This window comes from Macadamia integrifolia, chromosome 10 (assembly GCF_013358625.1).
Source record: "Macadamia integrifolia cultivar HAES 741 chromosome 10, SCU_Mint_v3, whole genome shotgun sequence".
Classification (NCBI taxonomy): Eukaryota; Viridiplantae; Streptophyta; class Magnoliopsida; order Proteales; family Proteaceae; genus Macadamia; species Macadamia integrifolia.
Window position 1 is genome coordinate 17,471,193 of NC_056566.1, and position 72,089 is coordinate 17,543,281.

Sequence of the window (72,089 nt, forward strand, 5' to 3'; positions counted from 1 at the left end):
ATGGTCATGCGATTAGGTACCCCTCTACCATAAATAAATGATAATTCTCACTCCTAATGAAAAGTGGGTCTTCAAATTTCAAAGTAGTCCTTCATAATGAAATACATGCATACGATCATCTAGTCGTATTGGTAAGTATCCAATACCTATTCCATTTCCTACCATTACATGGGTGAAAAGTGATATATTTAGTAGCAAAAGGGATAGGTGTTGGATGTTCACCCATATGACCAGGCGATCGTACAAACATTGGATCCAATCTCTGAACCTAGATAGAACCAAGTGAGTTAGGACACGAACTGATAAGTCAGATATAGCTAAATTAAATGAGTTCTTTTTTGACAGACGCATTTTAATCAAGAAGTAAAACTTGAAACTACACAATTCTAATAATTAATGGTAAAGGAACTTGTCTTCATGAATCATGACAGATACGTCGAAGTTGGACGCCTCTCGTTATCTCGTATGATTATATCAAGGGGAATTTACCATCACTCTCCTACACTTGACCTTTATTTCCATAACTCTCTAGTCCTCACCCCCACCCCCACCCCCACCCCCACCAAGTCCTTACCATCAAAATGATCAAGCCCCCAGGATTTTGCCAGTGACAGCCCTCAAGCTCTCAAATATCATCTTCATTCTCAAGTTTAACGGCTGGTAGGAATTTAATATTGCAATTGGTTGGTACCATTAAAGTCTTCTACAATGCCTATTAGAAGGAGAGAGATTAAGGGAGAGCTAGGGTGCATGCTTAGATTTCTAGTGTGTATCCTCCAAGTAGATGGCCCAAAGAATATATATATATATATATATAAATATATATATATATATATATATTATTATTAAAATTAAGTTCCTCACTTGTAAGGTTTTAAAACTCAAGATCCATACCACGGTTTGAGGAGTTGGATTGGATTGATCAAAATTTATTAGATTGGACCAGTATTGACTTTAATCAAACTTAATTCTTTATTCTTGATAGATACTGTATCGTTGGATTAGTACAAAAAAGAGGTAAAATGGTCAAAAAATAACTTTAAACATAAAACCAGGGTTTTTCCATCCGATCTAGAATCAATATCAGATTGATATTGACCTTGACCCATCCTATTACTGAGAGTTCTCAAACCTTGATCGAAACCGATATAGCTTTGTATTTGGTACCAATTTAATTGTTTTGGATGAGTAAATTTTGCAATATTTCTTACTCTTTCAAAGTGATCTTTTGAGTGGAAATTTGGGCTCCCATTTTAGAACTAACTCACTTCATAATTTACTAGTAGAGATGATTTTGGTAACTCACTTCATAATTTACTACTAGATCTAGTGGATCCAAATCGATGGTTGAAAGGGGTTGATCTTGCAGTGTGGATTCCAATAATATGTTCGTTCCATGGTTAATTTGGGTTAGTTAAATGAGAGTTTATATATTGCTCTTACATTAATTAAAGAGTACATAAAAATGTGATCCATCAACATGATATAGGCAGCTACATTATAAATAAAGCTTCTACATCAAATTTTGGAAATATCTTGTTTATTACATCCCCAAGAAAGCTCTCAAGCAATACCATATAGATAAGGGTGTCAACCAGTATGATATTTTGATTTGATGTAAGAGAGAGAAAGGTGAAACCAAATGTGAGCCACCCAAATTATATACACACTGAGAATTTAAATGTTTTTTCAACTCTTTAGCCCTCTATTGCTAAAACGTGCCATATATATTGGATATCGATCACATATCTGAATACCAATTAATTGGACAAAAAACATTTTCAAAAGAAGGGCCCTGAAACAATCTAGACCATTCATTGGGTGTGGGGCCGCACAACTAGAGATGACGTCTACACTTCTTGAATGGTGTGAGATTGTTGTAAGAGGTCGTGATCCAAAAAAGGATCAGGCCTTTCCATTTTCCACCAAGCCACGTCAGATCATGCACTACATACATGTTTACGTCCAACTATCAGATGCCCGTTACCTAATTCCCTACATAAATCATCTGGGGGAGGAAACTGTAAAGAGGTTCTTCTTAAAGAAGCTGAATCAAATATAGAAAAATCTTCGAAGCTTCGAAGGCGAAGATTAATACTCAAAAAACATTTTGTTCCCACTGCCCGAGTTGAGAAGTCAGAAGGGGTGTTCTTCAGCCTTTTGTGTTTGTTGGTTTAGGAAGTAGAAAATACTGTTCCACATATTCTTCTCAGATGAATAGGACAGATAGGTTGAAGACCGGTGCAAGTGACAGAAGCTGAAACAGCTGCTTCCAAGGGGGAATAAAAAGCGGATTTCTATTTTAAAAAAATTTAGCCAATTTGGACTGATACCGACATACCCATGCGGTATGTATCGTATTGATATTGACCATGATCAATACCAGATTCGATACCATGAACTAAATCCTAGAATGCAATGACCGGAAGGGAGACATGGAGTTGATTAGAAGATTTCTCACTTCTCTCATTAAGAAATATGCATTGTCTTTGATCTCGCATGGGTACTCTAAACCATAGTTAGCAAAAATAGGAAAAAAAAAAAAAAAAGAATGGTACATGTTTCAAACGGTAAAAAATCCGAATGTTATAGTCAAAAACACTAAGAATGGCAAAAAACAAAAAAAGGACGGCATGAGTTTTAAATGTGTAGAATTACAAAACATGGGACCGAGAAAAAGTCACTATACTCATATAAATCAAGGAATTATTACATAAATACATGCATCGAATATTCAAAACAACTATAACATCCAACATTATGCATAAATATTCTACAATTCATCATAAGTCTAAGACATAGCATCAAATATCATCCAACATCAATTTCAAATTCATTTTCTTCTTGGTTGAAATCGATTCCATATTTGTACACCGTACAAAAAAACATATCCATAGTCTTGTTGAGCAATTGAACTTGTTAATGATATTATTCATTGTTATCAACGTTATCAACACAGTCAACACATTCCTGGAGTGATATTTTTATTTTCATCATAAAATATATATATATATATATATGTATATATAAAATAAAAATAAAAACATAATCAACACACTCATAGAATGATGCATGTTCAGTTTGAGCTAGAACTCATCAATTTAGTAACATCACTCCATGTTCAATTGAGGTTAGGGATCATCACTTTAGTAACACTCTTCAGCAAATACATCAACTTGTAACTCAATTTTGGAATCCGTGCATTGAATTTTAGTTGAATGTGATATATGAGAAACATATGCCTTCGAGTTAACATCATATTGGCAAAAGAATCAAACCAATCGAAGATTGAAAGTGAGATACGGTCGGTTAAGCAGCCATTATATTCAACTAGTGTCAAGTCGAAAAAAAATGGCAAAAAAACAGAAGAGCCTGTTTTAAATGCATTCTAAAACAAGAATGCTTGCAGTTCAGCATTTTTTTCCTTTTATCTTTGGAGTATCTATGGAAAGCATTCTTTGATAACTAGGCTCTGAACATCCATCCCCAACTGATAGGCCAGTTCAGGGGATTAGAATCTCTGTAACACAGTGTTTGCTCATTCATAAAAATTTGGAATGCATTCCAACACATGGGAGAGAACCAAAATTGTAAATCTTCGGACCCGGCTTCAGCCTTCATGAGGTTAAGTTAGAAAACTTAAAAGAAAACCCAACAAGTAGTAGCAAGAGCAGTTACCAATCACAATCCATCTTCGGCAACTGCTTCAATGCTGAAGAGTATAGGGAACATTGCACAAAGGTTTGTTGAGACAATAATACATTCTAGTTCACACGCTAATCAGTCATAGCAGCAGCTAGTGTACACAGAGTGAGCCGCCATTATAAGGGGGAAAAAATCTTTGTAATTCTTTTTAGATGAAGGCCTCTCCCTTTCTTTACACTTTTGAACCAAAATTCAAATGAAATTGAATTCCACTAGATGGCCAGCCGTGGCATTGCAAACACATGCAGGGCATCTCCTCCATCACAAAGGCAACTGTCACACTTTTGCACCAAGGAAAGACTGCACGGAGAAAAATGCAAATTTGTCAAAATTTCCAAGCAAATATTAGCTGTTCATAAACAAAGATCTGAACTTGTAGCTGTTTAAGGAATTTAAGGTTATTGGATGTCATCAAAACATATGCAGCATTCCATTTGAGAATATATGACAAATTAGGTTAAGTAATTCAAATTCACAAGAAACTGTATGATGTTCCTTTTAGTCGATCAAATACAATTTCAAATATAAATTCACAAAGGTATTAGCTTCTAGTAAGAGTCATCAGGCATGCAGAGTCTGAATGATGCATCTTTTGGTGGACTTTTTTTTTTTTCCAGATAGGTAGGAAGGGAGTAGGTAACAGCCAGGAGACTCGAACTTGAGACCTGGTGAGCATGGATTTTTGCACATCACAGCTCACTGTGTCACCTTTTGGTGTAGACATGATTCCATGAATCAAGACTGCTCAAAGCTCTTTTTTTTTTTTCCACATCGGTTAGTTGTTAATAGCGAACAATTCATACCAGCTATGTGTCCGAAGGTGATAGAAATACCAGATTCTATCGTACCATTACTAGGACCAATTATCACCGACGGAGAATTGATTCCATTATCTCCCGGGATCGAATTACTATCTCTAACCCATGCGATATTGCTGCTGCTTTTGTTTCCCACCTTGCTTCTATCTTTACCACATCCAACCCTATTAACCCCAGCCTGCTGGAATGTCTATTCCCTCCCATATTAAACCATTCCGAGTGCCCCCTTTTCCATGGTATCCCAACTCATGATGAAATACGGAAAGTTGTGTTCTCCATTGGCGCTTATAAGGCCCCTGGACCAAATGGGTTTCAAGCAATATTCTACCATCGGTTCTGGGACCTTGTTCAATGGGATATTCATAATTTGATAACTTCCTTCTTCATATACATTTCCTTACCATATGGTTTGAACCACACTCTCATTTGTTTGATTCCCAAAAGAGAGAATTTAGTCCATGTCGAGTACTTCAGACCTATAAGCTTATGCAATGTCTCTTACAAATTTATCTCCAAAATTCTCGCGTGGTGAGTCAGGTCTGTTTTCCATCACATCATTCTCCTTTTCAATCTGCTTTCATCGCTGGACGACAGATTTCGGATAATATCATCATAGCTCAAGAGATTTTCTCCTACTTGAAGAAAACAAAAGGTAAAACTGGTTGGGTGGCCATTAAATTAGACATGGTCAAAGCCTATGACAGACTCAAATGGGGATTTCTAAGGGGTATTTTCGACTTCCTTGGGTTTGGAGAACGATGGCGCGACCTGATTAGCTATATTATTAGTACCTCATCCTTCTCCATTAAACTTGGGGGATTGGCATTTAATTTTTTTTGAGCCATCGTGAGGGATTAGACAGGGTTGTCCCCTTAGCCCTTTCTTGTTTATCATAGCTATGGAAGGCGGCTTATCCAAATTCCTCGATGCTTATCGTGATCTGAACCTCTGTAAAGGTATCACGGTGGCGCGTTCGGCACCGAAAATCTCACATTTATTTTTTGCAGATGATACCTTTATTTTTTGTAGGGCCACCCAGTCTAACATCTCTACAATTAAAGGAATTCCGGATCTCTTCATTGACCTAACTGGTCTCACCATTAACCAGGATAAGAGTGGCCTTGGTTTCAGCTAAAATGTCGCCACTTCTTGCAAACTGTCTGTCTGTAATTTAATTGGTACTAAAGAAATGGCTGGTAACTCTACCTATCTTGGTACTAATCTCTTACATACCAGAGCTAGAAGTTTGAGCTTTCAACATATTGTGGACAGGGTTAAGAATAAATTATCGTCCTGAAAATCTAACTTGTTATCTTTTGCAGGACGTACCGTGCTTCTACAATCTGCTCTAGCCTCCATCCCACCTTATCTAATGTTGTCTTTCTTATTCCCCAAGAATATTTCTAATAAATTAGATTTTATTTACCTGAAATTTTGGAATGGTGACAGGCAGGATAAGAAAAAGTTGCACTTGATTGGATGGAACAAAATTAGTAGTCCTAAGTTTATGGGAGCACTGGGCATTAGAGCTTCGGAGACCCAAAATCGTACTCTACTTTTAAAGTTAGGATGGAAACTCTTGACTGAGCCTGATTCTCTTTGGGCTCGAGTGCTGTTGTCAAAGTATTTCCCTTCTAGATCCATTTTCCATCCCTCGACCTTAAAAAAAAAGGGTTCTCCTTCTTGGAACAGCATATTAAGTATCCTTCATAATCTCTGTTCTATGATTCGTCAGAAAATTGGTAACGACTGTAATACCGATATCAAGTGGGATCCTTGGATACCTACAAACCTGAATTTCTTATGTGATGCCAATATCCTCCTCCCGAGAATAAGAAGGTTTGTGATTTATTTGCTGGTAATATGTGGAATTCTAGCCTTCTTCTCTCGTTTCTTCCTTTGAACATTGTTAATTCAATTTTAAAAATCCCTAAGAGTCCACAACCAGACCTGTAGTGGTGCTCCCTTTCAAAATTAGGAATCCTAACAACTAAATTGGCTGCAAATATGTTGAGCTCTGGCACAACTAATCTTATTGTATCATACAACAGGTGTACAAGCTCATCTCCATGCTCACACTGGTGGCGCTTCTTATGGAAACTCCATATCCACCCAAAATTTAAGATTTTCTTTTGGAGAATCACCCATGGAGGAATCCCAACTATGGGTGTAATTGGAAAGTGGGTGCCTTTGAAGGATACTTGAGTCTTCTACAACTCCCAACAAGAAACTATTTGGCACACTCTCCTCTCATGCGACTTTACAAAGCGTATCTGGGCAGCCAGCCCTTTGGATCTACACACACCACCTCCCTTCATGCTTCTTCCTTTCAACACTTAATTATGTTTCTTTTTTTTTTTTTTTTTTTTTGATGAATAAATAATTCATTACCAAGAGGAGAAGAATATACAAGGGAAAAGGGGGGAAGTCTTAAGCCAACATAGGGCAAAATACAAGAACAAAAACTAAACATCACCAGAAATGGACAGCAAAAAAGGAAGGGGGGGGGGAAAGAGAGCCAAAATCCAAAATGCCATTAAGTGGGACGGATGAGGTCAACCTGGAGGTTCCAAGAAGCAATGACGTGGGAATTTCTGGAGGTGTTGTGGACAGGGCGGGTCTTGAGGGTTTTAACTTTGGAAGTGACATCAAAGTAGATAGCTTTCCAAATCTTATCTGGAGATCGGGATTTGGAAGTCCAAATCTTAAGGGATATTAATGCACCTTTCAATTTGATGATTTGACGAAGTAAGGGGACTAAGAAACTACTAAGCTCAGTCATTCATTTCCTAATTGTATTACACCTGCATCTTCCATATTTAATTACTGAGATTGTGAACATAGATCATTTACAAAAATGTAGTTCATCCAATGAAAATCAAATTAGAGCAGGGATGTAAATGGTATAACTTTGAAGCAGATTCTTCACCAAACTAGGCTTGTTTTATTGGGAATAAGTCTAGGGTTGGGTTCCATACATGTTGGGCCTTTGATCCCAAGTATTTTGAGTGTAATAGACCACTTTTATAGGTCTAAAAGAGGGGTTCTAAGGTTACATACGGGATTCATTGATTTGTTTCCTTTTTCTTTAGTTTCCTTTTTAGATGGAGATATTTAGTTTCTAATTTCAGTACTTAGTTAGTTTCTAATTTCAATATTTCTTAGTTTCTATTTCTAGTTTTAGTAACTAAAGGAATTTCTATTTTTAAGTTTCTATTTTCAGTTTTAATAACTAGGTGAGTTTCTAATTTTTAGTTTCCTATTTCAGTTTTTTGGAAACTAAAGTTAGTTTCTATTTTATGTAACCCCCATCATGATTATAAATAAAGGAAGGGCTCTCATTAGGAGTCAGACGAATTTTATGAACAAAAAAGATGCTGCTGCGTTCTCTCCTCTGGAGTGTTTCTTTGTGTTTGATCAAAGAAGAAGGGTTTGGTGTTTGACCCAGGCGACTCCTTGCGGCGTGAAGTCCAAGAGGGTTCCTACAAGTCTTCTTATTCTCTTCAAGTTTGTTATTCTATTTCATATTTTATTCACAGAGTACTGCTGTCCAGGTATTTCTCTTTTCTCACTTCAGATCTGTCAGGCGATAGCCTTTTCTAGGTGGAACTGTCGACCTCTGTCCAGCACTGATTGCTGGTCACTTTTGTTTGATATTTAAACCTAAGGTTTTGTTGGTAAGAAGGAGAACTCAATCCAGATTTGAGAGCAATCTGACCTCAGGTTGCTGCGTTATCATATTTCTCTCTGTTTTTGTCTTTTAGTGACCTGCAGATTTTGGTATTACAATCGGTAGACTTGTTACTTGCTGTTGGTAGTTTCTCGACTGCTATTACATTGTTCTGTTGATCTGAACCTGGTTGGACTCCTATCCTGTTCCTGGTTTAATTCTAAAGGACTACTGTTGACTGGAATTCTGTCAACCTTATTTTTTTGAAATCGATATTCTGCTGGGCTGGTAGATAACATTCTGATTTCTGTTCTATTGTTGGGATTGGACGGGTTGTTCTTTAGTTTAAGATTTCCTGCAGTTTGGGTCTAGTTTGACTTATCAAATCTAGTCCTACATAAAACTTAAGACATGCTCTTTGAATGTGTTACTGAGACCAATGTATGTTTAGTTTTCAACATTTAGGGTATTAATGAATATGTTTTCAGTTTAGGAGTATAAAAGTAAAGATGCATTCAATGTTGAGTATATAGTTAAAAATATAAAACATAGGGATAAATATATTAAGAAACTTATGAGGACATTAATATGAAATGTTAATAAGAGGCATAAACTTAGGGCTTCCTGTTGTTTGGACAAAATGCCAGGATCATGACTTGCAATGGCATCCAATAGGAGTTCAATTTATGGCAGTGGTGTTCAATTTCCATCAGTGAGGTTCAAATCCCTGAAGCAGGGTTTGATTTTCAGCGGTGTCACCACCACATATGTTCTCTTGTTCCCATTTTTTTTTCTTCAAGTTTTTTTCCTTTTGTATTGCTTTGATCATGGCTATGCCCAAGACCATGTCTGGATGTTTCGAACATACATGATCATAGACAATATCCAAAATTACTACTATGTAAGTTCATAACCTGTCTTACATTCATAGAATTCAATTTGAACTATTTTTAAAATAAGGCTTAAACCACCACTGGGATTGCCAACACAGAAAAAGGCTTGACCACCCACTAGATTAAAAGAGGGAGAGGGGGGGGGGGGAATTAAAAAAAGTGAAGCTGTAACAAAGAATGAACTGAAGAAGAGACAGAATATATAAAATAATTCACAAAATCTAGCCCTAAATCAGGATTACCATAAAAAATGAGGATGTGTTCCCAAATAAATTAGCATGAAAAAGAAAACAGGGGAAAAGATGTGGGATTAAACATGCCAATCCATACCCTAAAGAAAATTACTGAACAGAAGGGTGCACAGATGTAACAGATTTGAGAATGAAAAGAATGTCCTATACTCTCATCCACATACGATTCTCATAACCCACCAAACTTCTGTCTAATCTAAAACTTCTTCAAACTCAGGAAGTAAAGGACCAGTTTTGTGGACATTGCCTGTGCAGGGAATTGGTTGGTGGGCACCTAGTTCTACCACATGGTAGCTCAACTGGGACTGAAATTTTCTGGACAGGTAGACCCTAAGGTCCACTGCTCACATGTCAAGAATCAGCCCAGTTGGAGTTCTCCAGGTGGCAAAAAAAAAGCCCTTATGTCCAAGAATACTAACAGGGTGCATAGAACGTACACAGGAGCATATGCCTATATATGGGAGGTAGTTTCATCCACCAAGACAATATCATCAGAAAAAGGATACACCAAGGGACCTGATCTTGAATTTCTCTAGTCGCCTCATCTATGATTAGTGGAGAAACAAAAAAACAAAGGCTAAAAGCTGAACCTTGATGGAATCCAATTATTATTGGGAACTCCATATTACCCTCACCCCCTCCAAATAGTTCTTATATTCACTACATTATTGTACAGATCTTTAATTATGTCCACATATTTTTCTTGTCATAATAATATGCTCAATTTATTGACAAGAGCAAAAAATTTACAGTAATTTACTATGAAAAATTATCCATAAAATACGACTAACAACAGGAACAAGAAAAAGAAAAGGAGTGGGTTGGGGACAGGTGACTCTAAAACAGAGAAACCACCATGATTATACACCATGATTATAACATCTTACTACTATTTCATTCATTTCAGATTTTAGTGTTGAATATACCTTGACTCCTGCTGGAGGGGTCCCAGGCTTTGTTGTAGTTGTGTTCCCAAAATTGGACTTTGCTTTCTTTCCTGCAGGCTTTAGTATTTGGAAAGAGCACATCAGAGTCTCATCCACACTCATCATGGCACCTGAATTATCAAACTCCCCGCAGTAATTAGGTGCAGAAAATATTGTTACAAGTTGCCTATTTGCAAAAAACTCATATCCATCCTCCACAACCTGCATAATATGAGAACAACAGTCAGTTAAACTACCCTGGGAAGATTAGTCCAAATCCATGACATAAAACCAGACCATAATTTGAGACCTGGTGAGCACGACAAACAAGGTCAAGATCATGCTTCTGAAGAAATTCTGTCACTTTGTCAGCACCAAAGGTATAAGAGACTCCCCTATCATTCATTCCCCAACCTTGAACATCTTTACTTGGGTCTGCCCAAAGGAGATCACAGAGCAAACCAGTATCTGGGACATCTGTCGGGCGTTGTAGGTTTCGTATATGTTCCAAATTATGAAGGTCAGGAGAAAGGCCTCCATGCATGCATAGAATCTTTTCATCTATGAGTGCTGCCACTGGCAAGCAGTTAAAACAATCAGTGAAGACTTTCCACAGCCTAACGTTGAACCTCCGCTTGCATTCATCATAAAATCCATATATACGGTTTATTGAAGCACACTCATGATTGCCCCTTAAGAGGAAAAAATTTTCTGGATATTTTATTTTATATGCAAGAAGAAGGCAAATGGTCTCCAGGCTTTGCTTGCCGCGATCCACATAATCCCCCAAGAACAGATAATTTGCTTGTGGAGGTAATCCACCATATTCAAAAAGCCTCAACAGATCAGAATACTGACCATGAATGTCACCTGATCAAATTCAAAGTACAATATCAAAAAGGAATATTACAAGATCTCTCTTTCAGCATTGGACAATTAATGCTTCGAAGTAGCATTGGTAGAAAAGGGAACATGTATGGTTAGGTCTCTGTAAATAACAGTATGAATTGCATTTATGGACAAGAAAACGTACAAAGCTATGGAGGAGTGTCCTAACAAATACCATTTTTACTTGAGGTAATTACGAGTTCACCTATGAGTTCATGCAGAAATTACAGCTTATAGTTTTCAAGTTCCCTACGGGTACAGAAATCAACACATCAAACATTATTAACATGCTTTCAGAGTTTCCCCGAAGATGAAGCAAAATTATTTGACCAAGTTGCATGGGTGAAGCATATGTATTAAATTTGAATTCTGTGGCTTTAAACAGGTAAAGGCTATCAATGGGAATTTTATTGTCCACCGGTCATGGACAGTATCACACACTTTCCAATATTATCGCTCCATAGAAATGGAATATATCAAATCCAGAACCTTAGCCAAGAATGGACTAATATGTGCTATTTTTTAGTGTCCAATGGGTTGCATGGGTCACGTGCTTTATATTTTTTGGGTTTATTTTTATAATAAATCAATTCTATAAGCCAAAAATTGGGGATTTAAGTCCTATACGGGATTAAGTAGTTATTTTATGTTTTTTAGTCATTAAGAATATTAGGTTTCTATGTTTTGAGTAATCTAGAAGTCCCTAGTTATGAATTTATTCTTTTCTTAGAGAGCAAGTATTGGTATTAGGTAGTTTTTGAGTCCTATTTTCTTCTGTTTCCTATTTTAGTTGTTTCTATGTAATTGAGTCTTAGCCTCCACTATATATAGAGGCTCTTGTATTGCAGAGAAAATGAAGATGATTAATGATATTTTGTGAGCTTTTCTTGCTGGTTTGTTCCTAAGAAAAAATGTTTCAACAACTGAGATTGTTGTGGGTGAGAAACCTAGGACTGATAGAGTCAACCCCACCCACATCTATCCCTTTTATACTTCTTTTCTCTACTTTCTACTCTTATTCTACTTTTATTTATTCATCATTATTGTCAGAATAAAGTCTCAACCGTCGCTGAACTAAAGAGAACACAACCAAGCTACCGAATCCAGTTACAAGGTTTTCCCAAGAAGAAATTTCGAGTGCTCATCTTCTAGACCAGATCTCTAATTGCTGTAGGATTTTTAGGGTTTTGTTACCCTTCGAGAGAGACTCGATCCAAATATGAGGATCATCTGATGCTCCCAGCTCAAGTTCTTGAAGAATCACCGTTTACTTTTTTTCAACCAGCGTAAGTCTCAACCCAGCAGGCAGAATTGGTTCAGATTTTGATGGTTTTTTTTTTTAATACCCAGGGTGTCCGGATGTTTGACCCGACTAGTCCCTGGGGTCACTATGATACCGGTTACACAGGACCGGATCAGATTTTGATGGTCTGTTCCCTCATATAGGATTTCCATTCGATCCAAAATTCAGCTCCATATGAGCTCTGGTTTGTGAGTTATCGAATCCCCTATCTTCAACCCTATTTTCCAGATTTGAGTTTTCAGTTGAATCTGAAATTGATTTCTGTGTTGGAGTTTATGATGGATTTTACTGGGACTAATTACCCCTTGGTAATTTAGTCTGACATCACTGGTTAACCAAGATACCCCACATACTCCTAAGGTCTTCCAAACTTCTATCGGGACCTCATCGAGGCCTGGTGTCTTGCCTACTTTCATCTTTCTCAAGGCTTCTTTAACTTCCACCCCTCCAACCTTTCGTATATATCTATGATGTATGGCATCTTGATGCATAATAACTTCTTCTGGGTCATGCCTACTCAAACTACCTCCATTTAGTAGGTCACAAATATACTCATCCCATCTCTTCTTAATGTCCTCAACCCTTAACAACACCCTTCCTTCATCACTCTTGATACATCTCACTTGGTCAAAATCTCTACTCATCTTTTCTCTTATCTTAGCTATCTTATAGATAGCTTTTTCCCCTTCATTTGTGTTTAGATTTTTTTTGTTTTTCCTAATAGGTGGGGAGGGGAAGTAGATAGCAGTCAGGAGGCTCGAACTCGAGACCTCTTGGTGAGAATGGGATTTTTGCACACCATAGCTCACCAATTGCGCGAGGCAGTTGTTGCTTGTGTTTAGATTAATATATCGCCATATCGGTCTTCATATTTCTTCAACCTAACTATCCCCACAACCTTCTTACCCTCGTTTCTGGCAGCATTATACCTCTTTTTATCTTCCATCTCTTTAGTCCTTTGTCATGTCTTAAAACTAGCTTTCTTGGACTTAATGGCTGCCTGGACCTCATCATCCCACTACCAAGTCTTCCAAGCACTTAACGACTACCCTTCGCTTCCCTAGGACTTCTTTGGCAACCCTCTTAATACAAGTTATCATCTTATTCCACATCACGTTGGTGTCTCCCTCAAAATTCCAGTTTCATTGTTTGACCACATTATCAATGAATGTACCTAAGGAATATCACCTTTTAGGCTATGTTTGGTAGCCAAGAGAAGAAAAGAAAAGAAAAGACTTCTTGGTTTAAGAATCTCTTTGTGCTTGGCATGTCATGATCTAAGAGAAGATTCAGTTTTTGAATTTTAAAATTCCCTTTGGGAATTGTGAAGTTTTCTTTTGCTCCCAAAAAAAAAAATTCTTGTCAAAAACACAAGAAAACATGAGAAAATATGAAAAGTTTTCTTTTCTTATCTTTTCCTCTCTTCTAATGGTAACCAAACATACATACTTTTTTTATTTTCTCACCATTTCATTTCTTTTCTGCTCTTTTCTTTTCCTTTCTTTTCTAGATTCTTTTTTCTTTTCTTTTCTTTCTTCTCTTGGCTACAAAACATAGCCTTGTGCTTCTCTCATTTTAAAAGAAAGTGTTTAGGCTGTGTTTGGTAGCCAAGAGAAGAAAAGAAAAGAAAAGACTTCCTGGTTTAAGAATTTCTCTTTGTGCTTGTCATGTCATGATCTAAGAGAAGATTCAGTTTTTGAATTTTAAAATTCCCCTTGGGAAATGTGAAGTTTTCTTTTGCTCCCCCAAAAAAAAAATTCTTGTAAAAAACACAAGAAAACATGAAAAGTTTTCTTTTCTTATCTTTTCCTCTCTTCTAATGGTAACCAAACATACATACTTTTTTTATTTTCTCACCATTTCATTTCTTTGCTTCTCTTTTCTTTTCCTTTCTTTTCTAGATTCTTTTTTCTTTTCTTTTCTTCTCTTGGCTACCAAACATAGCCTTAGTCTCCACCACCTTATCTTAGGGTAGATAGGTTCCCTCATCCTACAATTCTACATACTGAAGTACATATCAGGACCACCAATCTATGTTGGGTAGTTAAAACTCCCCAAGAATAACCTTATAGTGCTTACACAACTATCTGTTAGCCCTCCTAGGTAAGAAGAAATCTATTTGGTTGGCATGACACCTAGTTTTACAGGTAACTAAGCGCTTCTCTCTTTTTTGAAAGAAAGTGTTCATGATGGGTAGTGCAAACTATATTGACAACCTCTTTCTCCAACACCATTTTTTATGGATATAAACCTACATCCTAGTCTTTTGACCTCCACTACATCACTCTTTAGATCTTTGTCCACTATTATGCCCACTCCACTTCTATTACTTCGATCTCCCAAATACCAAAATTTAAAGTCGTCCAACGCCTTAACTTTGTTACCCTTCCATCTAGTCTCTTGAATACATGCAATTTTAATCTTTCCTCTCCTCATAACATCTATCAACTCCAAGCTCTTACCCGTTAAGGATCCAATGTTTTAAATATGCTAATCTAATCCTATGCTTCTGGGCTGGATTCTTTCCTCTCACTTGCCCTTGCCTACTAATCACCGGGACCTGGGCGACGACACAGCGCATCGCTTATAGGTGACACCCTATCAATATACGGACAATAAGACATGATGACAATAAATAAAAGAGATCAGAAAACAAAATGATCCATGTTAAAGGTGGTTGGCTGAATATACTAAAGTGTCAGTTGACTACCTAAAACACCAATATAAGAAAATGAGAAAGTAGATATGTATAAATAAAAGGATAAAAGGAAAAGGCACCTAAAGCATTAGAAGATAATCTCAACACAGAATATGACACATAATCAACATGTATATGATGGATAAAAAGGTTTCATACATCACACTCGCACACATATACAACAAATCACACAAGCAAATTGAATCAAATAGATGCACTAAAAAGCATAGATATATCAAGATCAAGGAAGTTAAACTAGAGCGTAGAAGCCAACAATAGAGTAGTATGATAAAAGAGAATAAATAAGCACCCAAAGAGTAATGGCCCTCACGACACAAAAGGTTCTAAGAACCAGCAAATCATTAAAGCATACCAGTTGACAGTAAATAAGTAAAAATTGTGCACAAGGGTTATATGATATGTCCCTTACTATCTAGAGGATTCCGACTAGAGCCGAACGGAAAAAAATGAAATATATTCAAGCACCGTTTGATAACGTTTCTGCTGTTTCTGTGTCTAGAAACGGCTTTTCACATTTCCGGAAACAAAAACGGATTTTTTGATGTTTGATAAATCTGTTTCTGGAAACGTTTTTTACAGACATGATGCCACTAAAAAACCTAACAATATAATCGGATGCCCAAGAGGGAGAGACGGTTCGGTTGCCTCTTTTTAGGTTTAAATAGTGGAGACTTATCAGGCGCAACAGCTTTTTTTTTTTTCCTCTCAAATTCGTTTCTAGAAACGACGAAACAAGTCGGACTTGTTTCAACAAAGTTGTTTCTAGAACTGTAAATAGGCATAAATTTTGATTTATGTTTCTAGAAACGGGTGAAATGGAACAAATTTATCAAACGCTTTTAGGTTGTTTCTCCGTTTCTGGGAACAAGAAAACGCAAAAACAACAGAAACGGAACATTGTCAAACGGTGCCTGAGCTTAGCTTCTACCAATGTTGTGTGCCAGTGGCAGGGGTTTCATGATGATGGAGAGGGGATGTGTAGATTGCAAATCAGCGCTGGGTGTATGGGCAGGGGTGAAGAGCAGCAAACAACATCCCCCACCCAAAAAATAAATAAATAATTTGGCACATGCCTCATCAGCACAAGGTATGGATGCTGATTCCTACAGCGGCGAGTTGAGAATTTGGGTTTGGAGTTTTGCTATTGTTTAGAGATGCAACTGCCATATGAATTTAGAATGTGGTGCTCCAAAGAAGGAAAGAAAGAGGTATAGAAAGAAAACTTTGAGAAAAGAAAAGGTTTAGAATTGTGATCAAGGGAAATACAAACTTTTGGAAAAAGATACGTTGGAAGGTTCACAGGGTCTGATATAATAAAATACTCATATGTAGCCCCTTCTTCCCCAAGAAACCAGAAACACAGACAAGCATGTCAGCCTCTATTGCTCTCTGAGCCTGTATGTCTCTCTCCGGAGACATTTATGTACTCTCCAAAAAGCACTCTGAGGTTTTAGGAAACAATAAAGAAGGTATGGAATTTAAAGAAATTTAAAAATAAATAAATGAATAAATAAATAATAAAGATTTATAAAAAAAAAAAAAGAACAAGAAGAAGAAGAAGAGGGTAAGACAAATAAAGACAAAGCTATGCAAAAGGAAAGAAAACCATTGGGCAAGTAGCCCACTATCACGTGTTTAGGCATTAGCTAACCTAAGGTCCACCAAACATTTTCACTAAGAGTTCCCTGATAAAAGGGTTGATCCAGTTTCAAAAAAACAAAGACCAAAGACACTGTGGGTGCTTTAGTCATTAGAAGAAACAAAATGGTAATAAGCATTGCAGGCTGATAGGTATAGCTGTATAAGTGAGGGACCCATTTATCAAATTTTGGAGGCATCCTAACCAACACCATCGTACATGCCTTGTCATTTTATGTCGTATTCCTTGACAATCAGTTTTAGTTATCTTCTATTTTTGGGCAGCCAACTAATAGGTTCTTCTTAAACGTACATTCATTAATTATCACCCATCAAACGTAGATTTCATAACCAAAAAAGAGCTGACATTTCAAAAATATGGAAATCAATAAATTAATAATCACCTTTGAAAATCTAATTCCCTAGTAATAAGGAACTGTTAAAACCCACTAATCAAGGAGCTAATTAGCAGCCCACCAATAAAATATTTCCCTTTTTACCAAGAAATATTTCAACTCAAGTCTTAGAGTTTACTCATTATCTAACCCAGACAAGAGGTTCGACTATTTAGGTCAAACAGTTTTCTGAAAAGCAGATAATTCAGATGATTCTCAGGGCACTAACCTGAGATCATGTGTGAGCAATAATACAAATGGAAAACTTTTCTATTTGGACCTCTAGAACAAACATTGGGTGGAATGCCTATAATATCCTTGTTGTTGGTGGGTTCTAGAGTCTGCAATATATACGTATGGGAGTCCCCCCCTCCCAGGCAGGATCTGAAATTCTGGTCGACTAGAAAAGATGTCGATTATCCATAAACCAAACCTCAAATGGAGCTGAATTTTTTGATTGGAGATCCTATATGAAGGAACAAGCCATAAAAATTTGAGCAAATTCTATCAAGTGGATTGAGAGATCTGCTGGATTTTGGTGATTCTTCAAGAAATAGGGCTGGAAGCGATGGATGATAGTCAAATTTGGATCAAGTGGTACTCCTAAGGTCCTCAACAAATCGTCAAAATCCTACAGCGATTAGAAATCTGATCTGGAAGTTATGCACTCGAACATTCTTCCCAGGAAAGCACTGTAACTGAAAATCGATAGGTCGTGTGTGCATCTCTGATCAGCAATCTTGAAGGGCTGCAAGTCTTCAAACAATCTTGTAATAGCTCTCAAAACAATCTCTCCCTAGTCAGATAAAGAAGAAAAGAAAAACTGATGGAGGGTTGAGAAGGGTGGAGAAGAATTAATGAATGAGCATCTCATCCAACTGAATTCCACAGCACAATAACAAAAGCCATCTTTTTTGTTTAACTCAAATCTTCATTAACTTCTCAATTGATTACAGCAGCTCCTCATAAAGGAGTGAGTTCAGCTTACAATAAGAAAGTAATAAAATAGGAAAATAAAATAAGAATGAAATCTAACATAGACTTTCCTAACAACGAACTACTTGTTAACCAAGTAAATATAAAAATAGAAACTCCTAATAATCTAATATCTCCTAACAAATAATTCTAGCTTGCTAACCAAGAAAACCAAAAAAGGAAACAAATCTTGCTGAACTTGATAGGCAGATCTTGAACTATCCTAGACTTCTACCTTCTAAATCAGATGGGACAGTTGGCATAATTCTAGATGATCCTTTTGAAAACCAAAACTTGCTAAGAAAAATACTATTTACGTGTTACTGTTCACATACACCAGTTATCAAAGCTGCTGGACTGGCTGGATCAATGACTGCTTGGGCTGGCTGTTTGGGCTCTTCTAGAAGACTAATTAGGGAAGTAAAATATGCACTATTCAAGGGGCTGCTATGCTGGTTCGATGGCTATAGGAGTGGACCGGCATAGGTGCAAAATTGGGGCCAACAAGGCTGGCTCGATGGGACGAAACCAGGTCCAGACTTGGGACAGAAATGAACCATGTTTTGGTCAGTTCGAGTCCTCCTTTTGACAGCCCTACCTACATCAACTCCTCTATTGAATATTTAGTCTGTTAGAGCAAGAAAAATTCAAGATGGCGGGAACTAAGGATTTAAATCAGTATCATAGAATAGATCATAGTTGTCAAGGAGTCGCCTAGGCACCGCCTAGGTGTCCAGGCTCTTTGATCTATGTTTGTTTCTTTGTTTTTTGATGAATCTGCTTATATTATACCCTATAATTTGTTTATTATATGTAGATTTTCTGATATTAAACCATTACTAACTAGCATAAGTATATCATACTGCATTGATATGGCTTCTATTTTGCATATAAACATAATCATATAAAATTATCATTCCTATATTTTATATAGTCATATACTGCATGCCAAAGGTTAGGCAATGCTTAGGCAAACGCCTTGTTACCCCTCCAATGCCTTGGGTCACCTAGTTGCCTTGACAACCATGGAACAGATTGTTCATGACCAATACCAGACTGGGTTATTCCAAATCAGACAATCCAAGCAAAGGGTTGGCCAGGCCAGTAAAAAATCCCAATACCAGTACTAGATCGGCCAATCCAATAAACATGATAGACAAAATAAGTGCCATCTGATACCAATACAGATTGGACAATCTGAGTGATCCAATATCAATCTGTAAAACCATGCTATCTACACCTACCAGGACTGTTGCAACATTACCCTCATATGTAGAAGTGTCTTCATTTTCATAAAGAGTTCTGGTATCCCCCTCAGCAGATACAAACCATTGGAACTCAAACCATCTTTAATCTACCTTTTGCTTTTAGTACTTGACGAAGTCTCAAGGCTTAGTATTTAGTATTTGCTTCAATGTGACAAACATGGTATGCTACATTCAAGACCAGATTAGTTGCAATCTGATGGAAATTAGCAACAAAATGCAGTAAACCCATTTTCTTTAAGACCTCATAAAAGGCCACACATTCCTACAATGCATCTTCTCATATGTTCCCCAAAGCCTACCTGTCCACACAATGCATTAACAACTTAACTTCCTTAAATGCAACAGATTATGTTCATTTCCACTTTTTCACCTCATAAAACTTATTGATGGTAATATTTTGGCACCTGGCTTAGGATCTCTCATATTGACTAGTAAAATAGTCAGTACAACAACAACAACACAACTTAGCCTTATCCCAACTGAATGGGGTCAGCTACATAGATCCAAGGGCTAAATATATATATATATATATATTATAAATTATAAATTTTGGACATCCCACTCACAAATCGGCCACCCGGATCATAGCCTTCCAAGTAGTTCTGTTCGATACCATACTTGAGTGAAGACTTAACTTTTGCATGTCTCTTCTTATTAACTCATCTATGGTCGTTTTTGGCCTACCTCTGGCCCTTTTAGCTCTATCCATCTGCATCTAGTCACTCCTCCATATAGGGGCATCCAAAGGCCTCCTTTGAACATGCCCAAACCATCATAACCGACATTCTCTGAGCTTATCTTGAATTGGTGCAATTCCTAAATCGGTTCTAATCTGGTCATTTCTTATTCTATCTCTCAGGGTTTTCCCGCACATCCATCTCAACATCGTCATCTCCGCCACATTCAACTTATCTATGTTACGCTTCTTGACTGCCCAACATTCAGCACCATACATCATAACCGGTCTTATTACAGTCCTATAGAATTTTCCCTTAAGCTTTAGAGCAATCCGTCAACCACATAACACTCCAGACGCCCCTCTCCATTTCATCCATCATACCTTAATTTTGTGGGAAACAACATCATCAATCTCACCTTCCTTGTTTAAGGTAGAGCCCAGTATTTAAAGCAGTCACTTTGTGGGATCTCTCTCCCCTCAATTTTCATTGCCTCGCCATCAATCCTCAATCGACTGAAGTTACACATCATATATTCCGTCTTCGTTCTACTTATCTTAAGACCTCTCGATTCCAAAGTGTATCTCCATAGTTCCAACTTATTGTTAATTTCTGCCACCGTTTTACCGACCAAAACAATATCATCTGCAAAAAGCATACACCACGAGATCTCTCCTTGAAAATCCCTGATTAAATCATCCATGATTAGAGTAAATAGGTAGGGGCTCAATGCGGATCCTTGATGTAGCCCGATAGTAATTGGGAACTAAGCTCTCTGGACTCTCACTGATCTCACACTAATTACCACATCACCATACATGTCTTTAATTACATCCACATATTTACTTGACACCCCTTTCTTCTCTAGAACTTGCTAGATTAAATCTCTAGGGACCCTGTCAAACTTTTTCTAGGTCGACAAATACCATATGAAGATCCCTCTTGTAGGTTCTGGATTTTTCAATAAGCCTTCTAAGAAGGTAAATCGCCTCTGTAGTGGATCTCCTAGGCATGAAACTAAATTGGTTCCCTGAGATATTGGTTTCTCTTCTTATGCGAACCTCTATTACCTTTTCCCAAAGTTTCATAGTATGGCTCATAAGTTTTATGCCTCTATAATTGTTGCAGCTCTGAATATCGCCTTTATTCTTATAAATTGGGACAATAACACTTCTCCTCCACTCATCCGGTATCTTTTTCGTGCTCATGATCTTATTAAACAGCATGGTTAACCAAACAACCCCACGTGATCCCAAACTCTTCCACACTTCAATTAGGACCTCATCCGGACCAAGAGTCTTCCCTACCTTCATCTTCCTTAGGGCTTCAATAACTTCGGTCACTCCTATCTTACGTACATACTTGTGATTCTTGTTGTCAAGCAGAATACTCGAACCACTCCTATTAGGGTTGTCTCCATTAAGAAGGTTACAAAAATACTCATCCCATCTCTTCTTTATGTCTTCATCATTCACAAGCACTCTACCCTCCTCATTCTTAATACAACGGACATAGTCGAGATCCTGCTCTTCCTTTCCCGAAATTTAGCTATCCTATAAATAGCCTTTTCCCCTTCCTTGGTATTTAAATTTTTGTAGAAGTCATCATATTTCCTCGCCCTTGTTTTTCTCATAATCTTTCTTGCCTTGTTTCTGGTGGCCTTATATCTCTCTTTATCTTCAGCTTCCCCAGTCCTTTGCCAGATCTTAAAATTATCTTTCTTAGTCTTGATGGCAACTTAAACCTCCTCATCCCACCACCAAGTCTCACTAGGGGCCAACTTAGTACCCTTAGACACCCCTAGAATCTCCTTAGCAACTTTCTTAATGCAATCCGTCATTTCATTCCACATCGTGTTGGCGTCCCCCATCATACTCCCACTTCCCCTGCTTCACCACATTATTTGTAAAAGACCTCACTGACTTACCTTTCAATCTCCACCACCTAACTTTAGGGCAAACATGTTTCCTTGGTGTCTTCTTCGATAAACGGAAGCACAAGTCCAAGATCAACAATCTATGTTAAGAGGTTAAACTCTCCCCAGGAATGACCTTACAGTCCTTACACATCCATCTATCATGCCTTCTAGTGAGGAAAAAGTCTATTTGACTAAAATGCTGTCAACTTTTGTAGGTAATTAAGTGTTCTTCCCTTTTCACGAAAAAAGTGTTAACAATGGATAAATCGTAGGCGGTTGCGAAGTCCAAAACTGAGGTTCCCTCCTCATTCCTCTCCCCCACTCCACACCCTCCATGCACTTCCACATAACCTCTCCTATCTTTACCAATGTGTTCATTCAGATCGCCTCCCATAATAATTTTTTCATCTAGTCCAAAGCTATGCATCAATTCATCCATGTGTTTCCAAAATTGTAGCTTGCAGCTCTCATCCAACCCTGCCTGGGGGACATAAATGCTAATAATGTTGACCACTTCTTTATCTAACACCAGCTTTAAGGAAATGATACTATCTCCCACTCGTTTAACATCTACCACATCGTTCTTCAGATCTTTATCCACCACTATGCCAACACCACCTCTACCACTTTGGTCTCCCACATACCAAAGTTTAAATTCGTCCAACATCTTAGCTTTCATCCCTTTCCATCTAGTCTCTTGGAGACATGCAATGTTAATCCTTCTCCTCCTTATGACATCTATCAACTCCAAACTCTTGCCCGTTAGTGAACCAATGTTCTAAGAGGCAAGATGTAAAACAGTGTGGAGCAATTAATTAGTTTCCTTAGTCTCACGCCTAGGAAAATTACAACAGGATTTCATCCACCTGTAAAATCTGCAAAAGGTGAGAGATAATACATCAAGCTCCAACTACACATCATAGAACAAAACCCAAACTTCCCTTTCACCTCTGTTTTCTCATCTGAGAATGGTAAGAGCCAGGATAGTTCAACTCCATAGCATGTTGGCCCATAAATTCTTTAAGAATAACTAAATATTTCATTCATAAACACCAAAGATTTGCAACATATCAAACATCTTCAAAAAGGGGATAAAAATGTTACATATTTCAAATCATCCACCAACAGAAATACTCAAGTACCTGCCATAGTTCCTTGTAGTCCTAAATAAATCCATATTTAAATCATTGTCATTTGCTTCTGCCACTAGTAACAAAGAGCCTACCAATACTTGTCTACCTCTTCCATGTTGACATTCAACAGCAATTTCTGATTATTGGCCTATATCCTTCCATGGGCTCGGATTGTAACCATAGACGTAGCCTTGTCTCATAATAAATATATTAGGCTGTGTTTGGATTGGCGGGGAACTGAATCACCATTTGTAGATAGGGAGTGACAACTTTCTTTTTTGGTAAACAGTAATCTATTGCGAAAAGGAGCCAGAGGAGCACGATGCATCCTGAATTAAATCCTGGAGCCAAGGAATGGAGAGCTGCCAAGTTGTCTTACATGGCAGAGACACGGCCTTCCAGGCTAGGAAATGTGCAGCACGATTTGCATTCCTAGAAATGTAAAGGAAAGAACATTCGGAAAAAGAAAGAGCAAGATGTCTAATGTCTTGAATCGCATAGGAGAGGGTCTTGCTTGCTGCTGGAGAAGGTTGACTAGAATGGAGTTGTCCGATTCCACAAGAATGTCAGCGACCCAAGCTCCTTAGCCTGCAATAACCCGAGATCAAGAGTGAGAGTTTCACCCACCAAACTGTCATCAAATGAGGCTCGTTCTGAGCTTGCAAAGCCTGGGAATCCCATGTGAATTCTGAAGTCTACACCGAGAACACCCTCAGATGACTCTGTTGGAAGAGCACAGTCACAGTTAATTTTTACCAAGCCTGATAAAGGAGGAATTCGAGACTGCTGGCTGCCTTCGTGTTGCTGGGAAGAAGAGCTGATTGAGTGGTAGGAGTATAGTTTGCCGACCAAAACTCATCGAAGGCCTTTTGGGTTTGAGTAAAGACCTTAATGGGCGACCAATCCCTGCAACTGAAAATTGCATCATTGCAGGCCAGCCCAAGATACCAGAAGACAAAGGAACACAAGCTTAATGTTTCACCCGCTTGCATTCCAGAAGAAAATTGAATCTGATCTTTAGCCTTACCATTGGCAGGAACAATAAATGATAGATTGGCAGGTGACGCTTCAAATGGCCCTCGATAGGGGATGACAACCAACAGGTTGAGTTATGTGTCCCAAGGCAAACTAAGAGTCTACATGTGGCACAGCAATCAAGCGAGCTCGACAGCAGACTCACCAAAGATCCTAAGCACCAATCTGAGCCACAGGATCCAAGATCAGCATTGATCTCACTTGGTCCATTGATCATTTTGATGAACTTGATCTCAAGAAATTAGGGTTTTACATTTCTTGTCCCACATGAGAGAACAAAGAATTACATGAATCCAAAACAAATAACTGAGGTCTCTGAACTGAAGTTCTTCTCCAACTTAAATAAACATTGAACAAACAAGACCACATCCTAAAACTGAACTAAGACCAATTATGTATCCAGAAATTGAATAAAAAAATAGATACACAAGGATAATATGCAAGGGGTAATAATAAGCAACTTAGTTGGCGACTTGGTGTACTCAAGAGGTAGTTATTCGCTACTGTTTCACCTAAGAGCTCGAACTATTAGGAAAGAGCAGCATTGATGTCCACATCCATGCTCCCCCACACGTACAGGCCAAGATCCCATGGTCCTTGCACATGGAGCGCACACGACATTTCATTTGTGCAGCATCGAGGGAGTAAATATCGGGAAAACTCATCCGATGCACTTCCTAAGGGTCAAACACTTGACCTTCCTCGCTCTGATACCATGTTTGCTACCGTTTCACTTAAAAGCTCGAACTATTAGGTAAGGACAGTGTCAATATATACATCAACAGTAGCCGGCCTCTTTTATCACAAGAAAATTTGTAGCGATCAATCAAGATCCCCTCTTCATTCGTAATCACTGATGAATAGGCCTGTATACCCATTACATAACCTACCACTCTGACTTGGTTAAAACCACTGCTACATGACTTCTACCTATCAAAATAACTAACCCACTAACCTCTTAAGGTTACAAGTTACAGTAACTGACTGTAATAAGCATACCGATCACCATGGCATATGTAAATAGCCCATGCATGGTGTGCATGGCACAAGACGCACGTGACATCTATTCTCTGTTTTGTCCTTCCTTTTTGAACTTTATCAAATATCAAAATCTCTGTAGAAACTCAAATCTCTCCTCTCTACTGAAGCCCTTCCATTTAAACAGCTGCTCAGCGGAGATTCCATTTCTAATGTACGACCAAGTTTCCCGTTTGTATCTATTACAGATGACTTATTTTGGACACCAGGCTGGTCAATCCTCACACAAATAATATCATCATTGTTTGTTTTCTTGGCAATATCACTGTACAGTAGGTCATGTTGGGCAATTAGACAAAAAAAAAAAAAAAAGAGCTCACTCATGGGAATTGTTTCTATCGTCAGCTTTATTTTGGCTGTAGCAAGGTACCAATAATACACTGCTGCAGTAAAATTTGATTGATCTGGAACCAAAAGTAACCTGTGACATCATCTTCCCACTATCAAGAATTTTCTGAGCAGTGAATGGCGATGAACCATGACAATGAAGAACTAGACAGTCCAAGAACAATGTCTAAGGCAGACACTGGTTGATCACTTGAGGTTGTGTTATGGAAACATAAAAGCCCATTCAAAGAAAGGGTGAAACCCTTGCCGCACCGCCCCCCCACCCCCCCCCCCAAAAAAAAAAAATGAAGAATTGAACTCATTATGTCATTAGGCCCTAAAATGCAACCACAGATGATGATCAAACTGCAAATTACACATCAGAACTGCAAGTAAACTAGAACTCTGCCAAAATCCTAAAGAGAAGTAACTGAAACACTCAGGCATAAGTGCATAACAAATGTTTTATGCCAATTACCAAATTGGAAAAATTACATTGATTACAAAATACAAATTTTAGATTAGTATAGAAGTTACTTTGAAGTACTGTCGAGCAACAAGGATGATAAGCCCAATATGGATTCATCAGCTAAAACAATTAAAATGTAGACACTTAAATCACCAAACTCATACTGGTAGAAGAATGACACACTAAACCTTTCCACAACCCAAATCAGGAGGCAATCCAGAGAAATGACAACAAAACTATTCTGTCAATGGTCTGAAACAGCCAACCACTATCTAGCATACACACCTTCATGGATACTATGGGAGAAGAACACCACCCTCCCATAATGGGCATAATAGAAGCCTATAGTAAAACCAGTTGCATGTGGCCTTCCCCCCCCCCCCCCCTTTGTCCCCCTTTTGGGGGTGGGGGGACAACATCATGGCATACTTACTACTACTTGTTATAGATAAAATTCTTCTATAACACAGTGAATATAATAAATTTCGGAAGAAGCAATATACGCCATATCCATGAAAGATATTCCTTAGTTGAATCACCTTGAGAAAATTTTCTGTCCTGCAAACGGTTAATACCATAAACTAGGTTCAGAATCCATCTTAGGCGGCTAAGGCGGTTAACCGCTCTCCCCAGAAACTCAGAATGAAATTTAATTTAAAATTTTAAAGAGATTCCTGAGCAGTGCACATTTAAAAAGAAGTAATTCAGCCAGTACCCAAAACTGGTATATCCGACTCCATATTCCTAACTTAAGCACAGTTCGTTTCGGCAGACGCAAGTTAATTCATACCCAGAAAAGATATTTCTTGAAGGAAATCAGAAATTGAAGGGAATCCGTTTCAACACAACCAATTAAATCCACACCTAGAGTCTAGAAGAGGTATTGAAGAAAACGGAATGTGGGATGGACAAAAAATTACCGCAAATCTTGATGGGCGCCTCAAGTTCCAATAGATTGGGCTGCTGCAAGAAAATGTCTTTGGATACAATACAGAGCTGCCGGATCTCCGATTCTGAGAGCTGGACCTGCTTCCCCGGACGACCTCGAACTTCTAGAAGCCGATTGATTATGTCATCGAGAACAGCAGGGTCCATCCCGCAGTTGCCCCAAACGCAATCTCTCCCCCGCAGCAACCAAATTTGATAATAATTGCAAAAGAAAAATGGGAAAGCAGAGCCAAAAACCCTTTTTTTAATGTTCTTCTGTTCTACTTTATCTTCTTTTATTCCACTCGTGTAAGAGGCAAGAGAAGGGTTAAATCATTTGGAGATGAGAAAGCTGAGAAATCTTTATCTTACTTTATCTTTGGCCTTGGCTTTCTCCCCCTCTGAGAACCGAAGAGCTTTTGAAACATTCCCCTCAATCGCTTATTTAAAGCAACAACTAAGAGATTCCTATAAACTGAGAGAGCGACCGGTCGAGATAGAGAAGAAGAGCAAGCTTTGTTCGTAACTTTAATGGCAAAGCAAGAGCGAAGTTGCTGATCTAGAGAGGAAGAGGGAGAGAGAAGGAAAGCTCAGGACTACGGTTTGTACCGCCGCCGGTGACCCACTAGAAAACCCTTTATACCGGGACCGGCATCGAAACCGTCCGTACTTGCTTTTAAGTACTGTGAAACCGCACAGGAATTTATCACTAAAAAATCTAATTTAGTAAAACCCTGGTTAAAATTACACAAATGCCCATATGAAATTACTTTTGTGGTCTTTCTTTCCGGAAAGAAGTAAACAGCCCTTCAATGGGAACGAGGTTTCTAGTGTATATCCAACGGTCAGAAATGCTTAGACATAGAGCCCAAGGTGGTTACACATAACCCAAGGTATTTCTGGGTGTTTGATTAATGTCAGACGCCCTTGTTATGCCACAGAAGATTCAAGTCCCTTGGAGGATTTTGAGGTGCACGCCCAAGTCCTCCTAGTCAAGGATGAGCGTTGGGCCTCCAGCATGGTTGTAGAGGATTTGAATCCCAATAAACTAGCAGGTTGCATCAATGATGGTATGAAATAGAGGTATCATAAAGGAAGGGCAATAGATCATTTAAAAAAGGGAAGAGAGATAAACACAATGAGCACTATCTTATAATACATCAATGGTGGGCGTCAAAGGGGAGAAAAGAGATAAACACTTATGATATGCAAATGGTGTGCCAGCCACAAAGGGGGACAAAATAATGCCCCCACCCTTTGTGAAATATCAAAACCATATCCTCAAAGATGCCCATATGCACCCCCTCTCTTGTTGGCTCCTTTGGTGGTGCATATGGCACGATTAGAGAACGTTTTTTCGTTTTAGATATAATCCCCCTACAATGAATCAGAGTTGGTAAAATAGCTCTTTGATGGGGAACTACTTCTTTGATGGGCATCGTAATGGTTCTATTTGGCATATTCTTATGTATTACTTGGAAGATTTATAATTCTTCCGTTTTATTGGATGGAATTTCAACAAGTCCTCTATAATCAATTGTTGAAAATAACAAGTCAACTCATGCGGGGAAATTTTTCAGTCCGGTCTATGTCTTTAGGTCAAAACAAGAAATCTATGAGCCTTTAATAGACGTCAGTCTGTGTCTTGCAAGATTTATTTATTGGTATATGGTGCTTCTCTAGGGTCTACTAGGAAAGCCTGCTTAGACATTATTTTTCAAAGTTTTAAATGATCTTTCAAACCAGTGATCATTTTCGACGGTGGAAATCATGTTTTCTTTTCTCTTTGATTCATTCTATGGGTAAAGGATTTGGAATCAGATAATCTTTATTGTTAGATATAAATCGAGTCTATTGGGTTCTTATTACCTTTTCTTAAAAGAGCAATTCAGTACACAATGCTCCTACTATCTATTAATCATGTTCAATATATTTATCATTGCCTTTTTTTTTTTATTAATTAATGAAATAGTAAAAAATCAACTTGGCTTAGTGTGATTCGAAATTGTGATTTTCTCTAACCCCATCAACAAACAAAGACAGCAAAAAACTCAAGCTTAGTACTGTTCAAGTTCAATGAGCTACTTTCTGTCCATTCAAATTGCACGATAGCTTCCGTCTTCTTTTTTATCTCACTTCTTCAAGAAAAGTATTACTAGGTAATTTCTCGAAGCTTACATCATGTAGAAAGATGATCAAGTTTATTGAATCAAAACTCCATAAAAAAATTATATATTCACAATTCTAATTTCTAGGGCTCCAAACAATTCCGATCAAATCTGATCTACCGATGGGAGCCAATCCTATATCTGATTCCTCACTCTTAAACCTTAATTTGTTGTTCATGAACAGTTTTAATATTAATGATCTTGAATTTATTGTTAGAATTTTGACTCAGATTTTTTTCAAATGACGCAGAATAGTTATCTGGCGACTTTTTCTAGGAAAATTGTACATTAGTCCATGTACATGTCTCTGTGACCTATGCTCCCAGATATTGACACTTCATATGACAAAGACAATCAAGTAATGGAGACTCATGAGCCACATTAATGTCTTAATTGAATTTTTAAAGAAATTGATTATCTGAAAAACAAAAACACATCATCAAGTGGGTTCTTCTCTTTTCATCGATTAAACCATAGAAAATAATTAAATACACTTAGAATCTAGGTAAATATAGCTTAAGAAATACTCGTCTTTCTTCATCCCTCCCTTATATACAACTACAATGATGATCACATCGCATGGTTTCGGTTTCTATTGATTTCATAAAATCTCAAATCAAAATCAAACCAATAAAGTTTAGTAAATTTTGATCGTTCAACGAATTTAGACTAAACTTTGACACCGTTAGCCATATTATTTTTTGAGAAATGATAGTGACGGCTCTTTTCTTATATCCTTGACCTTTACAATAAGAATAACTATCTCATGAAAGACCAATCAAGCCAGACAAAATACTGGTAGTCTTATTTTGAATATTGAATGTTAAGCTAAAAGTATGAGGTTTCCTTTGGATTCAAATCTCTTGTATTATTAATTCAGTTGTAGTGGTTGGTGGTTAGTGATTAGTGGTTAGTGGTTATTGTTTCAAAATTGAATGTAGGTCAACTTTGAACTTTATTTTGGTTGGATGTGGATCACCCATAGCTCCCACTTGCAATAGTTGTGTTTATGAGTTTTAAAAATAAATTTTGAATAAAAGAAAGGAACTTTGTGCATCTGTGTCTCTTACGCCTAGACATAACTGGGCATGAAAATACCTAATGCATGTGGGGTAGTTTGGTCATTTTATTCCTAGTTGTGTGTGGATATAAGGAACACCAGAATACCATATGACAAGGTTTTTTCTCCCTTTTCAATATTACCATTTTACCCTAATAGCTTGAGACATTGATAATCTCATTTTCCTCCCAGAATCAAGACAAAACATTGTAGAGGCCAGAATTTTGGTCCATCCTACCCTATTAGTCAACCCATCAGCCATGTCAATACGGGCTCCTCTGTGGCGCGGCATAGTGTGCAGTTCACATTTGATGGCTGAGAACCTCTTGAAGTGTGTGTTCGTGTGTTGAGATATGTGCCCAGAGCTCCCAATCATTATATATTCACACACCATACCGCGCCACAGGGGAACCAGATCCCATGTCAATAGCATCAGCCATTGCAACAAAGTTTGGTTCATTTAATTTGCGTGGTGAATGAGTAAATGGGTATCAACTGGTTTGGTTCTGGCTAAAATGTATGGTTATGCTTCAGGTCATGAACAAAAACCAAAGTGAATATAATGGTTTAAATTATTTTAAATATAAACTGATTGGTTTTGATATCGTTCAATCGGATCATTCAGTTTCTATCATCCAATCTTTATGGTTTTCATTCAATTTGTCTATGCAATTCTGAAACTAGTTAGGGTCAACCTCAGGCATGGGAGAGATAATAATAACTCATGTGCTGCCAAGTGGCAAATATTAAAGCATTATACTTCACTAGGTTTAGTGATGCCTAAAAAACTTATTTTTCTCTAATAATAATAAGGGCAGAGTTTTCTGTACACAAGAGGCCTCTGAGCCCACACATAGGGGTGTGCGCCTCTAGGAGGATGATGGTGGTCATTCATCATTGCGTGCTCCCTATGTCTATGGCGCATCCTATGTCTAAGGCGTAGGGGTCTCTCGCAAATAGAAAACTTTGCCCCTAATAATAATGGAAGTATTTGCCTTCTAACATTATATCATTAGTTTCTTATGGGAAATGTCCAAAGCTATGGTAATGGAATTTACATAATTATTGCTTTCAAGGGTAAGAAGTGACTCTATCAATGATTTGCCAAATGTTCTTAGAACACCTCTGAAAGAATTTTACCAAACACTATTCTTTAGCCAAAGAACATTCTCACAGTACGAAAGCAACATATGTATAGCCCTGCTCTTTAGACCCAGTTTATTGATCAGTCGATTTGGTTTGATCTTGCAGGCTCAGAACTGAAATGGATTGATGCTAGTGCCTTGTGATATATAACGGTAAGGGTGATGTCAAATGCAGGGTGGCCGGATAAGATTGAGTTGGTACCCGAGAAGATTCACACGCTAAAGTCGTGCCCTTGCACATATCACAAGGCCATGTATGAATAGGGAAGGTATGTTATCATGTTTGAATGATATGAACTTGATTTACAACACGTGGCGAGAGTAAAGTATATGTTAAGACTCCGTTTTCCTCCAAAATACGGTCTGGTTGGCTTGTTTGGCCAACTGGCGGGTGTCACCGGTAGGTGCGAGATCCACCAGTATGAGCCACCTATTGGAGTATTGTGGACCCCAGTATGCCCAGCTTAGATGAGCACATGTATTTTGATCTCCTCGTCTTAATGAGGTCTTATATGCCTAATGATGCCGAGTGCATCACCCGAGAATGTGATTTAATGTATTTGGGTCCATAAATGGACAAAACCAAATGGATCTTAGAAGATATTTATTGGCTAGGGTATAAATAGTCTTTATATCTCTCTCTCCCTCATTTATGATTTCAGGAAGTTGGTGAGAGGAGTAAAGAGGTGGGAGAAAGAGTATGAAGAAGAGGAAGACTAGGGAAGAGGCTTCCCCCTTGGATTCTGGAGTTGCATCTTACCTTTTCGTCGTCGGAACAGTGTCTGGTGTCTTGAGATTTATATCTTGAGGTAAGTAACACCATAAACCCTTGAGATATGATGAAACCCTTGTGTGTATGGTTGAATCTAGGGAATAACGAAACCAATGTCTGTTTTCCTAGAAGGATTTAAGAAGAAAACAAAGATTTTGGAGATTATTGAAGTGACATTTGAGTTTGGGGAAGAGAAATCTCAAGATTTGGGGTTTTCAAGTAAAGGTATAATTCTTTTCCCCGAAATCTTGTTAATGACTTAGATCCATGGTACAATCAAGTAGATGAGGCTTAGAATATGTGAAAAATGAAGTGGGAACCACCCTATTGGGGTTCCAAGGGGTGGAATAAAGAAGAGAAGGACAACAACAAAATCTGAGAAAATTGATAAGGAAGATCGACGGGTGGCTGACCCCGCGGTGAGACTTACTAGTCATGCCTGTCCCCTATGGTTCTACCAATGGGTAAGACCGGCAGATGCTAGACCCACTAGTATGACCTGTCAATTTGGGCAGATTACATAGGTAGGTTCTCTTACCCACCTATATGACCCACCTGTAGCCCAAATGAGCTCCAATTGAACTCAAAGTCACTGACAACCTACTTTATGCTATTTTACACGTCAAAACCATGTCCTACATCATTTATAGTCCTGATTTGAATGTATTTCTAAATTCTTTATTTATGCTAGGTTTCGAGAAACTCATATTCTTACTCCAGATCTTACCCGTACCATGAGTGCAGATTCTTCCACAAGAATAGGTAAGTGGGAAGAAGACTTTGATCTTAATTTTCAGAGTGTTTTTGGCATTCTATGCAATCATAGACTATATTTATATTTCGATTTCCATTCCCATGCATATGTTGATGTAAAAATGATGCATTTAAAATTGAACATATTGTATCTTAAATTCCATATGCATGATTACTTGCTTAAAATCTTGAGAATGGATGTATCATATGATGAATATGATGCCAATTTATCGAATATGTGTGGGATTTGTAGATTAGATGCCGTAACCGACTTGAAAACAAATGCATTGGTATATCATGGAATGGGACATGAAAGTACTATGTAGTTGTACTATCTCATATAAAAGCATGTGATTAGGATTTCATATTCTCTCGTGCTACGATCCTTCCCAACAGGGGTTTACGTGTTGGGTTATCACTGGGGGAAAGCGTCAGTCATGGACCATCGTGGTGGTTAGAAGTACGTCTGACTGATCAATAGGACAGTTAGAAAGCTTAGTGATATATTCAGAGGGTCAGTTATACTACTTTTAATTTCTACTATGGTTCGGCCATGATTTACTTCTATGTTGTGGTTCAACCATGATTTACTTTTTCGAGTGCTCACGATGGGCCTTCTCCGACAACCCTATGGGCGTATCACAGGATAGAGAATGGGTCTCGAACCTGGGGCATACGCTCGTTGTGGTTGTGAGTAGTACGTTACCTATGACTTAGTATGTTTATTAGGTGGAATATGTTTAAAATGAATCTCATGCATATAGTATCATTTGTTTGCATTTGCTTGTGTGCATCTTTTTTTTCATTTACTGAGCTAGTGAGCTCACCCCTCGTGTACATACATTTTTAGATGATTTTATAGGTTATTCCATAGAGGAGCCCGTGCCGAGTCCCACCAACAAAACCCCAGTGGGGGATTAGTAGGTCCCCGAAGAATTCAAACATGGTGTCGGTTACCTGTGTGAGGATTGTATTACAGGGCAACAGTGACAGATTCCATTTACTGTACTCGTTTTTATTCTTTTGGTATATTTCTCTTTTTGTGCTCTTGATAGTTTAAATTGTTATTTCTTGTATAAATGTCATGCCTACGGGTCCACATGTAATTATACTATATATACCAATTTGGGTATCAAGAGTATATAGAGAATTACACAAATAACTATTTATGACAAGACTTCCATTGAACTAAAATATTATATTTCATGATTACTTGTGGCTTGCTGTGCTGTGGTTATTGTGTCTGATGATCCTTGTGGTTTTGGGTTACTCGGAGGGAACCCAGTCATTGGTTCGGTTCTATGTGAATGGGGCGTGACAACATGCATATTGGAACTAGAGGTTGACTTGCCTCCATAACTATGTGAACAAAACCCAAAGATAGTAGTTGGAAAAATGGGAAAGAATTAGTGAAAATAACATTTAAGGTAGGGGTGAAAGTTTGACCCTGATGGCCTGAACCCGCTTTGGCCCGCCCTGAGTTTGAGGGCTAAGATTTCTGACCCATAGGGTGGGTTAGGATTGAAAAAATTGACCTTGGGTTAGGGTTGGGTCAATCCTAAGTTGAAGTCTAGGTCAAGCCCTACCCAACCTTGATTTTAACGCTAATTTATATAATATAATTTAGGGCTCTCATCCTATTATTTTATTTAGAACATAAAATTTGGGTCATTGATTCTTATGGTCAATTAGGGTTAACCTGACCCTAGCAAAAATTAGGGCCAACTCGGCCTAATCAAGGTCAATTAGGGCTGAGTTGGCATGAGTCCTATAGGGTTTGGTCTAGGCATGAGTTTGACAGGATTGAGTTTTGGGGACCTGGGGTTGAATTAGGGTTTTAAAAAACTCAGCCCAACTCAACCATTACACAACACAAAGACTTGAGGTTGTAGTTTTGTCCTAGCCATTACTTGATAAGATTGATCCCTACTAATTCGTAACAATAATTAGGGAGATTGTTCAATAAATATAACTCAACTATCCAAGGGTGTCAATTAAAAAAAATTTTTTTTTTTTGAAATGAACCAAATTAACTAAATCGAATCAAGCCGAATTGATTCGGTTAAATTCAATTTGAGTATATGATTATTCATCTTGGTTCGGATTGATTACAGTTAAGGGTACACAAACTATAAGTTCAAATCGAAATCGAACCAAATTGATTCAATTCAAATTGTGGTAAGTGTATTTTGTAATTTATTATCACACCTTAACATTCTAAGACAAATCTAGAGTTAACAATCGCCATAAGGCCCATTATGGATCGACATACTTTAGGCTAAAAATTATGACAATCGATCTATCACAATTATGGTCTAAGAGTGGAAACATATATATTACTGGATTAAAACCAAACTACAAAATCAAATTAAATCAATATTTCAGAACCAAATTGTAACCAAAGCCAAGCCGACTCCAATTTGATTGGCTTGAGAAAGAAAGAAACAAAATAGGGGTCCTAATAATATTAGGAAACCTATTTCTTTTTAGGCCTACAAAATCTCTAACGGCATCGCTTCCATGGTGGAAAATCCCATTCGGTTGGATGGGGATATGCTATCCAACACTTCTTCGATCTAGCCGTTGGTGCGATGGGGTCGACTCATTCGTTGATTTGCCAAAAGCAGCTCAAGTTGAAGAAACTTGCGCAAAAATAAACTACTTGGGCCCTCTTTGGTATTATTTTTCTTTTTTATTTTTGTTCACAAAAATGGTTTTGGCTGCATTTGGTATCATTTATGGAGCTTGTTTCTATTTAAACAAAAATTGGTAAAACACAATAACCAAAAAGAGATCAGGAGTCATTTATGTGTTTTGGCCAAAATGGTTTTTAGTTATTTCGCTGGACTTTAATGAACATGTGCTTAAAGGCTCAATACGGAGGGGTAAAGTAGTCAGTTGCTTTGTAATTAGAAATCCAAGCTCCTTGCCCTCTCTTCTTCAGTCCAAACTGGAGAAAGAGAGTTATAAGAAAGAAGGGTGAAGAGATGGGTGAAGGAAATCTCTTCACCCATTTCTTTTTTTTGGTAAGATGATTGCATTAAAAGGCTAAAGGAGATCAGAATATACAACATTAACAAGCCAATTTGGGCAAGAAAGAAAACATGAGTCAACAATGATTTTTAGCCCAAAATTGGCCATAGAATGAGCTACTGTATTGGTTGAACTATAAATATGTCTGAAAGAAACAAAAGAAAAGGAGGAAGTTAAGTGTAATATATCCTCAATAAGAGGAATGACTTCAACTGTTGAGCTTCTCTCCTCAATCCCCTTAATCACCTCTAAGTTGTGCGATTCGATAACAAGACGATCAATTCCTGTTTTAATAGCAAGAAGCATACCATTTTTAATTGCTCTTGCTTCAAGCTGCAAGATGTTGGTTAAATTATCAGAATAGATAGAACCTACAATAGAGTTATCGGCATCATCTCTAATGACAGTAGCGATAGAACTTCGATTCTTTCTCACTCTAAAAGCAGCATCAGTGTTAAGTTTGAAAGTACCATGATGTGATTTTTCCTATTTAGTTGGACTTGTTGAGCATTGTTTGGGTGATCTGCAATTCTGAAACGAAGAAGTTGTCAAGGCTTCTTGAAATTTTTGGAGATGATAAAGGGCACGCTCAACCACTTGTTGAGGAGATTCTTTGTTGCCTTTGAAGATGAAAGAGTTCCTTGATTTCCATAACTCGCAACTGATAAAGGCCACAATAGAATCAATTTTGTCAAAATCATTCACTTGTTTGGACTTAAGAAACCATTGTTCAAGCCAATTAATGAAGCTTTCATGGATCATGAAATCAGAATGAAGTGAAAGTGGGGAAGCAAACCATGCAGCTCTTGCAAATAGACATTGAAGAATAAGATGCATGGTGGTCTCTTCTTCTTGTTGACATCTTGGACAATCAACCTCCATATTCTGTAGACGCTTCTTGAGGTTGCTTTTACATGCAATGGCATTATGGCAACATCTCCAAAGAAAGTTGCGAAGCTTTGGAGGGGCATTAATTCTCCACAATATTTTCCAAAACTCCTTTGGCTTTCCACTATCATTAGTAGATGCACCTTGTAGCGACTTGTCATCATGTGATTTAAAGAGATGATAAGTTGATTTAATAGTGAAGAAGCCATGCTTATTAGGGACCCAAATCAACTTATCCTCTCTAACTTGCATTGGAGGAGGAATTTGCAAAATCTGATGAGCTTCATGAGGAAGAAAAATTTGATTGATAGTATCAGAATTCCATGTACAATTTTGACCATCAATAAGGTTAGTAACCTTTTGTAAGGAGCAAAAAGGTGGCTTGAGACTTTGAATTATCCCATTAGAAAGTCCAGAAACCCATCTATCTCCCCATATGTTGACACTTAGACCATTGCCAATTGACCAAAAAACTCCCCAAGAAAGAAGGGAATGTCCACATATTATGCCTCTCCATGCCCAGGATGTAATGGATGCTTGAAAAAAATTTATGTTAGGAAAGTAAAGACTCTTCATAACTTGGGTCCAAAGGGAGTTTTCATTAGTAATCAACCTCCATCCCAACTTGGCTAAATATGCCATGTTTTGAGCTACCAAGTCTTTGAAGCCAAGCCCACCATCATCCTTGCTTCTCGTAAGCTTTTGCCAACTAATCCAATGTGTCTTCTTAACTCCATTCTTGCCCCACCAAAATTTTGAGGTTGCACTTGAAATTAGGTGAAGAATAGATTTTGGAAGCTTAAAGGCGCTCATGGCATAGTTGGGAATGGCTGTAATTACTGATTTAATTAAAATTTCCTTACCTGCAGGTGATAAACGTTTTTCCTTCCTTCCATTCAACTTGCTGAGAACCTTATCCTTAATATCTGCAAAAATATTAGATTTAGATTTGGCAAAATCACTAGGAAGACCCAAGTACTTATTCTTCCCTTTAGCTTCACTACAAAGAAATATTTGCATAATCTCCTCTTTCACCAAAGGTGGAGTATTCCTGTTGAAGGTGAAACAAGATTTATGTAAATTGATTGCTTGCCCTGAAGCTTTGCAATATTTTTCAATTATATGCTTCCAATTATGGAGCTGATTTTCTTGAATTCTCATGAAGAGGAGACTATCATCAGCAAAGAATAGCCTTGAAATCATTGGACAATTCATTTTCATTCGAATTCCTTCTATAGCTCCTTCACCAATGGCCTTAGATATTATAAGAGCAAGCGTATTCTCACAAATGAGGAAAAGAAAAGGAGAAATAGGATCACCTTGCCTAATTCCCCGAGAAGGAAAAATACTTCCCTTTGGAACACCATTTATCAAGACTGAATATGTCACAGTTGTTACATATTGCATGATAAGATGGACCCATCTCTCACAGAAACCCAGCTTCTTTGGAACACCTTGGAGAAAAGACCAATCCACTCGATCAAAAGTTTTTCGCATATCTATTTTAAGAGATGCAAAGAGGTTTTTTTCTTTCTTTTTTCGCCGAAGAAAATGAAAAACTTCATGGGCGATCAAGATATTATCAGTGATTGATCTTCCTTTAATAAAAGCACTTTGGGTGTAGTAGATAATGTCATTTAGAAGAGGCTTCAAGCGATTAGTGAGGATTTTGGATATCACCTTATAAGCTACATTGGTTAAGGCAATTGCTCTATACTCACTAATAGTTTTAGGAGACTTTCCCTTTGGGATTAAAGTAATGTAAGTCTGATTCAAATGTCTAACCAGATATGAAAAAAGATTGAACCGCCTTAATTAAGTCATTTCCAATAATGTTCCAAAAGTTGCGGTAGAACATACCTGAAAGCCCATCTGGACCTAGAGATTTGTTTGGATTGATTGAGAAAACTGTTTTCTAGATCTCCTCAGATGATGGGATTTCACATAGCCTTGCATTAGTAGCATCATCTATTTTTGGCTGAATTAGATCTAGGACATCATTCATATCTTAAGATGATTTAGCTTGATATAAATCATGGAAATACTTAATAGTTTCCATTTCAATTTCTTTAGATTCTTCCATCCATTGACCATCCACCTGTAGTCTCCATATACGATTATTTGTCCTTCTTTGAATTTTTGTTGCATGGAAGAAGTCAGTATTTCGATCTCCAGCCGTTGGCCAATTAATTCTAGATTTTTGATGCTATAGAAGTTCCTCCCTCTGAAGCATTTCATCCAAGTTTTTCCTAATTTCTTCTTCTTTTGCATGATTAGTTGATGATGTTCTTCCCTTTTGAATCTCCTCAAGTTCTTCTTTTTGTATCTTTAACATTACAAAATCGAGTCCTATTCCATTGCTTCAGAATAAATTGACATTTTCTAATTTTCTTGCTTAACTTGAACGATGTAGATCCCTGAATATCCAAACTCCATGCTTTTTGAACAGCTTCCTGACAAGTGGGGCCTCTGATCCAAATTTGTTCAAATCGGAATGGTCGTCTGCCTTTTGTTCTTTTTGGTGAGTGTCAAGTAGATTAAATATTGCAGCTCCATCAAACAATAGTCTCTAGTTACAATTGCTGAAAGCTCTATCCAATCTTTCCATGACAAGATCTGCTCTTCTATTTGTCCATATGAATTTTGGACCAGAATAACCCAAGTCTATCCACCTACAAGCATCTACCACTTCCTTGAAGTGGCAAATGTCAGCATGGTTTTTAGATTGGCCACCTTGCTTCTCTTGAGTAGCTAGAATGTCATTGAAATTACCCTAAACAACCCAAGCCTAATTCTTAGGGCCCGTTTGATAACATTTCAAGAAACGTGTTTCTGCCGTTTCTGTGTCTAGAGAAACGGCAGAAATGGAACAAAAAACATTTGACAAAATTGTTTCATTTCACTTGTTTTCAGAAATTGAAATTGAAATTTCTACCTATTTTTGGTTCTAGAAATGCCCCAGACAAAACAAGTTGAACTTGTTTCTGCGTTTCTGGAAATGACTACCATCAATAAAATCCAGTGCTCGCGTTTGGGAGAACTCATCCTAGCATTTCCTTAGGGGGTGTTTGGTTCGATAAATCTTTGGGATGACATTCTTTAGAATGATAATTCTTAATTTTAAGAGTTGTTTGGTTCCACTAGGATGACCCTCATATCCGAGCACCCTACTTCCCATGAATGACCATTTTACAAAAGATGTACTTCAAATCTGAGTTCACCTAAACACCTAAACTCATATTTGAACAACGTTTTTTCGACCTTGTATAAAAGAAAAAAGGGGAAAGATGTTCTGAGGCAACATCTGCGACCTCTCAATGGCGACATACTCACCCCGCGACCTCTCAAACCATAAGCCCCGACCTGCGACCTCTTAAACTATGCCATTCTCACCGAGAGTCCGCCGTTGGTGACTGGTAAGCCCTCCATCGATCTCTCTCTCTCTCTCTCTCTCAATTTCATGGAGTTGTAGGTTTAGGTTTTTAAAATCAAAACCTCACTATTTCGATTTCATGGAGTTGTAGGGCTAGGTTTTAAAACCAGAACTCTTTCATGGAGTTGTAGGATTAGGTTTTTAAAACCAGAAGCTCTCTATTTTGATTTCATGGAGTTTATTTTGAATTCATGGAGTTGTAGGGTTAGGTTTTTAAAACCATAACCTACCGCTCCCACCCGCCAGTCACTCAACCCTCACCTTCAACACTGAAAAATTCCTATTGTCCACCATCTCCTGCTGGCAAAGAAAACGAGGGCACGTGAGGAGTTTTAAGATTTTGCTTCTCCTCTTCTTCGCCAATTTTCTGATTTCACGAGGTTTCCGCACAGTTTTTAGGGGTTTCAGGAACAGGTTTGTGTTTGTTTATCTTTCTATTCTCTCTCTACATCTCTCTATCTTCCATTTTTAACATTTTTGAAGAACTTTCCGATGTAATTTCGGTGGGAAATTGTGTTTCAAGTGGAGCTGTTCCGTTTATTCTCCCATTTGTGCTTTTGATTAGAAGTTAAACAGTTTTTTTTCCCACTTTCCTTTGGTTCTCATTTCCGCAACTCCATTTAATTTGCAGGAATTGAAGGAGATTTCATTAAATTTTCAGTTTTAAGATCTTATTTGAGGGTACTGCTCTGTTTCTGATTCGATCGACCATCGATTTTTGTTTTGGTGAAGATCATACAAAACCCTTGCGAGTTGCTTAGTTCTTTTAATTCTAAGGTATTATTGCTTCTCATATTCTCTGTTTCATATTGGCATTTCATTTACATTTCTCCCTGAACAATCTCATTCAAAATTGGGCTTTGTCGGCCATTCACCTTAAGCTTTATCCAATACGTGTATTTAGAAAAGGGCAAGGGTTCTAAGGCAGCCTAACTCTTAAGAGCAATGAAAATGTATACAGAAGCATCATAAGAACTTCAATAAGTTCTCCTTAATTATATTTTATCTTAGATTATATACTTAGAATTCATTGGCATTGATTCCTTGAATATATGAGAACTTGATTATGCAATGTCCTTTTTATTTTTGTAAGTAAATGTCTCCTGTTTTGTTGGAACAGGTAGTTGTGTGCACCTGGTTTTAGATTCTGGGCTTGATCTGCTTTATCTGAGTTATAAATGGAGAGCTGGAAGCTTTGTATGGTATTGATACTTAATCGTTTAAATGGAAAACCCCAGCCTGACTTAAATGTTCAATATGCCATCCATTTTATGAAGAATTAACGAAGTTTGAATTTTTAAAGAAGTGATGAAATTGGAAGGTAAAAGTATGAAGCAAATAATGGATATTTATGTGGTGTGCAGCAGCAGGCCAAGGTTGTTCCTAAACTGAGGCCTCAGATATTAGACTCTTTGTTTGCAAACATGAAGGAATAGAGGATGAAGACATCATCTCATCAGATGAGAAGGGGTTGATTTCAGCAACAACAACGGAAAAGGGATCGATTTAACAGTTATTCCCACTAACTAGACCTATGTTGATCATTGTGCAAGGAGATGTGAGATCATATGGGTGTTAAAAATTGTACCCCAGCCAACCATGTGGTGCAAAGTAGTGGATTTATCTCTAGCACCCAAGTCTCTGACTATCAGTAGGAAACAGTCCATTCTTTGTTTTGCTTCCTTCAGTACTTTTCTCTTCATTAACCTGACTATCTCCAATATGGAAACTTATAGATATCTTCTTTCAATTTTTTTGATCTGAGATTTGGATTAGTTTGTTTCTCATCTAGTTTGTATTGGGATGGTTGTTAAATTCATTGGTGACCATTTAGCAGCTAATTCGCATTTTATATTTTGTGATTTCAACTTTTTCTTGTTATCTTAACTGCTGGCTTAATTACTAATCAGCGGCATCTGCATGAAATTGGGAATACACTTTAGAAAGACAACCCCCTCACTGCATTACCCTGACTGTGTATCGTTTTTTTCTTTTTTTTAAAGGGATTTCTGAGTTAGTTGATTCTCCAATCAACTTCTGTACAATGAATGGCCTTCATACTCCCAAACCATTGACTTTGATAAAATCATATCTTTGAACTCTTCGGTTGATCAAATGATCTTGAATTCCTTCCATTTGATTCTTCGTATCAGGGAGGAATGGCGAAAAATCATTTTAACGCCAATTGGCCATACCTCCTCCTTTTCTGTTCAAAATAATCGCTACTAATAGTTGCATCTTTTGCAACAACAAAAAAAAAACCACCCAAAAACCACCCAAATAAACGGACTCTCTATGTAAATATTCTTCAGTATTGTATTCAGGAGCTTTAAAATGATGAGTTGGAGAGCATATCGAAACTTTGTAGAAGGGGCCATAAATGATCAAAAAGATAATCTCATCCCCCATGCTGAGATCCTTCTAAAAACACGGAAAACATGATGCTCCTCATAGTTCTTATAAAATTTTCTCAAGAGTGGTCACTTCTTTGTTCATGGCTTAGGGATTGGATCAAGTACTGCCATTGGTATTTTAGAAATAAATAAAAAATAATAAAAAAATGTTACAATTTTTCACTTCACCACTCTTATGTTTAATTAAACAATTTTATATGAAGAATCACTGCATAGGATTAGCGTAATCAAACATTTTTACAGTAAGAATCATGACACAGATTTAGGATAACCAAACAGTTTTACAGTATGAATCACTATACAGATTTAGGGTAACCAAACAGTTTTTCGGTAAAAAGCATGTTCTAGACTTAAGGCAACCAAACGTTTTTTCAGCAAAAAACATAATTCAGAAGAATGTCCATCGAAAGATTGACATCCATATCCGATACATACACCATTTGATTTACTGAACCAAACACCCCCTTAGGGCGGCATCATCGGAGCTTCATGACGCCAGTCAAATTGTATGTTAGGCAGGAAAACTTCACTGGATTCTGGACATCTTGATTGATAGCCAGATCATAGAGGATTTCTTCAAGACTTGGGCATCTCAGAGGAATTTGTCAGAAGCCCAACCTAGGGTTCCTGCGAAATCCTCCTCGCCACCACCACCACCTGAGATGCTTTAGTCGCCTTCGCTACCGCCCTCGCTAGATTTCTTGTCAAAATCCTTGGCTGGTACTCCTCTTCCACCTCCTCTGACCCTTCCAATCTCAATGAACCTACCCTGCAACGGAACCATCTTGTAGGGGCAAAAGTAGTAAGTTGTCTTGCAATTGGGGTAGAGATTGACGGCCTGGTAGCCTCCTCTGTCGCTTGCAGCCAGGGAAGAAGAAGTGGGGTGACAATTGGAGAAAAACAGGTCCATCTGCTTGGACCAGCGAGGGCAAGTGGCCTCAGCTCCAATCGTGTGGGTCTGGAAGTCATCGAAGCTGCCCTCCCATTTGTGGCGCTCCTGGAGGTGGAAGACGATGAGAGACTCCTTGCGACGGTAGTAGCCAACGTGGAGGTAGTTGAACCGAGTAGTGATGGACAATTTTTGGTGATGAACCGACGTGAAGGTTCTCCGAGCAGCTTCAATGGCAGCCCGTTGATTAAGCACAGAGGAATGTAAAGAGATATTTTTCCATTATATTGTCTAAGAAAAAAAATTCTACAAGAAACATTTCCAGAAATAAGGTTTATCAAACACCTAAAAATCTGTTTCTATTCCCAGAAATGTGAATTTATGTTTCTTGCGTTTCTGGACACAGAAATGGTAGAAACGTTATCAAACGGGCCCTTAGTTTCATATGAAATTTGTCTCAAATTAGTCCAGATTTTTTCTTTCTCATTTGAAGATGTTGGGGCGTAAACACAAGTTAAACGCCAACTAGATTTTAATTTAGGAGTAGATAGATGAACATCAATAATATTTTTAGAAGTAGAGAGTACTACAATATCCACATTGTCTTGCCACTATAATCCAATTCCACTAGACCTACCTTCAAGAGGAACATAAACATAATGATTAAACATAGTTTCCTCCTTATTTTGTCAAAATACTGACCTGTACATTTAGTTTTAGCAAGAAAAACAAAACATGGCCTTTTTGAGTTAGTTAGCTCTTTTAAGGCATGAACTGTCGAGGCTGGCCCAAGTCCTTGATAGTTCTAGCATAGGCATGTCATCTTATCCCGCGGAGTTGCTCGCCGGCAACCTCCGCGGTTTTCTCATTTTTAGAATCACAAGAACCATTTGAATTTGGTGTAACAATGGCTTGATAAGCATGAAGAGTTCCAGGACTAACATGGGAAGATTGGATTGTGGTGGATATGGGTTCAGAGATACCTGGCATATGAAATGTATGGGCATGGGCTTGGGCTTGGCCTTGACTTGGGCTTAATGATTCAAAATGGAACAGCTTCCAAAGAGCCCTTTTAGATACAATATTTTGATCGAAGAAATCTTCAACGTCATCACGAGTTCTCTTTTCTTTCCCACCACAAGTGGCTATGTCATTATTAACATTAACGTCCAGTTTGTGGGGCTCAACCGTATGGCAAAAGTTCTCTTGGAGAGAGAGTTCTTCAACATCATCACGAGTGATTTTCAACGTGCTAGATGAAGAAGATTCTGGAGCTATATCTATTGTTTGAGTATTGGAACCCGGTATTAGAAGATCTTCTTTGTTATATCTAGTTAAAGATTGACAATTGGCAATGTCTGCACATTGGTTGTCAGATAATAAATTGCTTTTCATTTTGAAAATTGGGGCTACACTATGAGCTTGAGGTGTAGGTGGTTCTAGAGATGGCTGAGAGGTGACTCGGTTGTCGTGCCATCGTCTTCCAGCTCCAACCTTCTCTGTTCTTGTTCCTTAAATGAGTTAAGAGCAGCTGTGCAAATTCACCTTCGGTGATGGGTTCCTCGAATAGTTCGTGACTCTCAATTGAATTATTGATAGAGCATCCAGAAAGTGAAGAGGCTGCAAATACTACCAATCTTTAATTTTCCATAAGATGAGCTTCATTGACATTTGGAGGCCTAGGTGGTGGTTTGAGTTGTTTCTCTATAGAACTGTTTGCTCTCAGCCATGGACCGTAATTCCTATTGATAATTTCTGGACATTGACAACCATCACCACAAGATTTTGAATGGCTTTGCTTGGAATTGAAAAGGAATCTACATCTATTATCACCATGACTAAGAATTCCACAATAGTAACAAAATGTAGGTAATTTTTCATACCTAAGTATGATCCAAACACGAGAACCATCTTTAAGAGGAAGGGGCAAACCTGTTCTCAAGGGATAATTGACATCGATTTCTGTGAAAACCTTCACAAATTTACCATCCATCCACTGATCATTGGTATTCCTTCCTGAAATTGTTGCTTTTAATAGAGAAGCAAAATGTTCACCAGTTTGATTCCCACATTTGTTGTAACATACCCCATAGGAAGGCCATGGAGTTGAATCCAAAAACATACCTTACTAAAAGGAAGTGGATCCACTGGTGTTGAAGGACTCCATTTTTCAGTAATAACTAAGTTTCCGAAAACAGACCAAGGTGCTTCATCAAATACATATGCCATATCCATTGGATCATTAAAACGACATAAGAGAGTGTTGTTGGTGATGAGCTTGATATCAATTCCACCCAATCCTCCCCAAGAAAACTCCAACACTGATTTAATATGAGAGCGTCTGAGAGGTTTCCTAAGAAGGATTTTAAGTGCAATGGTCCTATTTGCAGTCTCTATCTGTGATGGATCAAGATCACTGTCATTTAGTTGAAAGTCATTAAAATTGACCCTTAATAGCTGCTTGGATTTTTCCATAGGACTGAAAAAATCATGGACAAAAGGCAAATATAATGAAGACGATTGCAAGACAGATTAAGAGAGAAATAAGCAAAAGATGGCTAGATTATGAAGCACTGATCAAGATTTGCAGATGCAAGAATGCAAAAGCACAGGAAACGAAACACTAGACCCAGCTGGGGAAAATTTTTACTCATAGGAGGGATAATTCCCGCTTTACTGTTAATGAGGCAAATTTCTTAGCCAAAGGGGCTCTGAATTTTGTTCACTAGAAAAATATTGAGAGATATTTTGAGTTTTTGCCCCCTGATCTAGAAGACTTGGGTCTTAATATCATTTTGGAATCTAGGTAGATCAACAAGACATTCAAGGGGGATTCAATTGAGAGTATCATAAAGTTAGCATTTTGAGTATTACTCCATTGGTATTATTACATTCATATTTCAACAAATATCACTCAATGTGTAGTGTATCCCACGAAGCCTTCCTTGAGCCCAACCTACATGGCTTTGGCTAAGATTTTCACCTTACTTAGATGGGCCAAAGTTGGGATTTTCAGCCTCAGTCCGAGATTGAGCTGAGGTTTTGGGTTGAGCCCTGCCCTGCCTCGCACTATGTTGCAAGCTTGTGAATGACTCTAATGGAAATTTAGGTTTCTATCTGCTTAGCTGGATAATTCTTCTTTCCTCTTTGATAAAAGAGGCAAAGATGTGTGGGAGAAAGAAAACTAAAAGGAGAGAAGAATTCATCCACCAAGCGTGGACTAATTCCTTCTTTTGTTTTCTTCTTGTTCTTTTTCATGACGCCTATTTTGGGACGAGTTGGAAGAGGAATTCCTAATTCTTACTCGGATGAGACTGAGCACACCTGATCAGTGAAAAATTCCGACACCAATCATTTACGAGTGAGTATTACACCCAGAATTGACAAGTGGATGAGTTTTCTAGTTGTTTATGTTGATATAGCTTAGATAGAGATCGTTACATGGTCGTTTGGCCACTAATTGCCCATATTTGGAGGGAGGGAAGCTTTCAGATTTTCAGAAATAAGACAAAGACATTGATTTTCATTATTAGAATATCAAAGCATACATATAGAGGACTACCGGTGTAGAACTGATATTCTGAAGGGATAAATTTCCAATAGAAACCTTTCTCTTGGCCAGCAATGGGAGTAAATCGAATGTGGATTCAGAGAAGTAATATTCCATTGAACTAATTCTTGTGATTGGGTTCTTGTTGTGTTTGTATTTGGTGTTCTTCAGGCTTTTGTTGTGCCTTTTCCCCTAATGGGTTGGTTTTCCCTAGTCTTGGGGGGTGTTTCCCTCTAGTCTTTGAAGGCTGCCTTGGATTGTATAGCTATTTCTCCTATTTTTCAATAAATTGGTATACCTCTAAAAGATGAAAAACTTGCTATAACTTCTATTATCCACGTACATCACTGTCCATACAACTTCTAAGATGACTCTCCCTTTAGATAACCACTAAATAAACTAAAAAACTTTCATGAAGTAGATAATGCAAAATTGGTACAGAAAATATTAAAAAGGAACATCTCAATTTTTTTTTTCTCTAAAAGTTTCAATATAAATGAATAACTCTTGAATTAATCTAAATTAGAATTTTTTTCCCTCTATCTTTTTAACCAGCTTTTTTGACCAAAATTTAAATTTATAAAACTAATTATTCCGAATTATTCTCCTTCCAAATAATTTCTAAATCCGAATTTGCTGACTATGGAGAACACATGAATTCATTAGCTACCATATATGGAATCAAGTTAATTATATTGGCTATTGTTGTTAAATTTATTCACCTAGCATCATCAATCATCTAAATCTTGATCAAAATTAATCTTAGTTTCCATGTGGCGCAACGGTTGAGTCGCATTATTGCAACATGATTGATGGTCATAGGTTCAAAAATTGAAAACAGCCTCTCGTGCGAAGTAGGGGCAAGGTTTTGTACATTTGCCTCTCCTAGACCTTGCAATGTGGGAGCCTCGTGCACTGGGGGAGATTGTAGGGATTCTATGCAAAATAATAATCCCACATCAGATATGATTAATCCCGATATAAAAAATTTACAAAGACTTGGGCATTCTTTTCTTAATAGCTAGCTTCTAAATGTAAGTTCTACAATGAATCCCAACATAAAATATTTATGATTTCAGGTGAGATGGAGACTGTTCACACATGTGCTTCCGCCCAGTGTTGTAGCTAAAAGTTGAATCAGCACTATATTTTTTCCTATCTCTACTAATTAGCTCCCTTCCAATTCAATTTGAAATTTCAAATTCCTCACTTAATTTTCAAAATTCTTGAAATTATTATGGTCCCAAACCCATTTTTAAGTAACATGCTTAACAACTGCATGCATAATCCCATTCCCCAACTATTTAGCATCCAACTCCCTACGCTCCAAACCTACGCTGAAAGGAAATTACTCCTAACCACCACTTAAAACATATCAGAAAATCGTTGCACTTCCATGTTGAGCATCCAAGATTGCTGAAGCGCGGAATCGCGCTGCTTGGTGGGCCTTCATTCAGCTATCTCCGAAAAGCCAAATGCAGAATGCGCTGCAGGTTGCGCATGAGGATCGTCTGCATCGATTCTCTGACCGAGATTAGGAAGGTTTCTCTTGCGTGTGTACTGATCATAGAATTGCATAGTTAGTGGTCCAAACAAACCGAATCAAAGTACTGAATTCGGATCAAGCTCTTGTACTTAGATCAGGTCCTCGAAGAAGAACCATTCTTGTAGGGTTCTTGATCTACGCATGAAATCCGAGAAGACCTATTTTAAGGAGAGAGAATAAGTGAAAAAAAAAAAAAAAACTCAAAGTAGTTAAAATATGAATGAGCCTTAGATGACAAGGGCCGTAGGGGTGGGAATGGTGGAAGCGTTGGAGGTACTCCATGGCAATGGTGATGATGGTGATGATTCAGGTTATGTTATGTAGTGTTAATCCATCAAAAAAAGGTTGTGGGGTCAGTATGGGTCCGGGGGACTAGTCAGGTCGAAAGCTTGGATACCTGTCGTTAGGAGGAAAAAAAAAAAAATGCAATGTAATGTTAAAGGGCTGGGTCTAGTGGGAGGGTAGGTGAAGGGATAGAGGAGATAAAATCAGAGGTGGGTGGAACCGTGGAAGTAGGGTTATTAAAAAAAAAAAAAAAAAAAAAAGAAAAATCGGGTTATCAATTCTAGGCCCGCATGGATAGGACTGATTCATCCCAACCGACTAGAACTTGAAATTGACACAACCGAATAATAAATGTGCTGAACTTGAGACCAGCCTGATTATAAATCAATTGCTCCCACTCAACAGAAGGCCCGATTGTTGCCCACCGATTGACCTGTGTTTTGAAATGAATGTTCAATTCAATGATTGATTTCACCCAAGAAAAAATTGAATGGTTGATTGATTTAAGCATTAAAATATCTTTGGTGTGATACTTTTATTGATGTATAATATATTCTTGTAGAATAAAAACCTGCCCACTACATTTTACATGAGTTACATAAGGGAGGGAACAATAAAAAACTTTTAATAAAAAGATCAATTTTATTATAAAAAAAGATGAAAACAAAAAAAAGAGTACTAAAACAACCTGAAAACATTAGACACTTCAATAAAACAAGAGAGTATTCTCTCGCCTTTGACGTTGCCATCAGCAGACCACACTCATTAGCACCAAACAAAAGAATGAGCCAAACACTTGGAGACAACAGAATTTACGTCTGCGTTGGACATCTAGACACAACTTCTCTTGCAAGGGCATAGGCCAAACATCTATAGAGGAGTAACCCCTTTTCGTTTACTTCATGATAACAATGAGTGATCTTCCATTCAATTGCTTCAAGGAAACACATGTCCTAAGCACGATAGAAGACTATCGTCCAGACATTATTATTAATTTTTAAAGCATTGACCCTAGGCAACACTGAATTCACACGGAATGGGCACCAAAATGAGAGGCGTTTTCTTGTTGATGGAGAGATTAAAGGACTCCTCCATATTGATGTCTTCAACTGTCATCCCACTGGGAAGTTTCCAATCAAAACTATACAAAAGATTTGCTACTACGGATTCAACAATTGCAAGTCCCATAGTAATTCCAGGACAAATCCTTCGACCAGATGAAAATGGTAAATACTCATAGCTTTTCCCATTCACATCAATTGGATTCTCTATGAATCTCTCTGGGATATACTCATCTGGGTTCTTCCAATATCTTGGATCTCTCTGAACTGCAAAAACATCGACATGGATTCTCGTTTTGTTGGGGATGTCATAACCATCTAACTTACAATCACTCATGGTTTCTCGAGCAAACAATAGAGGGGAAGGTGGGTGCAACCTCAAGTTCTCCTTCAATGTCGCTCTAAAGAAATGGAGGCTTTCGATATCGCTTTCATCGACTTTCCCTTTACTTCCAACATGACTTCTGATTTCATCCTGCACCTTCTTCATCACTCTTGGGTTCCTCGCAAGCTCTGTCATTGCCCACACCATGCTGAGAGCACCCGAGTCCACTGAACCAAGGAATACATCCTGGATCATCCAGATATAAAAAAAATTGAAGAACAATCCTGTTAGAAACAAACGCCAACGAATACAAAGAAAAACAAACACAACTTCACACAACACATGGATTTAACGAGGTTCACACACTGATATGGTTTTCTACGTCTTCGGGCAAAGAAAAAGATGATTCACTAAATTTGAAGAAAAATTACAATGGAGATCTTTCTCAAAATCACCTAAATCGTGGCAAGAAAAATCGCCCAGAAACCCTAACACAAAAAACCCTAATTTTTTTCATTCCCTGTTCAACAAGATGATAGTATATACTCGATCCATTGGGTTGCAGTCGATTGGGTCCTATCGTCCCAACAACTCTGCTACCATTACAGATTTCAGAAAAAATCTCATTCGAATCACCATCAACATATGTCAAAACGAATCATTCTTCAAAACGAGTCAAGAATTGAAGACAAACTTAACAAAGATTTAACTCATAATTAAAGATTGAAAGACATGAGAGATTGGAATTTACTTATTTTTTGGGTAGGTAACACCTGAGTATTTTTTTTTTTTTTGGAAAAAAAAAAAAAAAAAAAAAAAAGAAGCAAAGATAACACAGAAACCAAAGAGGCAAGCCCATAGGGACTTGAACAAGTGAAGAAAGAATATTGCTAAGTATTTAAGGGACTTACCTTGAGTACTCCCTTGATATGTTCTTTGGTGATGGGAACCCTACTGGACTGATCTCTCTGTAATCGGAGCAAGACATCTATGATGTCTTCACGGTCAGGCTTAGGCCTATTAGAATCAAGGTGATCCACAATAGCTTTCTCGAAGAAAGAATTCAAATTATTGAGAGCCCTATCAACCTTTGCAGTGTGTCCTGTAAGCATGTTAATGATCCAACCAAAAGAGGGAAAGAAATCCTCTCCAGAAAAGTTGTTCAAGCAGACCAGAACATCACGAACAGCTTCAGAGAGTTTACCATTATCTAAGTCTCTTCCTTCATATATCTTTCCAAAAGCAGTCCTGCATATCACTTTATCTATAACAGAGGCTAATTTCTCAGAGAGGTCAACAGGAGCTGGAGATACCTTGGTAATGGAATCAACCATACGAGCAATCTCTTCTTCCCTCACAAACAGATAAGACTTGACAGCCTTTGGACAAAGAAGCTCAAGAGCACAAATCTTGCGAATGTCTCTCCACCACTCTCCATAGGGTGTGAAAGAAATATCCTTAAAATTGTAGGAAATCTTTCTTGGGCCTTGAAGGAGAGGTCTACTACACATGTTGACATCTTGGTTCTTTAAGACTTCTTTTGCCATTTCAGGGGTTGTGACAAAAACCACAGGAGTGATACCAAAGTGGAGCAGCATGACCTGACCATATTTCTTGGAGAGCTGGGCTACACTGCGGTGAGGAAGTGAACCAATTTGGTGCAAGTTGCCTATAATGGGAAGGCCAGGTGGGGAAGGAGGAAGCTTGAATCCCTTTCCATTTTTCTTCTTTCCTTTGAGAAGCAGAAGAGGTAGGAGAAGGAAGAACAGAAAGAGAATTGAGAGCAAAGCCATTAATGGGTGTGTTTGGTTGGTAAGAAATGGACAGAAAAGAAAAGGCAAATATTTGAATTCCTGAATCCCTTGTTACTACAGCATGCTTCCGTGGTAAGCCATCCTTCTCCTTTTATAGGCCATCTAAATTATCTCTCTCCTTCATCTTTGGAAGTGGGATTTACTCTTAACTCAGGAACACCACTACACCACATTGTCGATCATTATTTGTGTAGAAATGTCAACAGTGACTTGTGTACAATGTAAGAAAGTCAATTCAATAACCAATAGCATAGCACCACGTCATTGTACAATGTAAGAAAATCAATACAATAACCAGTATGAGTTGGACTTATTTAGTGCCATCCCTAACAAGCCCCCTCAAGGGCACATGAGGTGAACCCACTATAAAGAACCTGAAAACGAGTACGCGGTAAGCCCTTTGTTAAGACATCAACTATTTGATCAATGATTGAAAGATATCGAACCGATAAGCGACAAGAAGAGACCATATTATCCCTAATAAAATGAAAATCAATTCAAAGTGTTTCATGCTCAGATTTGAAGTAAGATACGTCGCACCGACATTATCATAGAGAATGAGTGGGGCTTTGGAAAGAAAAAGCCAAAGTTCAGATAAAAGAGAGTGTAGCCATTACAACCCAGTGGATACAAATCCAACCTCACGGTACTCTGCTTCAATGGAGGACGTTGAAACAGTGCGTTGCTTGTGAGAGCTCCATGAGATCAAATTTGGACCACAGAAAACAACATAGCCAGCTGTGGATTTTCTATAATCAGGGCACCCTGCCCAGTCAGCATCAGATAAGCAGTCAAGATTCCCTCTTTAGAGGATTGACTGAAGAGACCATCAGAAATACTGCCATTTAGATAGCGTAAAATACGCTTCACAGCAGACCAATGAATATCCGCTGGAGAGTGCATGAATTGGGCGACCTTGTTCCCCGCAGAGCTGATGTTTCGACGCGTCATGGTTAAGTATTGTAAGGCACCAACAACACGTCTGTAATCAATTTGATTGAAAATAAAAGAAAAAAAGAAAAATGCATAAACTTATTAGTGTCACTCTTATCATGCACCCATGGTGAATGGATTCCCATTCACTGCGGGTAATCAAGACTCAAAAATGCTGGAGCTGTATCGGGGATATTTTTGAAAGGTTCACAAAAAGGGATTTGTGGACCCTAAGATCAAGCAGTGAACTTCACTGATTGATTGAGGAAAACCTTGTCCTTATCTTATTAAGTTTTTAGTTTCTTTTATACCTATTTATTTATGTATTTACTGATTGAATGAGGAAAACCTTGTCCATTTCAAAAAAGAGAGAGGAAAAAAAAAGGGGAGAGGAAAAGAAATGGGAGGGGGTGAGTGAGAAAATACAACCAAAGTTGAAATATAGGTAATTATAAGTACAACCCAGAGAAGGAGATGCAAGGCCTGATAGAAACTGTACAGCGCACATCAAAAGTTGACTCCAAGATCTAATCTTGGGTTCTAGGGTTCTATAGTTAGCAGTCCAAAGCATCATAGAGTTGTGTTATTTCCATATGTGATAAACCGAAGCACAAAAAACAAGCTAATGCAAGAGTTTCCATGAAGTGGTGGAGGATCCACTTGCTCTCTTTTTTTCGCTAGAAAGTCGTGTGTATTAATTATAAAAAAAGAAAAAGAATATATAGTACATCACAAAGAGGGAGAGCAAAGAAGCTCAGGCCTCTCACAGAAAGAGAAAGGAAATGCACAAACTCCACCTTCGGCATTGCCATCAGCAGTGCAGGACATCCACAAACTCAACCGCCCAAACCAAAAGAAAAATTGACATTCTAGACAAATCTAGAACGGGGACGACCAGAGGCTTCCATATCTAAGTCCATCTTTACCAGCGTAGATCAGGAAGTTACTGGCACAGAGATTTCAAATCGAGCTGCAGATTTTGACAAAAAATCTGCTATTGAGTTCGCTTCACGATAACAGTGGGTTATTTTCCACTCCCTCTCTTCAAGGAAGGATTTGCAATTTGACCACTTTTGACGAGCTATCCACAGAGGTTTCCTCTTAAGAAAAAGTGTAACAACCGTGGCTGAGTCACACTCGATCCATAACTGCTGCACCCCAAGATGCTTAGCAAGTTCAATCCCAATCAAAAGCGCCAAGAACTCCCCCTCAATATTTGATTTAATGCCTAGGAAATTTCTGAAATTAGCAACCACCTCTGCCTTTTCTTTCCTAAGCAAACCACCTGCTCCAGTTTTCCTTGGGTTACCACATGAGCATCCATCCGTATTTAGCTTTAACCAATCAGCCTGAGGAGGGCATCAAAAAATTTCCAATATTTCTCGAGGACTTCCCCTCACCCCTGAAAAGCCCAATCCTATAGCACTCAGCAGATCCAACACTGAGATGGGTGAGCCTGTGAGAATCAGAGATTGAGAGCTTATTTCATTTCACAGAGAGCCAAAACACTGATCAACTGAATGAATAGTGTCATCATACTTTCTGCCGTTCCTCTCCAGCCAGATAAAATATGGAATCAGAATAAAACCAGCCAAACCCCCTTGAAGGAAGTCTTCTTCGCCTGGGCCTTCCACCAAGCAGTCAACCTATCAATCCCGTCAAATATTGGCCAATGTAAACGGAAACAACCACATAATTTCTGCCACAAGGAAATCGCAAAACAACACTCAAAAAAAGAGTGATTCATAGATTTCGCAGTGCGAACACACAAAACACATCGCGAAGGGAGGTGACCCCTCGTTTTTTAACATTGTCATCCATAGGCAATTTATTTTTCATCATTTTCCAGCAAAAGATAGATTGCCTAGGTTGGAGATGAGCTTTCCAAGTCAGGGAGAACCACCCCACCTTAGAGGACTCCCGTCTTACACTTTTCCAAGCTGATTTAATGGTAAACACTCTAGAAGAGGTTGGCCCCTAGTGACACGAGTCCTCCAAGTTAGATAAAACAATATTTTTTTGCTGCTGAAAGATATTATTCATAAAAACTGACTCTACTATGGGAAAGTTCCACTCACCTTGAGATATTAAATCCGAGACTTTGGCTTGCATCGAACCAAGTTGGTCCAAAGGCAAATCTGAAAGGACTTCAATAGAATTACTTCCCAACTAGCTATCCCTCCAAAAATTAATCTTCTGACCATTCCCTACAATCCACTGCTTATGAGACTCCACCCATCGCTAAACCTTCTTGAGGCCTAGCCAAATCGAAGAGGGAATGTGGCTGGTTTTCAACAATCCATCAGGCTTTAAGAAACGAGCAAGAAAAAAGGTGCTCATTAAGGAATTTTCATACTTTATCTGCCATACTAATTTAGCTAAACAGGCAAAATTCACGTCATGCAGCCTTCTGATACCTAAACCGCCCTCCTTCAAAGGTTTACAGGCATCTTCCCACTTCACCACAATCTTCTTACCTATCTCCAAATCACCAGACCAAATGAAATTACGCATCTACTTTTCCACCACTTTGATAGAGCTCCCCGGCCACCAGTAAATCCAAAATTATGGATTGGGATACTAGAAATCACCGACCTCACAAGATCTACCCTACCCACCATAGAGAGAAGCCTCCCTTTCCAACCTGAGAGTATTTTCTTTATTTTATCCAGCAAAGGAAGCAAATGTTCTTTCTTTACTCTCCCTTTAAATAATTCCACTCCCAAATATTTTGTAGGCAGCCTCACCGAGTGGATACCCAAATAGTTGCTTATGAAGTGCTTTCTATGGGGGGCCACACTCCCAAAAAATAAACTACTTTTTTCCAAGATAAATTTTTGGCCAGAGAGAGCCTAATATTTAGCAAGAAAGTTCTAAAGATTTTTCACATACTTTACCGATGCATTAATAAAAATAAAAATATCATCGACAAACGGTAAGTGAGAAGTAGTAGACACACCTCGAGGACCAGGAAGTGGCTTAATCAGCCTGTCACGCACCAACCTCTTAAACCTCTGCACAACACCTCTTCAGCCAAAATAAACAAGATAGGAGATAAGGGGTCACCCTGCCACAACCTCCTACTAACCTCAAAAAATCCCACTGGACCTCCATTCAACAATACTGAGATTCTAGATGAAATCAAAAGATGGTGAATCCAGGAAATCCAAACGTCTGAGAAGCCAAACTTTTCCAGGGTAGCAAATAAGAAGTCCCACGCTAGGGAGTCATAAGCTTTATGAACATCCAGCTTCAAACCCATACCTCCACCCCTAACCGATGCGTGCATTAGGTTTGATAATTCTGAAGCTAAACTCATATTTGCTAAGATGACCTTCCCCTTCTAGAAGGCACCCTGTTCTTCCTAAATCAGCCTAGGCAGCAAGAAAAGAAGCCTTGAAGACATGATTTTTGTTAAGACTTTACAGTAGAAATTTCCCATACAGATTGGCCAGTATCTATCTAAAGAGGAGGCACCCTCCACCTTAGGAATCAAAGAGATAAAACAATTATTTATCCCTTTAGGAAGATACCTTGAGACAAAAAAGCTTTTCATAGCTTTGCAGAAATCACCTTCAATAATCTCCCAACAGTTCCAGAAAAAACTACCTGGAAAACCATCAGGGCCTGGCGAGCTCGTTGGTTCCAGATCCCAAACCGCCTTTTTTATTTCATCCCAACCTGGCACGGCCTCCAAATCTTCCACATCTTCATCCACCAACACCCTTGGAATACACTCCAACAATTCATTGTGAACAGAAATAGGAGAAGCTTCATGAAATTTTTGGAAAAATTCAGATACATAGGAAGCTACACCCTGATGATCAGAGACCCAGGAACCGTCATCCTTTTTCAAAGAAGAAATCTAGTTTTTAGCCCTTCTCAACTTTACTAAAAGATGAATGAGCTTAGAGTTACAGTCACCATTTTTAATCCACTTCAATTTAGCTTTTTCAGACCAAAGTTTTTCTTGGATATGAGTAGCCTTCAATAACATTGTCTTCGCATCAGCTTCTTTGCCAAACAGATCATCAATGTTTGAATTCAACACGTGCACCTCCACAATTTAATAAGATTGATTATCCCCATAAACCCTTAAAATATCCACTAAGACAACTATGGAAGGTTTATTTAATCAATCCTGTTCAGGTCTTGCCACACGTTGGGCTCTGTTCCCAGTAATTTTTTAGTTTTTCTACCATATGAAAAGTCTCCTACGGAAGTCAAGAATATATAGAAGAATTGAAGATTTGAAGGGGATGATTAGGACGAATTGGGGATTATGTGGATAGGTGTACGATCTCAGGTTTGATTCCTTATCTGTGCATCTGCAATTTAAAAAATTCATGAATTAACATACACACATGTGAATGGACATAAAGATAAAGATAGACATGAATTCTTTAAGCCAATAAAAATTGCTATGAAGAGCAAACATGTGAAAAAAATCCCACATGAGGCTATGATACAAGCTCCATTGATGTGTGAATGATCCCACATAGGCTGTTAATTTAATATTTCAGGTACAGACTTTTGAATGGACGTGTAGATAAGGATATAAACATGGGTCCATTAAGTCAATAAAATATCCTGACCCATATCTGCTGCTACTTAAATAAGAGCAAACATGTGAAAAAAAATCCCACAATGAGGCTATGAAACAAATGTGTTAATGATACCACATCAGCTGTTACTTTAATAATTCACAAATTTAAAACGCATTGTGTTCCTCATGAATTTGCTTGTGCCTCCGTTAACCAGACATTAATCCTCACCTTGTCCGATAGTTGAGAACAAAATGATTTAAGAATCCACTAGAGATTATCTAACAATTAAGATAACCACACATTAATCCTCACCTTGTCCGATGGTTGAGAACAAAATGATTTAAGAATCCACTGGAGATTGTTATATGTGAGAATGGGAACAATATTGTTTTGATACATGTTCCACTGAAATGTATTCTTGATTTTAAAATCCTAAAAAAAAAAAACAAAAGACGAAGATATAAAACGGAGGACAAAGGTAAAGGAAGAGAGGGTCTCTACCCACATATCTCTCCTCTATGGTACAGACGTCGATGGGCCCCTTCACAGTGACATCACAAAAACTCGATCCTAAAAAGAAAGTAAGTGAATTTACAAGAACTTTCCTACATGTGTCTTTGGCTTGACAATAGGAGAGGCTTTCAACAGTGACTGTAAAGATGATGGACCAGTAGCTATGCATAAGAGGAAAAGTTTTAGCTGCAAGCATGATTTTAGTTGCAACCATGGTTGCAGTCAAAGAAATGCAATAATTCATTTCCCCTTTGGGTTTATAAATACCCTCTTAAGTTTTGGTATCTTTCAAAATACCCTTGAGATTTCATTTCTTTGGCTATGAGCACGGGTTCCAACTATGTAGCTGCAACTTGGGCAGTAGCTAAGACGAAGAAGATGATCGATCACCATCACCACCTCGACAGCGATGAGGAAAAGGATGAAGAAAGAAGATATTATTATTTTTGCTTGAGGGCCAATAGGATGGAAAAAGATCTTCCTATTTCTAGTCTTTATCCTCACACCATCATAATTGTAGAAACACAACCCTAAAACGATGCAGAAGATAAAAAAAACAAGAACAAGCAATGCACATAGATTTACAAGGTTCGGCAAAATTACCTACATCCTCGATGAGACAAGATCCTGCTTCACTATCAATGGAGAATAGGGTTACAACGCTCGTCCCTCATATCTCTCAGTATTGTTTGCATTATAGAGAAAGAACTCTCGCTGCAAATATATAACGAAAAACCCTAATCCAGAAAGTACACAACTACTATATTAAACTGCCGTCCTGCCTATCAGGGTGTTGCACCAGTACTCCCTGGATTAAACTGTGATGAAATATAAAACATCGTATACCAACAATAATGAGATTCATTCAATTGATATATGTACTATACCAATACGACATAAATTAAAAAAATTTCATGGAATCGTGTGATGGAGATATGACTTTTGTCCCGAACCAACAAATTGTTATCTTAACAAAAAATTGGTAACTTTACTTGTTTATCCAATCCCAGATTTACAAATTTCCAGAGAAAATATCAATCACTTCTAATGTATTGATGTGAATATATTGAATCTCACTACTTTGTTGAGTCGGTTCTTATTAATATCCAAAGCAAAGCATATATTCTTCTTTTGAAAAGCAGTTGGAATTCTTAAACCAGTAGGTTAGTATGTTTACACCTTTTTCCCTTTTTGGTTTTCTTTGCTTTTCTAGAAAAAAGTAACACATTCAAAAGTAAAGATGGCTTTGTTAATCCTCTATTATTGGGTGTAACTCTTATTAATTGTCTTAATTAACAACAAATCCACCCAGCCCATTGATTGTGTTATCTACAAATTTCGAGAACAGATCCTTTTTTGGACCATGACCACCTGCAACAGTCTCACACCATCCAAGAGATCATAATCCAGGAGAGAATCCGGAAACAAAATTTCCGTGTTAAATCTGAAATTTTTTCTATAAAAAAAGTCTGACATTTGTTGAGCATCCTGAGTCAGCTGTACAAACTTTTGAGGAGAATAAGAGCATCTCCACCATATCAAATCAGAAGGAAATAAGCTCACTTTAAGCATTACTCTGCCGACCATGCAATAATAAAGCTGTAAAGAAGAAATTCCAATCTACCAAAGCTTATTTCATTTTTGTATATATACTTGTTGTAATGAAGAGAGATGGAAATTAAAGTGTGTTTAGTATACAGGAGATTGGTGACTACCACAACAGTTTAAGAACTCAGTTTTGCAGTTCTGTTCCAAAATGCCCAAGTCAGATACAAAGCCAGAAGAGATTAAGAATCAACCTCCACCAGGTTTCACACACAAACATAAAAACACATTCTGGTGGTATTTTTGCTGTTTTATTGTGTTTTTTTCATTTTGGTTCATTGGGTATGACTTGTTTTTACAGGATATCCAAATGAAAACCAGACTAGTCCTGGTGGGAAATGCTGCCCTAGATCAAAAAAGAAAGGTGATAGAGGCTTCATTGAAGGATGGTAAATTTTTTATCCTTCCTATCATTGCATTCTGATCATCATTTCTGTCCTTTCCGAAGGTGACCCTTTCGAAAAAATCATGAGATCCTTATACTCTGCTGATGGCCATACCAAAGGTGGAGTTTTAAGGGTTTTTTTTTTTTTTCTCTCGGATATGCACCAATGTCAATCCTGTACATCCTATTATTTTTTTAACTTAATATATTCTTTGCTGACTTATAGCAAAAAAAAAATGACTCTGCTTGATTTGTGATCACTGATCACACTTCGCATCTTTAGAATTTTGATAATTTATGTTTTAAGTCCATCGGTCCTTGCATATTTCTCTAACTGTTTTGTGTTGATCTATTGGCCCTGCAGCCTCTTTGCTCTGTGTTGCTGTTGGCTTTGTGAATCTTGCTTCTGATGGAACTTATTGGATGGTTACAACAGGTGTAATCAAACTATATTAGTATTTTTATATTAATCTGTTCCCAATCGTGTATCTTTTCCAGTAACATTTTCTTGCCAAATGTGTTCTTGGCTCTAAAAATTCTCTTCTTGCATATGGATTGTTATTGATGTCTAATTTTTTACAAGTTTCCTGTGTAATAAAACTGTATTACTAATTTCATATTCATCTCTCCTACCTCTCTTTTTTTTGTGTGTGTGTGTGGGGGGGGGGGGGGGGGTTAAGTCTCCTAACTCTCTCTTGTTTTATGATCTAAGAGAATTGAATCAATTGAGGGCCACCTATCAAAATGTGGTCCAAGTAGTGATATAGTGCCTTGATAGAGTGAATTAGTATTGTGTTCATGTAAAGCATTATCAATTGGGAATTATCTACTATTTTCTGTGTGATATTTTAATTGAACAACTCGGGGAAGATAAGACTCGCATGAATTCCGAGTGGAACCACTGTTTCAAAAATTGGATTAGGATCAGATGAATCAGCCGAATCAAATTGAAGTTGATTGTGATTGATCTCAATTCTGACTATTTTGGAGCGATCGATTCTAGGATTTTTGAGATCAGATTGCTGGCTTTTCAGATATGAGGGGCAATTCTAGGGTTTTCAGACCGATTCCAGCCTAGATTAGAATTGGCAGGCCAGATTCAAATATAAATCTGTGTTCTTGTTCGGCATACCCATAGTTAATAAGTATGCGTATTATTGCCGTATCCAAACGTATGATTAAGAAAAACCAAAAAATAGAAGTTTATTATTATTATTATTATTATTACTATTATTATTAGTATTTTACATTTTCCATTGATAACATTGTGGACAAATCAGGTTTTGACTAGGAAAACTAGGCCAAGTTTGGTCAAAAGATTAGAAACCTGGTTAAGAGTCATGGAGACTTGACTTGTATTAAAAAATGACAAGACTCAAACCAAATCATACTGAGTTATTCAAGACTCATTTGTTTTGCCCGAGTCACAACAAAATTGCCAATTCTTGTAAAAAATTTGAGTCAGCATTTCTGAAGAGTTTCAAAATAAAATATACTCCAGTGATATTAAATGTTCAATGTCCGAGGTCTTATGTATTGAATCTAGTGACCATTGAGTATATACATTTAAATTTTAATATAAAAAACATGATTCATGACCATGACACCTCCAAGTCGGATCTTATCACTTTCATCCAAGAGACAATGAATGATGGGCTTCGTAAAAAAATTTGAAAAGCAAACACTTTTATTTTGTCTTGTCTCATTTATTTGGATTACTTGAGAAAGACTAGTATGGAAATAAGAAGAGAAAATTTGACATGACTCGCCTGGTTTTTGTGACTCGCTCCAACTCACTAGGTTTTGAAGAGAATGAGTCAAGACACAAAACCCGATTTTCCAACAATGACTGATACAAAAAAAATCTATGTATTTTATGAAACCATGTATTAAAACACTTATGATAAATGTTAAAAGATTAATTGGTTGATAAAAGGCCCTAACCATGGATTTAGTGCATGGTATTGGAATGGATATTGGCCATCTCAAAAACTGATATGGTATCAAAATGGATTTATATTGGATCACCCGTATCTGAAAGATATATCCCTGATTTTCTTAAAAAAAAAATTTTTATGACCTTTTTAACCCTGGTCCGTACTGTTCAATTGATATAGTATTGACCAGGTTTTGTGACTGGAGACATACCAAATCAATATGGATTGCCAGATCTAATACCATACTTAGAACCATGCCCCCAACACACTCTCTTTTCTCTTTGAACCCTACTCCAACATCGGAGGACAGTTATTCTCGTCTAAATCACTACTTTAGGAAGGCATCAATGACAACGCTGCAGAATTCTGAGGCTACGAATAATGAAGGGAGACGACATAAATGATGATCAATAGAAATTAGAATTAGGGATTAAATGGAGGTCATGACAAAATAGACCCTACAACAAGAAGAGAAAAGTTCCCTAGAATCTCAGAATTCAGCTACAAGAACATCATGGTGAAAGTGAAAGAGGAAACACAGAATCCGAGAATCAAAAATCACAAGAAGAGCCAGAATATAAGCAGCGTGCATGGTTGCACTTAGGTCTGCATTGACTTCCATGCTTCTTNAAATATCGAGAACAGAAGCAAGAGTGGGTGCAGCTGAGAGGCAGGCCCAGTTGAAGGAGGCCAGGGCCCGAGACGCCCAGTAGAAGCAGCCGAAGGGCAAGAAAAGAGGGGCTTCGACTTCCCAGGCCCTCCCAAGGAAGAATCCTAGATCTGAACGTCCTACGGTTGAGGCAGTTCAAGCGCTCGAGGCCCCAATCCGTGGTGAATCTCTTCAGAGGGCCTCTTCCCCTTGTGCTGACTTTCGAAGTCCGAGCGGCAGTCATCCTCGGGCCGAAGTTGGGTTCATCCCTCGGTGGTCCATTAACGAGGGTGAGACACTGACCATCCGACTGGTTGCCCGAGAGCTCGTCCAGAAGGAGAGCCTACCAGGAGATGTGGCTGAGGCCCAAAGCCAAGGGATCAAGGCAATGATAACAAGCACTTGCGTGTTTATGGCAGCGGTAATCTTCGGTCTCTAGCCTCCAGAATTTTTTTATTTTATTTTATTTTATTTTTATTTTTTGTTGATCTCTCAGGCTCAGAACCAGGTCGGCCAACTGACTATCCGGGCCGAAGCCCTGGCCAGGGACCTCGAGGAGTCCGATTGTGAAAAGTCAACCCTCAACAAGGAGCGCACAGTCCTCCTTGAGAAAGTGGAGCATCTGGAGGTCGACATCCTCTGCGCACAATAGGAGAGCGATCAGAAGCTCTGAGAGCTAGAGGAGCAGATGGTCACGAAGTTGAAGGAGGCCGAAACCTGAGCCATCGAGAGCTACAAGTCCTCTTACGACTTTTGGGTGTTGGTAAAGCATGCCATTGCCCCCGGATTCATCATGGGTGCCACCAATGTTCGAGACTGGGTCCTCGAACATCATCCCGAGGTGTCCTTCAAGGGGAGTGGTCTTATCTTCGAGGACACCGATGCAGCTCCTACCGCCACTGATTTAGCAGATGGTGAGGACAGCGGCAGTGAGGGAGAGGGGGCCCATGCTTCTCGTGAGGTCCCTCTTACTCTTGGGAGAGGAGACTCTGATGCAGACGTTGCCGACAATGCCAGGGGCGAGGCCATCCCTCCAGTAGACGCTCCATGAGGCCCCTTTGTAACTAAGCCTTTTTTCTTTTTGTAATCTTATCTTTCGGACTTCATGTAATTTTGGCCTTTGGGCTTCATGTAATTTTGGCCTTCGGGCTTTGTGAATGAAATGCTCCCTTTTTTATGTTTTCCTGACTTGCACCCTTTTTTTTTTTTTGGAAATCCCTAAGATCGATTCCGAATCCGACGGGATTTTCCAGATCTTTGGCCTACAGGTCATGTATGAAGGTCAAATCTCTCGGTCTTCTTTTTTTACAATCCTGAAAATCGATACTGAATCCGATGAGGTGATTCTGCTTTTTGGCCTATGGGTGGAGGCATAGAGGCCGAAGCTCTTATTTGAATGGGTGGGAGCTACCTTTTTCCCAAGTTTCGGTCCTATTGAGCCATTGGTCCGATGGTGGGGGAATAAAGGCCACAAACCTCTGTTGTCTTTTGCCACCATAGGTGTTTCCTTCACAACACCTACCAGTTGTCGGCTCCCAATCGAGACTGTGACTTTCGGTCCGGACTACTCAGCCTTCGCCTGAGCACCCTACCAGGGTTGTGACCTTCGGTAAGGTCTACTCGGCCTTCGCCTGAGTCTTATATTTGTAACCATCAGGAAGCGATAGCCATGAGCCAGCTCATATATTTACGAGATGAAAATCCTTCGAAGTGTTTTGGATGGAGAGTTACAACTTTGAAGTGTTTAGGAAAAAATTACGAAATGTAAACGTAAATGTAAATGTTCTATTGGTAGAATTTTCTTAAGTTCTTCCAGTTCCATGATCGGGGTACCTTTTCTCTCCTCGTAGTCTCCAGGTGATAGGACCCTGGTCGTATTATCCTCGAGAATCTGTACGGACTTTCCCAATTTGGAGCTAGCTTTCCTTGATGTCTCGGATCTGATATTTATGCCCTTCTGAGGATGAGGTCACCCATTCTGAACTCGTTCTTTCGAACTTTGGAGTTGTAGTGCCTCGTAACCCTCTGGTGGTAGGCGGTGATCCTTTCTTGCAAGGTGCCTCTGACTTCGGTCAAAAGGTCTAAATTAGCTCAGAGTCCTTTGTCATTTTCTTCTTCATTATAGTACTGAATCCGGTGGGTTACGGCTCCTACCTCCACCGGGACTACAACTTCGGTGCCGTAAGTTAAAATGAAGGGCGTTTCTCCAGTGGCTAACCTCTCGATTGTGCGATAAGCCTAGAGGATGTTGTACAACTCTTCTACCCATAACCCTTTGGCATCATCCAACCTCTTCTTTATTCCTTAGAGCAGGGTACGGTTGGTTACCTCTGTCAATCTGTTGGTCGATGGATAACCGACGAATGTTTTCCTATGGTCAATGCCGAGGGCATCACAAAATAAGCCAAGAGTCGGGTTGGCGAACTGAGTTCCATTGTCTGTTACCACCGACCAAGGGATTCCGAATCGATAGACTACCGCCCTCTGAAGAAGTCCCTTTTATTCTTTTCGGATATCATCACCAGTGCTTCAACCTCTGCCCATTTCGTGAAGTAGTCTACCGCCACCCAGGATGTCCATTCCCCACATGGCGAACGGTATTGGGCTTGATAGGGATGAGAGCTCAGTAGAATGCTGCCTGGTGATGGGGGTGAACATCTGACACTTAATGCACTTCCTGATGAACGATTCCACGTCCTTCCTCTTTGTCGGCCAGAACAGGCCCTGCCTCAGCATTTTATGGGCCAAGGCTTTGGCTCCCAGGTGCTGGCTGCATATCCCCTCATGCACTTCTAGGAGTGCGTACTCACCATCGACAGGGTTCAGGCACTTGAGGTACGGTGTGGTGAACCCTATTTTGTACAGCATCTCGTCCTTCAAAAGGAAGCGTGCAGACCGCATTCGTACCTTCCTTGCCTTATCCTTATTCTCAGGGAGTGTTCCTTCCTTCAGGTATTCGACTATGGCATCCATCCAGCTAGGGCCGTATTCGCCTACAGATAATACCTCCCGGGGTTCTTCGGTGCTTAGATGAGATAATACTTCAAAGTACACCGATCACCCAAGGTCTATGAAGTCAGATGTGGCCAATTGTGATAGAGTGTCTGCACTGGCATTCTCCGTCCACGACACCTGCCTTACCTCGAACTCCTTGACGGCTATTGCTTTCTCTCGTACCATCTTCAAGTATTCGACCATCCTTTGTTCCTTGGCTTCATAGTCCCCATTCACCTGTCCACCATGAGCTGAGAGTCACTGTGCACTACCAACTCCTCTACCATCAAGGGCCACGCCAGATTTATTCCGGCTATTAGGGCTTCGTACTCAGCTTCATTGTTGGAGGCATTGAAGTCGAACCGTATTGGGTAATCGATTTTGAATCCTTCAGGGCTAACAAGTATGATCCCAACATTGCTTCCCGCACTGTTGGATGCACCATCCATATAGAATGCCCAAGTCTTTTTAGCCCTAGCCTCGACAGACTCCTAGGGTTTATCTGGGAGTGTCGTCTCGGCTATGAAGTCCACTAGAGCCTGTGCTTTTATTATGGTTCTTGGCTTGTACTGGATGTCGAATTCTCCCAAATCTATAACCCAGTTTACTAGGCGGCCGAACATATCCAGCTTCTATAGTATCTTCTTTAATAGTTGGTTTGTGAGCACACACATGGTGTACGATTGGAAATAAGGCCTCAGCTTTCTTGCCGCTATCACCAGGGCGTATGTTACTTTTTTTACTTTTTTGTATCTCGTTTCTACGTCTAGAAGCATTCGGCTGACGTAATATATTGGTCGTTGTTGTCTTCTTTCTTCCTTTATCAGTACCGCACTTACTGCCACTGCCGATACAGCCAGGTATAACTGCAAGATACAGTCAGGTATAACTGCAAGGTATCCCCCATATTTGGCTTCGTCAGTAGTGGGGGTGCGACCAAGTACTCCTTCAGTTGTTTGAAGGACTTTTCGCATTCCTCCATCCACTTGAACTTTTTGGATCCTTCAAGGCTTTGAAGAAAGGGAGGCACTTGTCAGCCAACCGAGATATGAACCATCCCAGGGCGGTGACTCTACCTGTTAGCTCTTGGACTTACTTCACATTTTGCGGTGACTTCATATGTTAGATGGCTTGTATTTTCACCGGATTGACTTCAATTCCTCTCTCCGAGATAATAAAGCTGAGGAAATTTTTCGATGTTACTCTGAATGCTATTTTGTCTGGTTCAGCTTCATGCCGTACAACCTCAGCATGTGGAATGTATTCTCTAGGTCTTGAATATGGTGTTCTGCCTTCAAGCTTTTCACAAGCATTTCATCTATGTACACCTCCATGGTTTTACCAATCATCCCCTTAAAAATCTTATTCACCAACCTTTGATAGGTGGCCCCTACATTTTTGAGTCCGAAGGGCATAACTTCATAGCAGTACAATCCCCCCTCGGTCACAAAGTATGTCTTCGGGACATCGACCTCAGACATCTTTATCTGATTGTACCCTGAGTACGCATCCTTGAAGCTCAGCTCCTCGTGTCCTGCTATGACATCGATAAGGAGGTCTATCTTCGGCAAGGGGTAGCCGTCCTTTGGGCAGGCATTGTTTAGATCGGTGAAGTCGATGCAGATCCTCCACTTTCCATTTGCCTTTGGGACCATCACTACATTGGATATCCACTCCGGGTATTGGATTTTATGGATGAATCTTCCGCTGCCTTTCGGGGGCAAAGGTCCTCTTCTTTTGTTGTACCGGCTTCTTAGTCGGGTTGACACTCAGATGGTGCTCTATTACTTCTCGATCTATTCCAGGCATGTCCAAGGCAGACTAGGCGAAGATGTCAGAATTATCTCGGAGGAAGGAGATGAGTTTTTCTCGTTGTTGCCATGGCATTGTAGCCCCCACTTGAAATTGGCGAGTGTTATCCCCCTCTTTGGCTTCAACCTGTATCAGCTCCTCAGTTGGTTTCCCCCTTTGATAACTGGTGTCATCACGTAGATCTTCTAATGGGAGCGCCTCACCCGCCTTTTCCTTTCCCCATAAGGTGGTGACGTAGCACCTCTGGGATGCCTCCTGATCCCCTCGACATTCACCGACACCGTTCTTTGTTGGGAACTTCATCTTGAGGTGTGGAGTGGAGACGACAGCCTTTAGCAGGTTTAAACCAACTCTCCCTAGTATGGCGTTCTACGCCGAAGTAATGCCTACTACTAGGAAGTTGATCATTACTGTCGCTTGGCGGTCTCTGGTGCCGACTCTTACTGGCAACTCAATCGATCCCTCCACTTTGATTGGGGCACCAGAGAATCCCTGTAATAGGTGTTCGACCTTCTTCAGCTTTTCCTCGTCTAGGCCCATCTTCTGAAAAGCTTCAAGGAACAGGATATCAGTTGACCTGCCGTTATCCACCAAGATCCTTTTTACTTTGTAATCGGCTATGGTCATGGTGATTACTAGGTCATCATCGTGTGGGGTGTGCACTCCTTCTAGATCGTCATCCGAGAAAAAAATAAGCATCCCCGTCTTCTCCTTCTTGTTTGACCATTCAGCCACATGTACACTTCTCGCATAGGCTTTTGCTTTCCTAGCCGAGACTGAACTTTCTCCAGTGGCTAGGCCTGCACAGATTGTCGCTATAACCCTAGTTGGGCTTTTATTTTCGTCCTGGAGGTGACGGTCGACTTCCTCGGGTGTTCGGTCCCTTCATCGTTCTTGATTGCCTCTGCAGGCTAGTCCCCTTCTTTCATGGTGGCCTCTGCCATCTCTATGGCGGTTATCTCTGCGGTCATTACCTTCTTGGGCACCCTCCTTTTCGTGGTCTACGAATCGGCCTAGATATCCTCTTCGGATCATTCCTTCTATTTCCCCTTTAGGTGCCAACAATCTTCTGTGTCGTGGCCATGGTCCCTATGGAAGTGACAATATTTGTCCATATTGCGTCTCTCAAGGTGTCGTCCCATCTTCCCTGGCCACTTCATGGCTCTTGCGTCCGAGGAGTCCTTAATCTGCATTATCACATCCATTCGTTTTTGGTTCAGGGGCATGTATCTCTCGAACTTTTTCGGTGGACTTGGTGCTCGACCACATTCGGATTTTCATGTTTTGCCTTCTTCGAAGGGTTTGTCATCACTCCAGAGATCCTTTTCCTTCGTGTCTTCTCTTAAGATTCTTCATTGACTTGAAAGGTTTCTTCCATCTGGATATACTTATCATACCGAGCCCTCAAATCGGCTAGGTTCCTCTGTGTATGCTTCGCCAAAGACCTTTTCAGCTCCTTATCCGTGACACCTCCCAGCAGGGCCATGAACTCTTCTTTCATGTCTAGACCTCTGATCGTGATCTTCTCTTGCTGGAAGTGCTTCATGTAGTTTCGTAGCGACTCCCCTTCATGTTGCTTGACATTAGTCAGGTTCAACATGATCTTCTGAAGGGGTTGGCTACTGGAGAATCCCTTCACGAAGAAGTAAATTAAATCACTGAAGCTGTTGATCGATTTCATCGGCAAGCGGTTGTACCACAGCCTTGCCGCTCCTCTGAATGTCAAAGGCAAGGCACGACACATGATGTTTTCCGAGACCCGATGAAACTACATTGCAACCTTGAAGCCTTCCAGATGGTCGATGGGGTCCCCATACCCATCATAGGTGTCTTATTTGGGCAGGAAAAAACCAATCGGGAGCGGGTCCCTCATGACCTCATCGGCTAGAGCCGTGTCATTAGTGAGGTCTAGCTCATGAGTTCCTGTCTGGTTTTTTGCTACCTTCCTGATCTCACTTTTCAGGTCTAGGATCATCTGCTTCAACCCCACGTCCTCATGTCTCTGTCCGTCTCCTTGGCGTGGTTCCCCATGCCTCGTCCCAGCGGCACGTCAGGTCCTTTCTTTGGGTGCGGGGCTTTCTCTCATTGCTCGATTTCTATGATTCTTACCAGACCTTATCGATCTTGTGCTACTTCGGTCATCGTCCTGAGCTCGCTCTTTTTAGATATGGGGGCCTTGCGGTGCTCCGACGATCTTCTGAGAGATAGCTGTGGAGACCTCCTTTATTGTCTTGGCCATTCGGTCATACTTCTCTTGAAGGGCTTCGAATTGCTCCCTTGTCACATATTCCTACGCCCTAGGAGGGGGTGGAGGATTACCTTCTTCGCGCATCGAATATCCGGTAAAACGCTGGTTCCTCATGGAACCTTCCCAATTATCATTTCCTCGTTCTTCGTCGATTTCCTTCGAGGAAGGGAGCCCTCCTGAAGGTTCCTCCTTGTCCATGTTTATGCTTGGCGCTGCTCTTATTTTCTTATGATTGTAGGTTTTTCCCACCATTATTGTCGTTCTCACAAACGGTGCCAATTTGTTGCTGCCAAAAATTGTATGAGCTGATCCTGCACAAGCACATGAGGTAGAGGCCCAGAGGTATCTCTGGGATTAGTCCTCCAACGCCCAAGTTAGAGACCAGCAGAATAGTTTTTTACAGGAGTAATGGTGTGGGTCTATTTACTTACCTCTCCCCTCCTCTCCGGCTCTCTCTTATAGTGCTTGGGGTTTAAGGTTTCCTTTTTGGAGTCCCCCTCGGATATGTCCTATCCCCTTCATGGGGAATATTCTCTTCACGTGGTTTACATGGTTAGAATCCTTGCGGCCTCTTTCAGGTGAGCGACACATGTCCTTCCCTTGGATACAATGTGTTTTTACCTGACTGGGCAATTAGTTTGGCCGTATCACCTTCTTAAACGGATTGTTCAAGGATCATTATCCAACCGAGGAATTTGAAGGTTGAATTGAAGCTTTACATTGAGATCTGATATCTAAAACAGATTGTTTCCTCATCAGAGTGATGATCCTAAAAACCGTTTTATTCTACGGTGTATGTCAGTGGGGTTTCAATAGAAAGCCAAGAGATGATCAGTAGCATGGCTTTATGTGAAATTAAAAAAAAAAACGAAGGGAAAAAAGGAAATAAAAAAATGATTACAAACAGATTATCACATAATTCTTTATCAATATATATATAATACTTTATCAATTTAAGATCAACACCTCATCATTAAGAGGTCATTATTTGAGGCCTACCTATTAAATAATAAATAAATAAATAAATTTCTATATAAGTAATAATTTATCAATTTATGTGCATCTATTATTGTATTTTCAACGTTGTTTTTTTAAACCTGAATTTTTATATCCCGTATTTTCTCTTTGTCAGAATAGATTGTACTGATTCAACTTGATAATCTTATGGTAATTACATGGTATATATACGCATGGCATTACCCTAGCTACTGATGCAAATAGAAACCTATTATTACACAATCTCTTTACATAGAAGATGCCTTGCATATGATATGGACCGAATATTGAGTTTCCAAGAATAACAGGACTCAATAATGTCCAATACACCCCCTCAAGATGAAGGGATGTGAGAATAGATCTTCAGTTTGTCCCATAAGAATTGAAACCTTGTGGTAGATAATGGTTTGGTGAGGATATTAGCAAGTTGATCAGCCGTGGAGATGAATTGAACATTGAGTTGACCCTTGGCAACTCAATCTGGAACAAAGTGAAAATCTATTTCTATGTACTTCGTACGAGCATGGAACACAGGATTATCAGAAATATAAGTAGCTCCTATGTTATCACATCACAACATAGATGTTATCACATCACAACACAGGGGGGACCCGGAAGAGGAAATCTGAGCTTCTTAAAGAAAGACCAACCAAATGAGCTCAGCAGAGGCATCTACAAGGGCCTTATACTAATATTCGGTGGATGAGAGGGAAACAATTCACTGCTTAGGAGCGGTCCATGAGATTAGATTAGGGCCAAGGAAAATAGCAAAGCTGCCAGTAGACTTCAAATCCTCAGAGCTACCAGCCTAATCCGCATTGGAAAAGGCCTGTAAAGAGCAAGTGGAAGATCTTTCAAGAAAAAGACCCTTATTAACTGGCTCTTTAAGGTATCGACGAATACATTTGATAAGGTTCCAATGATCCTCTGTGGGTGAGTGCATAAACTAGCAAACCCAGTTGACTGTAAAGGATAGGTTGGGTCGAGTTAAGGTGACATATTGAAGAGCTCCTACAATGGAGTGATACTGAGTGGGATCGTTGAATAGAACACCCCCTGTAGATGATGGTTTGATAGTGGTAGCCATTGGTGTGAGCACTGATCTACAATCAACCATACCGGATTGCTTCAACAAGTCATGGATATACCAAGTTTGAGTAAGCAATAGACCCTTGGAATGAGAAACTACCTCAATGCCAAAAAAGAAATGCAAATCACCGAGGTCCTTAATTGTGAACTCAAAAGTGAGGTTGTGAAGAATTGAAGTGATCTCTGAAGGAACATTTTTGGCGACTAAGATGTCATCAACATAGACTAACATATACATAAGATGGAGCCAATGTTGTAAATGAATAAGGAGG

At 38.9% G+C, this 72,089-nt stretch overlaps 2 protein-coding genes and 1 long non-coding RNA gene across 4 annotated transcripts; 1 reads left to right on the forward strand and 2 right to left on the reverse strand.

Moving 5' to 3' along the window:
- Positions 1 to 3,588: 3,588 nt before the first annotated feature.
- LOC122091641 (serine/threonine-protein phosphatase PP1-like) lies at positions 3,589 to 27,637 on the reverse strand. The gene is made up of 4 exons (XM_042661673.1): positions 26,967 to 27,637; positions 10,574 to 11,133; positions 10,264 to 10,485; positions 3,589 to 4,005 (listed from the first exon to the last, which is right to left on the reverse strand). Exons 1-4 carry the CDS (start codon positions 27,139 to 27,141, stop codon positions 3,982 to 3,984), a joined length of 981 nt encoding a protein of 326 aa, XP_042517607.1. The 5' UTR covers positions 27,142 to 27,637; the 3' UTR covers positions 3,589 to 3,981.
- Positions 27,638 to 40,071: 12,434 nt separating this feature from the next.
- LOC122092047 lies at positions 40,072 to 42,093 on the forward strand. Of its 2 annotated transcripts, none has more exons than XR_006144077.1 (4): positions 40,072 to 40,208; positions 40,857 to 41,002; positions 41,346 to 41,427; positions 41,590 to 42,093. It is a non-coding gene; the product is annotated as an uncharacterized LOC122092047 (long non-coding RNA). The 2 variants fall into 2 exon arrangements; XR_006144076.1 differs by lacking the exon at positions 40,072 to 40,208 and adding an exon at positions 40,326 to 40,639.
- Positions 42,094 to 49,531: 7,438 nt separating this feature from the next.
- LOC122091136 (cytochrome P450 71B37-like) lies at positions 49,532 to 52,209 on the reverse strand. Its single transcript, XM_042660975.1, has 2 exons — positions 51,207 to 52,209; positions 49,532 to 50,541 (listed from the first exon to the last, which is right to left on the reverse strand). Exons 1-2 carry the CDS (start codon positions 52,086 to 52,088, stop codon positions 49,921 to 49,923), a joined length of 1,503 nt encoding a protein of 500 aa, XP_042516909.1. The 5' UTR covers positions 52,089 to 52,209; the 3' UTR covers positions 49,532 to 49,920.
- Positions 52,210 to 72,089: the final 19,880 nt, after the last annotated feature.

What these genes read in the sequence shown, in the direction of transcription:
- LOC122091641 (XM_042661673.1), bottom strand. Translation starts at nt 27,141, where the DNA reads ATGGACCCTGCTGTTCTCGATGACATAATCAATCGGCTTCTAGAAGTT. An exon ending in TTGTTTGTCGTGCTCACCAG is followed by an intron (nt 10,486 to 10,573) that starts GTCTCAAATTAT and finishes CATATTATGCAG; the next exon opens with GTTGTGGAGGATGGATATGA. An exon ending in CCCCTCCAGCAGGAGTCAAG is followed by an intron (nt 4,006 to 10,263) that starts GTATATTCAACA and finishes TTCTCCGTGCAG; the next exon opens with TCTTTCCTTGGTGCAAAAGT.
- LOC122091136 (XM_042660975.1), bottom strand. Translation starts at nt 52,088, where the DNA reads ATGGCTTTGCTCTCAATTCTCTTTCTGTTCTTCCTTCTCCTACCTCTT. An exon ending in ATATCAAGGGAGTACTCAAG is followed by an intron (nt 50,542 to 51,206) that starts GTAAGTCCCTTA and finishes TGGATGATCCAG; the next exon opens with GATGTATTCCTTGGTTCAGT.